The sequence below is a fragment of the Mus musculus genome, chromosome 4 (assembly GCF_000001635.26).
Source record: "Mus musculus strain C57BL/6J chromosome 4, GRCm38.p6 C57BL/6J".
In the NCBI taxonomy this organism is placed as follows: domain Eukaryota; kingdom Metazoa; phylum Chordata; class Mammalia; order Rodentia; family Muridae; genus Mus; species Mus musculus.
Window position 1 is genome coordinate 54,373,928 of NC_000070.6, and position 72,089 is coordinate 54,446,016.

Genomic DNA, 72,089 nt, shown 5'->3' on the forward strand with positions numbered 1-72,089 from the left:
CAGAAGATCAACATCTTAGCAAATAACTCTTGGGCTTCTTGCACCTATCAGTAAGGCCTAGTAGCCTACTAATTTCTTTGTTTCATCTGTGCCTGAGCGCCCCCTGAGGGAACAGCAGCAGTCCAGAAAGCTCTGTGGATGGGCAAGTTCTTTTAAATGCACGCAGGCCTCTGTTTGCAGGAAACTGAGTAGTGTCCTGATATCTGAGATGGCGTGTTTGGCTTTGCTTAGCCATTCTCCCAAGTTCACCATTTCTAGACACATCTGTTGAGATGGTAAGGGCAAGTCTGTGGTAGAGGACAGTGTGAGAAAAATTAAGGATTTAAAAGTATTCTTGGTAATCACTCCCCTGTGTCCCCCAGTCTTTCCCATTTACATGTCTCTCTATTCCCTCTCTTTTCTCCTGCTTCCTCTGTCCCATATCCCCTCTCCTCTCCCTTCTTCTCCCCTACCTTTTTCATTCTCTTTACCCATCCTCCCCCCTTGTCCCCCCTCCTCTTCCCCTCTTGCTGACCCTCTCCCCTCTCCCACCCCCTCCCTGAGGAAACCAGTCTGTATGACACACGGCATTGCTTGTTCCTCTCCCGCCTTGTGGAGAAGAATGAGCAAGCTGGGAGAGATTTATCTCCAGGCTGGACCCTGCTCCAGCTGTTGTGACACCATCAGAGAGAATGCACCGGCTGCTCAGCTGCCCCTGCGTGGCCTGGTGCTGGGCAGAGGCCTCCTTCAGGAAGAAAGGCTGCAGCTGTAGACAAAGCTTCTACCTCCAGGTGATATGAAAGACAGGACAGCAGGAGGCCTTGGGGTAGGCAGGGCAGAGGGGAGTACCACAGCAATGTCCCTGGGGCCTCTCCTCGCATTCTGGAGGCCAGGCTGTGGCCACATCTGAGAGCTTTCAACTCAGCTCAATGTGTCTCTGGGCAAGAAGACTTCTCAAGTTTCAGAAGCCCTGCAAGGCTGGGGAGTGTTTGTCAGGGAGGAATTTGGACATCAAAAGATGCTAAGGTGGGTGGAAAAGCCAATCTCAGGTTGTCAGAAGCAAAATATGTCTGGTCTGCCCTACTTTTCTGATTTGAGCAGTGGAGCTGCTGGTGCTGAGGACCCATGGAGCCTCACCCTGCACCCAGCCAGCTTCTTCTAAGGAAGTGTGGACCGAGTTATCTTAATTCTTACAAGCTGGCGAGGGAGGCAGGGAACTGTTCTGTCTGGAGACACAGAGGTTTCAGTGACAGTCATAATGGAACAGTGTAAACCTGGTGGTCAAAGTTCAACTGTGGGTCTCTTCTCATTTGGCCTATTTTTATTTAGGGCCCAAATGAAGCAGTTTTTAATAGGCAAGACAACCATTCCCACCTTCAATCAGAGACAATGCCAGGTTAAAATTACATTGAGAGCCAGTAAGCTGCATTTCGACTTAATACAAATATGCCCCCAAGGAAAATTTCACCCATTCTCACTTGAAAAGATGCCATATCCAAGGTCAATGATTTAGATTTGAAGCTTAAACCCAAGTCATCCTCAAGATACTTCTTGCCAAATAAAACTTTACCTTTGATCAAAAGCCATTCCTCTTCTCTGGGGTATTTCCCACCCAGAAGTGGGTGCATTATTCAAAAATTGAAGGAGAAGGAAAAATGGGTTAAAAGTGGGATGTGGCAGTGTACTAAGAGACTTAAAAATGGTTATTCCTAAATGGATTCATACCAACAGGAGGAGCTTTCCGTGGTGCCAGGGTTCCTATGGTTGTGATAAAGCACTGTGACCTTTGAAGAGGAAAGGGTTTATCTTAGCTTACTCTTCCTTCTTCAAGGGAAGTCAGAGAAGGAAGCTGGAGCCTGGAGCTAAAGCAAAGACCATGAAAGAAAGCTACTTACTGGTTTGGTCCTAAAGGCTTGCTCAGCCTGCTCTCTTATAGAACCCAGAAGCACCAGCCCACGGTGGCATTGCCCAGAGTGACCTGGGCCCACCCACATCAATCAAGGAAATGTACTTTCAGAAAATTTGTCTGGCTTGCCCACAGACCAATCTGATGGGGATGCTTAATGTACAACAGGCTTCCCACAGACCAATCTGATAGGGCACTTTTCCAGTTGAGAGCTTCCCTTCCTACCTGACTCTAGCTCATGTCAAGTAGATGAAAGGTAGGGAGCACACATCACACCAGTGTCCTTTCAATTTCTGTTTCTGCTTCAGAATGAATGGCTGAAACACTTGGCTGGACAGGACTTAGAGGAATGTGCTTCTTTCCTTAATGATCACCCTTTGAAGGCCTTCTAGAAAGATCTATAAGAAAGATAAGGTATAGATCATGGCCCCAAACAGGAGAGGGATCTGTACTTTGCATCCATAAAGAACTACTGCAAAGTTTTCTCAGAACCTCAGTGTGATTGTTTTAAAGATTAGAGTGGATAGGCTGGGAGGAGTCTCAATGAATAAGATCACTTGCTGGGCAAGCTCAAGGACCTGGGTTTGGATTCCCAACACCAAAAAAGTTGAGCATGGCTTGTACAAGTCTGTAACCCAGGGTTGAGGGTGGGGAGGGGGGCCAAGACAGTTGCTAGTTTTTGGCCTAGCCAAGAAAAATTAAGAAGGAAGATAAGAAGGAGAAGAAGAGGAAGGGAAGGGAAAGTAGGGAGGAAGAAAGAAGAAAGAAAGAAAGAAAGAAAGAAAGAAAGAAAGAAAGAAAGAAAGAAAGAAAGAAAGAAAGGAAGGAAGGAAGGAAGGAAGGAAGGAAGGAAGAAAGAAAGAAAGAAAGAAAGAAAGAAAGAAAGAGAGAGAGAGAGAGAGAGAGAGAAAGAGAGAAAGAAAGAAAGAAAGAAAGAAAGAAAGAAAGAAAGAAAGAAAGAAAGAAAGAAAGAGGAAAAGAAGGAGGACAAAGAAGAGGAGGAGGAGGAAGAAGAAAGCAGCAGCAGCTTTAGGTTCAATGAAAAACCCTGCCTTAAGGAAAAAAGGAAAAGCAATATAATTCGACACTGGGCATCTTCGTGTGTGTGTGTGTGTGTGTGTGTGTGTGTGTGTGTGTGTGTGTGTGTGTCCATGCCCACACTCACACATGTATGTACGTATGTGCTACCACCAGGATACAGAAAATGGACTATTTCCCCCATCCTTCTCACTTGCTAATTGGAGAATTAAGAGAAAGAAGGGAGGGAGGAAGAAAGGAAGGAGGGACAGAGGAGCTGGTTAGAGAATGTGGGAAGAATTTTTGAAGAATTGCAAGTTCTGAAAGGGCTGTTTGTGTGCAGGGATAATTGCATCCCACTTTGAACACCCGACAGGGCCTTTCTGTGAGGAAGCCAGTGGAGCACCCTTATGAGGAATGCTCCTTATATTAATCCTTTTCCACGGTTGCCTGGAAACGATAAGTTTATTTTCCTGGCCCGAACTCTTTTCTCTTCTGTTGCTGTCCCAGTCCAGTGCTGCCATAGCTGAGGGTTGCCTGTGTCTGCCCATGTGGTCCTGACAGGAGGTGCACTTTCTAATCTGAGGACTCAGAACTGGCCATTTCCACATTCCTCTTCTCCTGGAATCTTTATGGAAACTCTGAGACACTCACTGTTCTCCTTGCGGGGACAAGGGAGCCATGTTTCAGAGAAGTTAAGGAATTTCACTCAAGGTTATACTAAAGAGCAGAAATAGCTTTCAAATGGTTCACTCTGGTTGTCATTTTATTGGGATAAAGGGGAGATGACAGCAGCTCCCCAATGAGTTCACTTGACTCTCTGAGTGCTTCCCCCCATTTCTTGACCTACTAAGCAATGCCTGGTACGCAGACATTGGCCAGGAGCTGCTCACAGTCTGGAATGATGAGTGATTCTGGGGCAGGGACAGAGAGGCAGAGTTCACTTTTTCAATGCATTTCTTAATAAGCTGGACTTTAATCTTATCTGCAAAATGGCCAAAATAATGCATACTTCTCTTGGATGATTCTAGAAGAAAACGGTGAGTAAGAACAACCTGGCACCATATAGAAAGTTCTAGAAGTGTAAAGTTGAATCCAAATTCTGATTATTTGTCTCTTCTGGATCAGCCCAAAAGCAGCTGTGTCCTGTGAAGGTTTGCATGGTAACATTTCCTGGGGCTTTTTAAACAGACAGGCTCACTAAAGATGACAGAGTTTCAAGAACATTGGGTGACAATGTTCCTCACCCAAAGGCTAATAGTCAGTCAATTTCTGTGCTTCTTCAAACTGCAGTTTGTAAGTCAATGCCTATCTTGAAAATAAATTGAATAAAGAACCCATGGAGGAGAACTGGCCAGTTAGCAGGAATCATGGTGAGCAGCCAAGATTCCTAGGACCAGCCAGCCTCTGCCATGCCAACTACAATATCCCCCCTACCAATCTCAGAACTTCTGAACCAGCCAACCTCTGTCATGTAGACCACCAAACCCAGAACTTCTAAAGTGTGGGACTGGAAACTGCTGACCCCAACAATCCCATTCTAGAAATGAGGAAAGGGAGGCTTAGAAAGCTACGTGTTTAAATGAATCCATTTGTTTAATTCATAGCTATCAGTAAGTACATCCAATCCTTGACCCCCACAGGGCTACACTTAAAATTCATAACCATCATCAAGTGAATCCAGTCCTTGACCTCACAAGGCTTTATAAAGTCAGGGAGAGCCATGAATGGGAACCATCACAGTATAGTGAACTTATTATAAACATGTGTGTGTGTGTGTGTGTGTGTGTGTGTGTAATTGTTTGGGTAGCTTAACTGAGTGCACAACACCCAGGTATAAATGTTGTAGGTGATGACATCCATGTCTGTGTCAGAATGTTGGTCATCACTACACACGTCACCTCCCACAGCTGGCACAGTCTGATGGTCAACCCTCTAACAAGGTGAGAAAGAAACATGCACACATTTCATTTCTTCCAAAAGGAGACTTGAACGCCTTTCTCTTGTCCTCTCACTCCCACCTACCAGCTTCTGTCCTCCTTTCTAATAACATTGATTGAGCTGACTTTGCCTACTGCAAAGAAAACAGCAGGGCGCCTGGATAAACTCTGGGATCTCATCTTCAAAAAGAGGAGTCTGTCCAGTGTATGTCATGGAACTTATTTTTATGCCCATTTGAAGAAATGCATATAAAGAAAATAATGCTTTTAAAAAAATCTGTGCAGGGATGTTTCTTACTCTACTAATTACATTAGGAACAAAAACTCCCAAGCCCGCAAAGGATCAGTAGAGTGGTTAGGTAACACCTGTCCCTTAGCACATGAGAATATTATACAACAATTAAAACCGATTTTATACAGAGATTACTTATGGATAAAATTAAGAAGACATGTTTAAGACGTACACAATGCGACTTACAAAACAAGCCCTGTTGGTTTCAGTTAAATACTTCCAGAAGATACGTCGTCATGTATTGAGACCTTCCATGCTTCAGTCGGTTCCTTTACGTTTGTTTATTTATTAGTCAGCTCAGTGATCATGGAGTCCTGATCGTATTAGGCCTTAAAAAATAAGTTCATAAGATGATGCTACAGTTCACATGAAAGCCCAGACAACAGAAACTTGAAAGAGGAAAGGGAAAGTATACACTACCTGAAGGCCAATCAGACTACAATGCTGGACTACTCAGAAGGTGTGGCATTTGCACAATCGCAGATTTATCAGGCTGGCACAGACTAAATCCTTCAGAAGAGACTCAGAAATAAGTCAAGACAGTCAAGGCGGGAATGGATCTTTTTAACAAGCTAGACAGGAACAGGCATGGAAGGCAATGCATCGTGCCCTTCATAAAAAAACAATTCCAAATGGCCTGCATATGAAACTAAAAAGTGTGCAATATTCAGGAGAAAATGCTGTATAAATTAGATGTTGCCAAGGATTTCATCATTAACCATAAAATGGAAAAGTGAGAAATTGAATATTCCAAAGCAAAATGTCTCTGTACCTTCAAAGTCACTGTAAAACCTGCGACTAGGCATGCTGGAGTCATTGGAAATATGAGCCATACATACTCACCATAAAGCGATTATGTTTGAAATGCACAAAAAAACCTTACCCATCAACAACTGAGAGATAAGTAATCTGATATAGATAAAGTATTTGAATAGACACAAAAAATATAAAATGTCCATCATGCATGTGAAAGTCATTAAATAATCTAAGAAAAACCAAAGTGGAAAATCTCCACACAGCTCTAAAATTCAGAGTATTCTAGGAGCAGGTGTTGGCCAGAGTATGGAGCTATAAAACTCTCAGACATTGCTGGAGGGAGCACAAAATAGCACAGCCACTCTAGAAAACAATCTGACAATTTTCTTCAAACAGTTAGATAATCACATACTTCACTCCCTAGAAATTGTACTCATAGGTGTTTACCCCCCAAAATACAAACATCTGTCTGCAAAAAAAAAACTTATATCAGAGTGTTTATGATAATTTTATTGGGGGTAACCACAGGATACAATCTACCCAAATATATTCCAAAAGGAAAATTCATCAACACATGGGCATATACTCACTGAGTAGAATATTTCTCATGAATAACACGTAGCAAGAAAAACACACATGATAACAATGAATCCTTAAAAATGGATATTCTGAGGCTGGGGAGATGGCTCAGTCTGTAAAATGTTTGCCACCCAAGCATGAGGACCTGAATTCAATCCCCAAAGGTCCCATAAAACTAGGGCAGAGTGGCACACGCTTATGATCCAAGATCTTGGGGCATATGGACAGGCAGATCTCTAGGGCTCATAAGCCAACCAGCCTGGTCCATGGGTTTGTTCAGAGGCAACTAGAGAGCCTGTATCAAAACACAAGGTTGGGTCAGCTAGATGGTCTGGTGGGTAGAGTGTCTGAGTACATTCCCTAGAATTCACAGGTCTAGATAGTTTTTGTTGTTGGATCCAAACCCCTTGGAAGAGAGAAGCTCAGAATAGCCTGTGGCATGTCTGCATAGCATTTTCTTTATTGCTACTTCATGTTTATAGGAGGACCCAGGCCACTGTGAGTAGCTCCATCAGTAGACACATGGCTGCAGGCTCTATAACAAAGCTAGCTGAGAATGAGCTCTTGATAAAAGAACTCAGGAGCAAGCAGTAAACAGACTTCCCTTATGGAAGTCCTATCTTCAGGTTCCTGCCTTGAGTTTCTTCCTTGACTTCTCTGTCACTTTGACTGTATCCTGGAAGTGTCAGCTGAAATAAACCATTCCCTTCCCCCAGTAATTTTTATCACAACAAGAGAACGTACCTGAAACACTTCATAAGGTGGAAGGGGCTAACTGACTCCACAGAGTTGTTCCAAAGCTCCACATGTATGCCATCACACATACACACACACACACACACACACACACACACACAAGATAAGTACGAATTTAAAACAGAACAAAATAAAGCAAAGAAAATGGTTCTAGAAGAACATAGGTTTCTGGCCTCTCATGCACATGTAAACACACAGACACACACAGAAACACACACACACACACACACACACACACACACACACACACACCTCTGAAACCCTGAATTAAAAAGGCCAGTCACAAAAGCCAGGTTATATGACCATCATACAATTCCATGGATATGAAATTCTAGAAAATCTAAACACTAATATGTATTTGCACTGAACCAGAGCTAACTGGGGGCAAAGGCTGACTGTGAAGGAGCAGAACAGAACCTGAGGATAATGAAACATCTTAGGCCTGATAGTGTTTATGTGAATGTGCGCCTTTGCTAGAAATCTTAAAACACACGAGTCCTGTGTATATCTAAATAAAACTTTATAAAACTAAAATACTTAATTATGATTATAAGACAAAAATATTTTTTAAGTTTTTTTATTTTTAAGTATGTGTGCATACATGCACCTGGGCGCACATATGTGTGCACACACATGAGTGCAGGTGCTCATAAAGACCAGAAGAGGGTGTCAGGTCCACTGGAGTCAGAATTACAGGTAGTTGTGGGAGACTCATTGTGAGTACTTGGGACTGTACCTGGGTCCTCTGCATGAACAATGCATTCTCTTAATTGCTTAACCACCTCTCCGGTCACTAGAAAAAATCTTTATATTTTAATCAATAAACTTAAAAACTATGTTTGTCAATGACAAACAAAAATCTGTTAATATCAGTAATATATTATAATATTTTATATTTAATTTTACTTTTGCATTACGTATATGGCGTGTGTGTGTGTGTGTGTAGTGCATGTGTGTGGACTTGTGTGTGCAGGTGCAAGTATATGTATGTGGGTATGTGTGTAGAGGTCTACATTAACATTGATGTCTTTCTCAGTCATTCTCCTCTCTATTTATTGAGGCAGAGTCTTTCCTTGGGCTTGGAACTTGCTAATTCTGGCTGCTCTACTTGGCCAGCTTGCTCCTGGATCCTGTACTTGGAACCTGCATCTGCCTCTCAGTCGCTAGGATTACTGTTCTCTGTCTGATATGTACCTGACTTCTGGGGATCTAATCTCAGGTCTTATGCTTATAGGACAAGCCCTTTATCTGATGAGTCATCTCTCTAGCCAATCAACTTTATAAAAAAATGTAAATTTTTTTACTGTGATTTTATTTGAAACTTAATCTATTTCACTGCTGGTGGCCACCAAGGACACAGTACTGCAAATATTCAGAAGCACTTTAGTGAAAATGACTACTCCTCGGGAGTAGTTGCAGGATTAGGGAATCAAAGAGCAGATGATTATTCAACAAAAGATTTTGAAAAGTAATAAGAAAAATTGAGACAGTGTCTCCTGCAGCCTAAATGAGTCACAGACTTTAAAGTGTGCCAAGACCCAACGTGGCTTGGGACTTCTAATTCTCTTCCAGCTCCTGAGTGCTGGGATGTCAGGTATGTTCACCACACTTACCCACAGCTTCACACATGCCAAACAATGGCAGCATCAGCACAGTAACATGCAGAGTTTGAAAAGTAATGTATGTATAAAAACAGTATTATCAATCATGGTGGAGACCACCTGTAATCCTACTGCTTGAGAGGTGGAGGTATGAACTACACTAGACCTGGTGTCCTAAAAACAAAACAAAGTCACGCACACACACACACACACACACACACACACACACACACACATACACACACACACACACACACTTTGTTGAAATATGATATGAACTAGTAACTTACTAGCATATACAACTTCATATATTATCTAAGTAAAAAGTATTGCCTAGGCAAGCCGCTCAAAGTGCTATTACTGCTATAATCAGATTCCAGCAAGTCATCGTTATTACATACGGGTGCTCTAAATGCCACTTGAGAGCTTATGTCTAAGCGGTTCATCTTTGGAAACTTAGGGGAGGGAAACGCAAAAGTTAAGGAACAAGATCCTTCTGTGTTGAAAAGATGAGACCAAATTAGCAAGTTTATTGAGCTTGGGGGCTTCACACTGAGTCTCATCTCAGCGATTTATTCAAATCCTGCACACCAAGGACTCTCCCTCACTTCCATCCCGCTCAGAGGAAGACATGTTTTAAAGTTTTACAAAATAGCCACACAAAACCTTTATTATGAAGGAGGATACATAGGAAAAGCAGACACACAAATACATGCAACGAAGTAATCACAAGTTTCCATTTAAAGTTGGAAAGTTTCAGTGTACAAAATCTCAGCAGCATAGCAGAGTGTAATCTCCGGGCTATGGAACACCATTCAATCCACTCTATTTATACAGCTACCCAGGGTTCATATCAAGCATATTTTTTCCCCAAAAAAAGTCTTTTAATTTCAGGTTTGCAATTCTACTTTTAAGAAAAAAAAATATCAAAGACACCTAAGAACATTTTATGACTTAAAAAGTTTTCTTGAAATAAAAACGACTGCTGGAGTTTTCTCCTCCCATATCTTATGTGCTCAACTACCCAGTGTGAATCACCCAGGCCTCAGTTTAAAAGAGAGAGAGGGAGAAAGAAAAGAAAAACCTTTGCTACACTGGCTTCCTTTGATCCTTTGCTGGTACTTAGGAAAACGCACACTGTCTGTTTAACACATTCCCAACATGCCAGGATAATGAAGCACATGGGACTCGGAGACTTAATTCCATGTCTGTTTCTTTATTTAAAAAAAAAAAAAGAAAGGAAGAAAAGAAGAAAGAAAAAGAAGCCCTTATACACTCAGGGGTGAGTGAAGAATAGACTAGAGTAGCTAGAAGCGAACAGTAAGGAAGAGTTGTGGTGGCTGAGTTGGGAGATATCATTAAAAAGCAAACCAGGGAGTTCCAGTCGAGGATCTGAGGAGATCATTGATTCAAATCCCTTAAGGGCTTCTTCAAAGGGCTTCTCAAAAAGTTGCATTGTCTGAGGAGTTTGGGGCGAGTGAATGAGTATGTGTGTGTAGCTGTGTGTGTGTCTGTGTGTCGCAAGGCGGAGGTGAGTGGTTGGGAGGGCTGTGCCCACCTAATGCATAGAGGGCTGAGGAAATGTGTGCTCACTGTGAATACCTCTAAAGTCTGAACTGATGCGGGGCATTTTGTCATAGGTTTTCTGGTTAAGGGCTTAGCTTGTTGGTTCTCTGATGGTTTGGCCTCACAAACACCCTTCCTCTGGTGGGCTCTTGTCTCCTTCCTTAGATGTCCCAGCACAGCTGGAACACAGTATGTGCTGTTAGGTGAGATTGTTGGAGTTCAGATCCATGTTCCCTCCCCAGATCTGTCACACTGCATTAACTTTGCCAAGTCTGTTTCCCCAAAAATAAGATGAAAAGGAGAGTATCTACATTATAGGGTTGCTTTGATAATTTACATAATTACACTTTACTAGTGTTCACTGCCCAGCGTGGATCATCTGTGTAGCTCACAGACATCCTAGATAGCTACTAACTAACTAACTAACTAACTAGCTAACTAACTAACTATCTTTTGAAAGCTTTCTATATAATGCTTTCCTTCAAGTTTGAAGAGGTACTGTATTATTTTTCTGTAGCAACTGTAACAAGGTACCTCATATCAGATAGCTCAAACAGTAGAAATGTATTGTCTACTAGACTAAAGTCTGGAAACCCATATCAAGATGGCCATACAGTTCATTCCAGACATGCCTCCGTCCTTGGCTTGCAAATGTCCACCTTCATAAGGTCTTTTTCCATGTATAAGATTCTTCCTTGATGCCTTTTATTTCCTTTTATGAGGAAATATTAATTTTGTCCTCTCTCCTGAGAGAATATTAAAATAAATCATCTTTTGAAAGGTGCATTCTCAAAATAGGATTGTGTCTTGGAAATATGAATGGGTCAACTCGGCCTACCATAGTTTCCAATTCATAACATTTGCTTTCTTAAATAAAGAGAATGAGGGCCTGAGCTATCTTCTTCTCCTTAACACTCTGCTGTCTTCCTCCTGTGTGCATCTCATTCACATGAGTATGCGCAAGTCCTGAGATATAATCTCTTACGAGTACTTACTGTCCTATATTCACCATACATAAATATAAATGTATGCATGCATATGTATACATGCACACATACACATGTACAGTTACATATGTCCCTATAAGTATTATAAATTGCATGTGTGTATATGCATATCGAAGTCTCCCTTAATCCTTTGCTTCTTTTTCTGCAGTTTCAATTGTCCATGCTCAACTATGATCCGAAAACGTTGGAAAATCCCAGAATGCTTCATAAGTTCCAAATGTGTGCCCTTTCAGTAGCGAGATGAAATCTCCCACCATCCTGTCCTGCATGGGATATATAGCAACATGTTTCCTTCATATCTATGCTGTGTTGCCTACTCAGTAGGTAGCCCTCTGATTTATTGGATTGATGGTGAGAGTTACCCAGTGCTTTTGCTCAAGGAACTCTTGTCATAGTCTAATACTCCGTAACAATTCATGTAACTCTCCTTACGTTATCTCTTCATAAAAGCATTGTATTGTCTCATATCGTATCATCTCAATATGTACTACACTGATCCATTAGACAGAGAGACCATTGTATCAGAAGAATTTCTCAACACTGGCAAAATGCCTGAGAGAAAGAAACTTAAAGTTCATTTTGGCTCCTTGTTTCAAAGGGACAAGACCATGGTTACTTAGCCATGTGCTAGGCTAAAACAGTATGGCAATTATGGCAATGGAAAAACATGGAGGTTGAGAGCTGATCAACACACACACACACACACACACACACACACACACACAGAGAGAGAGAGAGAGAGAGAGAGAGAAAGAGAGAGACAGAGACAGATAGAGAGACAGAGAGACAGAGAGAGACAGAGGGATGGAGAAAGACAGAGACAGAGAAATTGTGATGGGGACAGAGACACACACAGAGAGAGAGAGAGAGAGAGAGAGACAGAGAGAGAGAGAGAGACAGAGAGAGAGACAGAGAGAGACAGAGAGAGAGAGACAGAGAGAAAGACAGAGATCTAGGGAGCGATCCTTTAGCTGGTTCCCACTTCTACAGTTGCAAGTATGTCTCCAAATAGTGCCACGAGGTAAAAAGCGAAGTCTTCAACCTATAAACATATGGGGAAATTTTCATATTCAAAGCACAACAACCACTTTCACATAGCTTCTTTTACAGTGTGTTGCTGTTTATATTGTGATCTCATTATTAGCCACTAAGCTGATGTACTAACCACATCATGGGGATGTACAAGAACAAGCCGTTTACACAAGGTTCAGTGCTATGTTTGGTTTTAAGCTCCCAGTGAGGTACATGGAATATATCCCCTTTAGAGGAAGGGGAACATTTCCATGTGTTTGCATATAAATCTATCTACACAACCTGACACACACTTGGATAGAGAAAGAGATTTTTTTAAGCTGTCCATCTCATTTACAGTGGAAGTTCCATGGGGACAAGGGCTTCACTCATCACCACAGCACCACAGTGCCTAGAACAGAGCCCTGAGGTAGTAAATACTGATGTGTTCCTTCCTATAACCTGAATGGAAGCTCAACCCAGCGTTCATTATTTCCCTTAGAACAAGGTCTTTGTCTCTCTACACCCTCTGCTTTACTTAATTGATCTTTTTTGGTAATGAGTGTTTTCATGGGTTGGATTGAAATTATTTGTGTAGACAACAATTGAAGCCGTTAAAGGCTTATGTTGATCCAGAAGAGGGAACACAAACACACCTCCTTTTAATTATGAAGCCACAATTAATGGGAAGAAAGGCACCTGAGGGACAACACAAAGCAGAGGCTGAGACCAAATGCTAACAAGGAATTTCTTTCTTTGAGAATTTCTTCCCTGCACTCAAACTTAGTTTGATAGATTCGACTGACTTGACCATGCCTTCAGGCAAAGAAATATGATAAGCATGTACCTAGGGGTGGATTAAGACAAAATAAGGGGCCATCAACGGGATCTGTCCAATTCTGTCTCTCCACAACTCCCTCTGGGTAAATCCTATAGCTTACACCTGTCCAAGGCAGCAGAAACCTAGACCATCACATCTGTCAATGGCTGCCCAAATAATTAAAGCCATCTGTGCCCAGCATCCCAACACTTCTTGGAATCAGTGTTCAGTTCCATAATTTCTCCAATGAGAAATAACTCCAGGACTATGGCGATTAAATCAGGTATTTCTTTTGTTGTTGTTTGTTTGTTTTTAATGAAAGAAAAGATATCACTTTGATCCCTCTTGACCCCACTACCCCGAGGCTCCCTTTTTAATAGAGCAGCTGATATGTTAGGGAAGTCAAGACAGGGCTGTGAAATCAAGCTGGAAGTCAGCGCATTCATTTGCCTGTATTGTTCACTCCAGTGCAGAGACTCCAACCTACCTGCTCTCTTTGTGCAAGCTGGTGATGAATGTGTTGACTGATTGGAATGCAGCCAAACACCATTTCATGTTGAGCCGTCTCCTCCCTGGGTATTAAGGGGCCGTGCAGGGCAGTCTGAGAAAGAACAATGTGTGGCTATGAGCTCGGGCTCTGGGTCCAGTACAGGAATGGGGACCCAAGCTTTGTCATTTCCTGGACCTGGGACGGATGACTTGACTTTGCTACATCCATTTCTCCATCTGCAAAATGGAAATACTACTCATACCTTCTTCATTACTTATGGCACAGATGATGTGAGAAAATACATGTCAGACACTCTCTAGACTCTTGGCTCATGGCTGACATATAGCAATCCCTAGTTATTGCAGGTTCTGTTACTGAGGTTGTTAGAAATCCCTGACCTTACAGTCTCCACTCAAAGTCCTGGTTTTCAGCACGCTGTAAGAGGAAAATTGTGAGACATACTCTTGCTCTGTTCAAGAGAGTGGTCCCAATGTTTAGTTAGACTTGTTGGACTGTAAGACCTTTGGGATGAGACTACATAGGTAGTTAGATTACTCAGTCAGGAAGTAAAGTTTATTAGGCCCCTTCCATCTGCCAGATGTCCTGCTAGGTGCCTTTTCTCTCCGTCTATTGTTTAATCCTCAGGAGAGGCCTGCAGGGTCACTGATATGAATGCCACTTCTGATGCTGCCTTGACAGTATGGGAGACATGTGTTTTTGTCTTCACAGAATCCCTTTGATCACCTGGCCTCTGCTATAATCTTATTCAATGCATTTGTTTTCATGGAATCAAATTCATCCCCTTCCAGATGCTATGGGGACACTAATTTGGATCCTAGATGGAACAATGCCACCAACTACTGAGATTACTATAGCATGACCACCTTAATTCTGAAGAGCTCACACTGAGGGGGAAAGGTGCCCCTTCTATCTCTGTCTCTTGTCTGTCTCTGTCTGTCTCTGTCTGTCTCTCTCTCAACTTAAAACTACAAGAAAATTTGTGCATTGGAATGAAAAGTGGAGAACTTGTAAGTTGAATGAGCTTCAGTTATCTATGCCTGCCTCAAATAAATTCTAGTGTGGACCTTTTTGTTTGCTTCTGTGTTTGTGAGACAGTTTCATAAACTCCAGGTTGGACTTAAATTTGCTATGAAACTGAAGTTGGCCTCAAACACCTCATCTTGATGCCTTCACCTTCAGATGGGATTGTAGGCAAACACCAATACACCCAGCTTATTCTTGCTAAGGATCAAACCCAGCCCTAAGCAACTTCTCCACCAATGGAGCCACTTTCTCAGCACCCCCTCCCCCGCCCCCCCCAAATCATTTTTTTAAAAAGAAGGAAATCAAAATATTCATGTAGAGAATGAGGGTGGGGGATGACCTCTGATAATATCTTCTGGATCCTGGGATGTGAAAGAGACTAATAGTAGTTAAGTAAGATAATAAATTATAGTCTTGGGTCACATGGAATTGAGCAAACTCCTAACACCATTCTAGCTACCGCAATTAGGTCAGCAGAACTCCATGGTTTTTACTATGTTATATGAGAATCTGAGATCAGAACGAAATGTTTTTCCTTTTGTGCAGAAAGCCTTCTACGCACTAGACTTATTAGGAGCACTAACCCACCATCTCTAAAACAAGCTCATTCAAGTGCTTATGTAGATCCACCTGTTTTCATAAAATGTCTGTACTAACTAAAACTGATCTAATTTCTTTTTCTCCTACGATTTTTAAATTCAGCTAACAGTGAAGTGGTTCACAGTTTGCAAGGAAGACATTGTCATGTGGTTATTAGCATAGCTTTGGTATTGTAAGAGTGACATTAACTTTGATGTCCAAAGACGTGTGCTGGACCATAAGCTCTGTGCCTGCGTAGCTCTGTGAACGTGGACAATCTGTTTACTTTCTTGAACCCCACTTCCTTTTTCTAGAAATGAAAATAATAACATAGGAAATACAAGAGTTACATAAGACTATATTTTTAAAACTGTAACTTCGTGTGAGCTGTAATCCAGACACAATGAGTATAAAGCAATGCAAAATAAGCATTTAAAATATGAGTTTTAAATATCTAGGTAAGTTTGAATTTTTAGGCATGTTTAACTTGCTGTTTAGTGCTGTTATGTGGGATCTTATGAGTATCACTAAATAATGGTGAGTGGTTTTCTCTTTGGAAAAATTTAAGTTATGGTAGTACACAAACTAAACACAATAATCACCCGTATGCTGAGAATGAGCAACTGTAAAGATTTTCAAAACATTTTGTCTGTATTTATTTTAAATTTGTGCAAACAAGGGACAAGCTTGGCAAAGCCAAAGCATTTAAATCCTCACGAGTTAATTCTTAGTTCCTAGGTACTTTATTCTCCACACTGCGGCCCCTGAATAATAAAACAAACTCTGAGATTGAGTCTGTGTTATGAAAAAGCTCTCAGACTCTCTGCTGTCATACATGTCTAGGTTTGGGAGGAAACCTACTGGTTTGCAGATATTTTAGTGATTGACTCAGGTTAATAATGTAAGAATATACGTTATTCATTTGAACACTTTATGCTGTAATTCTTTGTGTTTGAACTGTATTCATCTATTTCTCTATGGTTCTCTATGGTTAGATATGGTTGGACTGGGCACAGTTAGGCTACTTTTTGTATGATAAGAATAACTCCTTCAGATCTAGCTGTGTCAAATTATGAGCGCTCATTCTCTCCCCAGGACAAATATTTAGAGAGAATTGGGTCCTAGGATTGATATCACACCCTTCACAATTGTTTAATGGACAGCTTTGTTTAATATTATTCCCCACCCCAACACCCTCACTTGCCAACTTGTAATATTATCAGGTTTTATAATTTGGTCATAGCTCCCTGTCACTTTAATGTACTTGTTCTGACTACTAATAAACCAGACTGTTTCTACAGAGAAATTCGAATGTCTTCCCCTGTGATGGTCCTCCCATATCCTTTAAAGCTGAAATTCCATCAGCTTCAGTGTTTTGCTTAAACACACACACACACACACACACACACACACCTGAAGATTTCACATGCTTATTCTTGGTCCTTTTTACCTTATAATTTATAGCTTTAAACATTTCCTCCAAGATCATGTTTTATTTTATACCTTTGACTGTGAAACTTCTGCTGTAGAGAATTTCTAAGTCTGGAATATTTAATTTTTTCTTTTGCCTTCTTCCCTTTTGATATATAACTGAGTGAAAACAAATCGTCTTTTGGTATTTTGGCATGAAATTTGTTTTATTCCTCCATGTATGTTTGAGTTCTGTCTATAAATAAACAAAATTTTAAATTTCCAGTCTAAACCATTGCTTTATATGTCTATTATTGAAACAATATTATATGGCTTTATATAGGGGAGTCTTGTTGTTTGCTTGGCTTTATGAAATGACAAACAGTTAACAATGGTTTACATGCAGTTTCTAAAGTGTACACATTCAGGGCTTTAAACAAGGAAACTCTATTTAATGAGTCCAGCAGAAAGAATCAAGGGCTTTGTCACACATTCTAGACATATCACCTTCCTAAACGTAGAGGCATGGGTAGACTCTTACAGATGAGGAAGCATTCCCATGGAGACATAGAACTTTCTCAGGTCACACAAATTCTAAACAGGGCAGGGAAAATGTGAATGCCGAGTCTTCCCAAGATCAAAAGTTCATTCTTTTCCTTACATCTCCTGTGCCCTTGGTTTATGTCATGCTTGAGAAAAATACTGAATATCTACCAGTTTCTTCTACTTTTTAAAAGTTGTATTGTTTTCAAATAAGATCCAAAATATCTTAAGAAGTTAAAAGATGTGTCTGTTCTTGCATCAGCTATGAACAAGTTCTGTCAGGAACAAGAAAGAGAAAGGGTAGCAGAGTCTTCGGGAAGGTTGGCCAGCCATTATTTATTTTTAGAAGCTGCACAGCCCTCCACATCTGAGCCCCAAGTTTTCTCATTCTCTCTAATTAGTTCCAAATGTTCTCCACTGCACTCCTGACTTCTTCTCTAGACAGAAACCTAATGCCAGCAATGGGTACCAAGCCCTCTCTTTGGCCTTTGCTCTTTATGACCGGTCACTGCCTTTGGCAATTAGTAAATCATGGACAATTTCAGCTGTCACATACTCGTGTATTTGACTCTGACCCTGGCCCTGGAATCTGAAGCCTCTTGAATTGATCTTCTATCGTCCCATATGGCTTTCTTTCTAGTGTGGCTGGGGACAGATATGTCAAAAGGACTGGATCTGCGTTTGAGGCCCCTGACTGCAGATCACCAACTCGGGCTTTGAAATAGTTCCAGCTTCTCCCTAGGAGTAAGATAGTCACATTTATCAGGTGGTTAAGGTTGCCTTGGAATAGGAGAAGTCTAGACACCCCCTCCCTTCTATTGCAAAGAAGGAAGACCTGTCTCTGTTGATTTATGATTGTGGAAAGAGGAGAAGAGCAGAAGATAAAAAGAGAGATGTGGAATGCTATGATAAAGTGGGTAACACCCAAGGACTCGCTCCTGCCTGAACACACCAGAGGTCCAAGCTCTTGAAGACAGGCAGCTTTTCTTGGTGTTAGTATATTTTTTCCAGCTTTTACAATGTGTAATTTTATCTACTTTGATTTTTCCATGCTGAGCCCTTTGAAGTTCCACCAGATATTTTTTCCTGAGCTAGTAGCTTAGTCTTAAGAGATTTCTGAACATAGAAAAGCTTTTTTCTCGAAGCTAAATGGATGGGTCACATTCCCTGTAACACAATGAAGCAAGACTGGTGTGTAAGAACTTGCTCTTGAATATTGGATCACAAGTAAATGACTGATTTACTGTCACATATGAACAGTCCAGAACTTCATAAGAAGGATATTTACAAGAGAAGTTGTACCTAACTTTGGTCTGGTCACTTCTGTTGTCTGACTTATGTGTTGACTAGTGTGTATGTATCTGAACCCTGGATGAAAATGGGATCAGGAGATGCTAATGGGAAGTAGGTAAGGAAGTGAAGAGAGCAGCCATTGTAGAGATCATGTGACCTTACTTGCCAATTAGATTCTGGAGAATAACCATCTATCAAATGGAAGGAGCACACTGTCTATCATCTAACTGAATTCAAGAGATTGCATTCAGCCGGGCGTGGTGGTAAACGCCTTTAATCCCGGCACTTGGGAGGCAGAGGCAGAGGCAGGTGGATTTCTGAGTCGAGGCCAGCCTGGTCTACAGAGTGAGATCCAGGGCAGGCAGGGCTATACAGAGAAACAAAACAAAAACAAAAACAAAAACAAAAACAAAACAAAACAAAAAACAGAGAGAGAGAGAGAGAGAGAGAGAGAGAGAGAGAGAGATTGCATTCATATCACCAAGCAGATCATTTGTCCATTCAGAACATGCTAGAGTCTAACTCTAGGAAGGAAGGATGGCTGTGGACAGAACAGCATCTCAGAGACTTGTACTGAGAGAAGCAGATCTCAAGAGTGAGAGTTAGCTCAGATACGTTTTAATCACAGCTCAAACTCTCCTGTGTTATCATAGATAGCTTTACTTTGTGTTGAATTGTAGACTTCTCAAGAGTGAAATGATGGGTGAAGCTAGTTAAGTCTGAACTCCTTTTCAAAAGGAATACAGGGAACGTCACAAACACCTATTAACTACAAAGAGTCATATCTCCCAGTGCCAGGGAATCACAGATGAGCAAGTTGGCAAAACATGAAGCCCTGAAAGCAGAAAGCTCTCCCCAGCTCCTGCTAGAACAGTCCTTCCAGCCAAGGTTCCTTGTTTACACTGAAGAAGAAACTGTGGGACCCACATTAAATGCACGGGGGCCAATGTCTCTGTTTATGGTGTCCATCAGTGAACTGAAGAAAATCCTTTCCTTACCTGGGGCTTAATTGGCTCCTGGGCTCTGCTGTCCCCTAGAGCCATAGTCATCTTATTCAGTGTGAGCTCAGGTGCAATTTTCTGTGAGTGTTTGAGGCTAACGAGGCAACTCTAGTTAGCAAGAGTTCCCTTTGTAGAAACTCAGAGAACTGGATTGGAATTCAGAGAGGCCTGGTGTCCCTGAGATGTGCGTGAGAAGTATCACCTCTTAAGAGAAAAGAAAAGGAAACTTAGAAATGAAAACTCATCATCTGTAGCCTTTGGGGGTTTTACTTGCTTCTACTACAATATGCTCATTTTAGACAGCTAACATCTAGAAATTCCAAAATAAAAAAGAAAGGGTCAGTTACTGACAGGTGGAGGAATGAACAAGTCAACAAACAGGTAGATGCCAATGGGAAGTAAGTAAGCATTTGGGAAAGGGGAGCAGGAATTGATGGTTTTCCTCATGTGTGTGTGTGTGTGTGTGAGAGAGAGAGAGAGAGAGAGAGAGAGAGAGAGAGTTAGAAAACAAAATGAAGTTTGTGCTACTCATGTGGGGAAGTTTTAATAGGCCTTCCCTAAAGATCACAGTAAAACTTTAGTTATTAGAAGTGAAAAGTGGAGAAAATACTGGAAAAGAGACAAGCAGAAAAGGCCATAATTTCTGTGTACATAAATTCTGTCTATCCATGTCAAATGAGTCATTGTCTCCAGAACTGCACATGAATAACACAGACTACAAACAGCCTAGCTAGGTCTACATGAACTGAACTATGATGTTGTGTGTTGCTCAAAAGCCGACTTAAGACTTTGAAGGTATACAAAAGAATTCAGTTTCTATAATATAGCAGTTGTGGTAATCCAAGATGTTTAAGAACATGGAGAACAAGGAAGATATAATCATTATTAAAAACAATCAAAGACTGACCCTCATGTGATTCAGACATTAGAAATTTTGGACAGCGCTCTTATAGTATTAAACTGTGCTTGGCAATTTAAACCTATACAAAGATGCAGAGTTTTATATATGTATATATATATGTACATATATATATATATATATATATATATATATATATATATACATATATATTAAAAAAAAACTAACAACAACAACTCAGCAGAAAAGAAAGTAAAAGAACCACATAGAAATCTTATAACTGGACAAACAATATCCTAAACAGACTTCAATCCTGTTCTTGTTTGGAGAAGGCTTCAAGATGAAGGTGTGAGGCAATCTAAAACAGAGGAAGATGAAGGTGTGAGACAATCTAAAACAGAGGAAGATGAAGGTGTGAGACAATCTAAAACAGAGGAAGATGAAGGTGTGAGACAATCTAAAACAGAGGAAGATGAAGAACCTGCTTATGCTTTGAGGATGAAAAATGTTCTCGGCCATTTTACCATTTTCATATTTCCAAATAATTGAAATTTGGGTTTATTATTTCTTTAGCAGTGAGAACACTGATGCTGCAGGAGTTACTTTTATGCCTAAGGATTCATAGCTATGGAATAATGAAAATGAAAATTTGAGGCCACACTGTAGTTTGGTATACACACACACACACACACACACACACACACACATTACAGGTAGACAATAATATTCTCAAATTAGTAATCTAAGTTCTTACATGAAAAATGATGACGATGATGATGATAATAATAATGATGAATAATAATTTGGAAGAAGGAGAAAATAAATGAAAACTCAGCAGAAAAAAGAAGAAAACACAGAAATAGTTCAGAAAAGAGGAAAATGTTCCAGTTATTTTTTTTCCATTTTTTATTAGGTATTTAGCTCATTTACATTTCCAATGCTATACCAAAAGTCCCCCATACCCACCCACCCCCAATCCCCTACCCACCCACTCCCCATTTTTGGCCCTGGCGTTCCCCTGTACTGGGCATATAAAGTTTGTAAGTCCAATGGGCCTCTCTTTCCAGTGATGGCCGACTAGGCCATCTTTTGATACATATGCAGCTAGAGTCAAGAGCTCCGGGGTACTGGTTAGTTCATAATGTTGACCCACCTATAGGGTTGCAGATCCCTTTAGCTCCTTGGGTACTTTCTCTAGCTCCTCCATTGGGAGCCCTGTGATCCATCCATTAGCTGACTGTGAGCATCCACTTCTGTGTTTGCTAGGCCCCGGCATAGTCTCACAAGAGACAGCTACATCTGGGTCCTTTCAATAAAATCTTGCTAGTGTATGCAATGGTGTCAGCGTTTGGATGCTGATTATGGGGTGGATCCCTGGATATGGAAGTCTCTACATGGACCATCCTTTCATCTCAGCTCCAAACTTTGTCTCTGTAACTCCTTCCAAGGGTGTTTTGTTCCCACTTCTAAGGAGGGGCATAGTGTCCACACTTCAGTCTTCATTTTTCTTGAGTTTCATGTGTTTAGGAAATTGTATCTTATATCTTGGGTATCCTAGGTTTTGGGCTAATATCCACTTATCAGTGAGTACATATTGTGTGAGTTCCTTTGTGAATGTGTTACCTCACTCAGGATGATGCCCTCCAGGTCCATCCATTTGGCTAGGAATTTCATAAATTCATTTTTTTAATAGCTGAGTAGTACTCCATTGTGTAGATGTACCACATTTTCTGTATCCATTCCTCTGTTGAGGGGCATCTGGGTTCTTTCCAGCTTCTGGCTATTATAAATAAGGCTGCTATGAACATAGTGGAGCATGTGTCCTTCTTACCAGTTGGGGCATCTTCTGGATATATGCCCAGGAGAGGTATTGCTGGATCCTCTGGTAGTACTATGTCCAATTTTCTGAGGAACCGCCAGACTGATTTCCAGAGTGGTTGTACAAGCCTGCAATCCCACCAACAATGGAGGAGTGTTCCTCTTTCTCCACATCCTCGCCAGCATCTGCTGTCACCTGAATTTTTGATCTTAGCCATTCTGACTGGTGTGAGGTGGAATCTCAGGGTTGTTTTGATTTGCATTTCCCTGATGATTAAGGATATTGAACATTTTTTCAGATGCTTCTCTGCCATTCGGTATTCCTCAGGTGAGAATTCTTTGTTTAGCTCTGAGCCCCATTTTTTAATGGGGTTATTTGATTTTCTGAAGTCCACCTTCTTGAGTTCTGTATATATGTTGGATATTAGTCCCCTATCTGATTTAGGATAGGTAAAGATCCTTTCCCAATCTGTTGGTGGTCTTTTTGTCTTATTGACAGTGTCTTTTGCCTTGCAGAAACTTTGGAGTTTCATTAGGTCCCATTTGTCAATTCTCGATCTTACAGCACAAGCCATTGCTGTTCTGTTCAGGAATTTTTCCCCTGTGCCCATATCTTCAAGGCTTTTCCCCACTTTCTCCTCTATAAGTTTCAGTGTCTCTGGTTTTATGTGAAGTTCCTTGATCCACTTATATCTGACCTTAGTACAAGGAGATAAGTATGGATCTATGCGCATTCTTCTACATGATAACAACCAGTTGTGCCAGCACCAATTGTTGAAAATGCTGTCTTTCTTCCACTGGATGGTTTTAGCTCCCTTGTCGAAGATCAAGTGACCATAGGTGTGTGGGTTCATTTCTGGGTCTTCAATTCTATTCCATTGGTCTACTGGTCTGTCTCTAAACCAGTACCATGCAGTTTTTACCACAATTGCTCTGTAGTAAAGCTTTAGGTCAGGCATGGTGATTCCACCAGAGGTTCTTTTATCCTTGAGAAGAGTTTTTGCTATCCTAGGTTTTTTGTTATTCCAGATGAATTTGCAAATTGCTCCTTCTAATTCGTTGAAGAATTGAGTTGGAATTTTGATGGGGATTGCATTGAATCTGTAGATTGCTTTTGGCAAGATAGCCATTTTTACAATGTTGATCCTGCCAATCCATGAGCATGGGAGATCTTTCCATCTTCTGAGATCTTCTTTAATTTCTTTCTTCAGAGATTTGAAGTTTTTATCGTATAGATCTTTCACTTCCTTAGTTAGAGTCACGCCAAGATATTTTATATCATTTGTGACTATTGAGAAGGGTGTTGTTTCCCTAATTTCTTTCTCAGCCTGTTTATTCTTTGTATAGAGAAAGGCCATTGACTTGTTTGAGTTTATTTTATATCCAGCTACTTCACCGAAGCTGTTTATCAGGTTTAGGAGTTCTCTGGTAGAATTTTTAGGATCACTTATGTATACTATCATATCATCTGCAAAAAGTGATATTTTGACTTCCTCTTTTCCGATTTGTATCCCCTTGATCTCCTTTTGTTGTCGAATTGCTCTGGCTAATACTTCAAGTACTAAGTTGAAAAGGTAGGGAGAAAGTGGGCAGCCTTGTCTAGTCCCTGATTTTAGTGGGATTGCTTTCAGCTTCTCTCCATTTACTTTGATGTTGGCTACTGGTTTGCTGTAGATTGCTTTTATCATGTTTAGGTATGGGCCTTGAATTCCTGATCTTTCCAACACTTTTATCATGAATGGGTGTTGGATCTTGTCAAATGCTATTTCTGCATCTAACGAGATGATCATGTGCTTTTTGTGTTTGAGTTTGTTTATATAATGGATTACATTGATGGATTTTCGTATATTAAACCATCCCTGCATCCCTGGAATAAAACCTACTTGGTCAGGATGGATGATTGCTTTAATGTGTTCTTGGATTCGGTTAGCGAGAATTTTATTGAGGATTTTTGCATCGATATTCATAAGAGAAATTGGTCTGAAGTTCTCTATCTTTGTTGGGTCTTTCTGTGGTTTAGGGATCAGAGTAATAGTGGCTTCATAAAATGAGTTGGGTAGAGTACCTTCTACTTCTATTTTGTGAAATAGTTTGTGCAGAATTGGAATTAGATCTTCTTTGAAGGTCTGATAGAACTCTGCACTAAACCCGTCTGGTCCTGGGCTTTTTTTGGCTGGGAGACTATTAATAACTGCTTCTATTTCTTTAGGTGATATGGGACTGTTTAGATGGTCAACTTGATCCTGATTCAACTTTGGTACCTGGTATCTGTCCAGAAATTTGTCCATTTCGTCCAGGTTTTCCAGTTTTGTTGAGCATAGCCTTTTGTAGAAGGATCTGATGGTGTTTTGGATTTCTTCAGGATCTCTTGTTATGTCTTTCTTTTCATTTCTGATTTTGTTAATTAGGATTTTGTCCCTGTGCCCTTTAGTGAGTCTAGCTAAGGGTTTATCTATCTTGTTGATTTTTTCAAAGAACCAACTCCTCGTTTGGTTAATTCTTTGAATAGTTCTTCTTGTTTCCACTTGGTTGATTTCACCCCTGAGTTTGATTATTTCCTGCCATCTACTCCTCTTGGGTGAATTTGCTTCCTTTTTTTCTAGAGCTTTTAGATGTGTTGTCAGGCTGCTAGTATGTGCTCTCTCCCGTTTCTTCTTGGAGGCACTCAGAGCTATGAGTTTCCCTCTTAGAAATGCTTTCATTGTGTCCCATAGGTTTGGGTAGGTTGTGGCTTCATTTTCATTAAACTCTAAAAAGTCTTTAATTTCTTTCTTTATTCCTTCCTTGACCAAGGTATCATTGAGAAGAGTGTTGTTCAGTTTCCATGTGAATGTTGGCTTTCCATTGTTTATGTTGTTATTGAAGATCAGTCTTAGGCCATGGTGGTCTGATAGGATACATGGGACAATTTCAATATTTTTGTATCTGTTGAGGCCTGTTTTGTGACCAATTATATGGTCAATTTTGGAGAAGGTCCCGTGAGGTGCTGAGAAGAAGGTATATCCTTTTGTTTTAGGATAAAATGTTCTGTAGATATCTGTCAGGTCCATTTGTTTCATAACTTCTGTTAGTTTCATTGTGTCCCTGTTTAGTTTCTGTTTCCACGATCTGTCCATTGATGAAAGTGGTGTGTTGAAGTCTCCCACTATTATTGTGTGAGGTGCAACGTGTGCTTTGAGCTTTACTAAAGTGTCTTTAATGAATGTGGCTGCCCTTGCATTTGGAGTGTAGATATTCAGAATTGAGAGTTCCTCTTGGAGGATTTTACCTTTGATGAGTATGAAGTGTCCCTCCTTGTCTTTTTTGATAACTTTGGGTTGGAAGTTGATTTTATCCGATATTAAAATGGCTACTCCAGCTTGTTTCTTCATACCATTTGCTTGGAAAATTGTTTTCCAGCCTTTCACTCTGAAGTAGTGTCTGTCTTTTTCCCTGAGATGGGTTTCCTGTAAGCAGCAGAATGTTGGGTCCTGTTTGTGTAGCCAGTCTGTTAGTCTATGTCTTTTTATTGGTGAGTTGAGACCATTGATATTAAGAGATATTAAGGAAAAGTAATTGTTGCTTCCTGTTGTTTTTGTTGTTAGAGTTGGCATTCTTTTCTTGTTGCTGTCTTCTTTTAGTTTTGTTGAGGGATTATCTTCTTGTTTTTTCTAGGGCGTGGTTCCCGTCCTTGTATTGGTTTTTTTCTGTTATTATCCTTTGAAGGGCTGGATTCGTGGAGAGATAATGGGTGAATTTAGTTTTGTCGTGGAATACTTTGGTTTCTCCATCTATGGTAATTGAGAGTTTGGCTGGGTATAGTAGCCTGGGCTGGCATTTGTGTTCTCTTAGTGTCTGTATAACATCTGTCCAGGCTCTTCTGGCTTTCATAGTCTCTGGTGAAAAATCTGGTGTAATTCTGATAGGCTTGCCTTTATATGTTACTTGACCTTTTTCCCTTACTGCTTTTAGTATTCTATCTTTATTTAGTGCACTTGTTGTTCTGATTATTATGTGTCGGGAGGAATTTCTTTTCTGGTCCAGTCTATTTGGAGTTCTGTAGGCTTCTTGTATGTTCATGGGTATCTCTTTCTTTAGATTTGGGAAGTTTTCTTCAATAATCTTGTTGAAGATGTTTGCTGGTCCTTTGAGTTGAAAATCTTCATTCTCATCCACTCCTATTATCTGTAGGTTCGGTCTTCTCATTGTGTCCTGGATTTCCTGGATGTTTTGAGTTAGGATCTTTTTGCATTTTCCATTTTCTTTGATTGTTGTGCCGATGTTCTCTATGGAATCTTCTGCACCTGAGATTCTCTCTTCCATTTCTTGTATTCTGTTGCTGATGCTCGCATCTATGGTTCCAGATTTCTTTCCTAGTGTTTCTATCTCCACTGTTGCCTCACTTTGGGTTTTCTTTATTGTGTCTACTTCCCTTTTTAGGTCTTGGATGGTTTTATTCAATTCCATCACCTGTTTGGTTGTGTTTTCCTGCAATTCTTTAAGGGATTTTTGTGTTTCCTCTTTAATGTCTTCTACCTGTTTGGTTATGTTTTCCTGTAATTCTTCAAGGGATTTTTGTGTTTCCTCTTTAATGTCTTCTACTTGTTTAGCAGTGTTCTCCTGTATTTCTTTAAGTGAGTTATTTAAGTCCTTCTTGATGTCCTCTACCATCATCATGAGATATGCTTTTAAATCCAGGTCTAGCTTTTCAGGTGTGTTGGGGTGCCCTGGACTGGGCGAAGTGGGAGTGCTGGGTTCTGATGATGGTGAGTAGTCCTGGTTTCTGTTAGTAAGATTCTTACGTTTACCTTTCGCCATCTTGTAATCTCTGGAGTTAGTTGTTATAGTTGTCTCTGTTTAGAGATTGTTCCTCTGGTGATTTTGTTACACTATATCAGAGACCAGGGAGACTAGCTCTCTTCCCTGAGTTTCAGTGGTCAGAGCAGTCTCTGCAGGCAAGCTCTCCTCTTTCAGGGAGGTGCACAGTTATCTGGTGTTTGGACCTCCTCCTGGCCGAAGATGAAGGCCCAAAACAGGATTTTTCCCAGAAGCTGTGTTGCTTTGGCCTGCAGACTGCCCGCTGCGGAGTCCCAGAATCAAGGTGGCCCCTGTTCCAGTTATTTAAACTAAATAGAGTTGGTAAAGACTGGCAGAGCTGATTAAGATTTGAAAAGGGAAAATTCAAATTCCTAATATCAGGCATCAAACAGGGGGTGTTGCCACTGATCCTTCAGCTGTAAATATGATAAAGGACACTGGGAACTACTCTGTGTTCACAAATTTGACAACTTAGAAAACATGGATTAAAGCTTTAAAACTTATGATGCCAAACATTCAATTGAAGTAATAGGATTCATAGAAGTATTTCTATGATCTTGTTCAAAAATTGAATTCTTATTTGAAAAACATCCCGGATAGAAAGTATGAGTTCAGATGATCCCTCTTAAGTCTATTTCCAAACATTTTAAAATAAAATTAATATCCAATTTCACGCAATCTCCTCAAGAAAATGAGAGATGAGGGAGACTTCCAAGGATGCTTTATGGGGCTGTGATTACCCTGATACCTAAACAAGACCAAGATCAGGCAAAACTACAAATCACAATGGACATGACCTCCAATGCCAAATTCTCAATTCAACATTAAAGAATGCAGGCCACGAATGCGTCAGCGTTATTATGCACCACAACCAAGTTGGATTTACTCCTGACTTGAGAATGACTGAATCCTATTCTGCTGTTGGAGTCCACTGTATTTAGGCTATACATTCAGTACAGTACCCCATAGGATGAACGGGAATGAGAGTGAGAGGAGGAAGGTGGAAAATGAATGAGCTGTCATGATAGAATTGAGCCTTGCACAATCTGATCTTGAGAGAGCATTATTAACAGGCTTAGGATTCCCTCATCCCTCTACATTAAAATGTCTGCACATTCAACTGTGTGGGAGCACACCTGTGTGTGCAGAGCACAGAGGGTGGGGGACAACTTGGATATCAGGCTTCCAGTGGCATCTGTCCTTTCTCCTCCTCCTCACCTTCTCCCACCTCCTTCAGTAGGAAGACTTTCCTTCGGACTTGATAGGTCCCAAGTAGGCGAGTCTGATTGGCCAGAGTGCACCATGATCTGAGTCTCCCTGGAGCTGGAGTTACGAATGAGAGTCACCCTGCTCAGCTCTTAAAACATGAATTCTGAGGACTAAACTCAAGCTCTAGCGTTTATAAGGCAAACACTTTACTGACTAAGCTAAATTTCTCAGTCCTACACGAAGGCTTTTCTGAGTCACTCCAATCTTATCCATGCCTTGAATCTTCCTTTATTCTCTTTGTCCTTGGGCTTTTACTTTGTCATTCTGCTGCTGTTATTCTCCCAGACTTGGTCTGGGGGAAGAAAGTGAACACACCTATTCAATCTGCCGTGCCTTTCCAGAGATCTATACACGCTTTTCCACTGAGTTATCGGTGTGCACTCTACCACTGCAAGGTTTCTGCTTATGCTGGAGGCCAGAGCAGTGGTTCCCAATTGGTGGGTTATGACTCCTTTGGCAAGCCTCTATTTCCAAAAGTATTTTCATTCATAATAGTAGCAAAATGACAGTTATGAAGTAGCAATGAAAATAAAGGGTCGCAGCATTAAGAACATTAAGAGCTGCCCTATAGTAATAACATTTGCTGGAATATGTTTTGATATTTTGTTTTATTATTTTCTCTCTTACTCAGATTTGTGTACAGCCATTTTACCCTGATAGGGTTGAAAATAATTACCAACTTTAAACTATTTTTTAATGCTTTCCTATTTTTTTTTACTATCTTTGAATTTAGGCTTTTAACTTTAAGCACATTTTTTTAGTATTTATTATGTTATTGTTTGAAATATGAAATGGCCCTCATGGGCTTATGCTCAAAGAATCGTTACCCACCCGGTCACACCACTTTGGGAAGTGGTGGATCCTTTAGAAAGTGAGACGTACCTGGGGGAAGTGAGTTTTTGTAGGAAGGTCCTTGATGTTCAGAGTCTGACCCTGTTTCTGGCCCATCTCAGCTTCACTAAGATGTGAGAAGCTAAGGAATCTAGGCTGTGTGGTCATATCACTTAGCTGCCCATGGCTGTATCATCCCCACTAGGATGGACTATATTCCTTTGAATAATGGTACAGAACACAATCTTCCTTAGTTGTCGGTCAGATGTTCTGTAACTGTGATGACAAAAATGGCTAATGTGTCATTGTACATCAATTTATGCTTTTATAAATATAAACTATTTAAACATGGAGATTATACACACACACACATATATATTTTTTACTCATGAGTTCTTTAATCTAGTTATATAATTCCTATTTTATCTTGTTAAAAATTGTACCTTTCCCCCAGCCTTGAGTAGGCTAAACAAACCCACAATGGTTTTACAACCTACTAGAGTCATCTGGCCTCACCACATCTGCAGTTTTCTACAGGAACTTTGAGGAATTGGCTGCTCTCACTGAGCTTGCTTTGCAGCCTAATCCAGCGAAAACAAAGAATGGGCCAGGTCTCAATGCAAAGTAAAAGGCAAATACTATGAGCTTGCTTTCTGCCTCTTAACTGTGGACACTATGTGATTAGCTGCCTTCTGATCCTACCCCATCCCTTCCCTAGTATAATAGATTCCATCTTCTAAACTGTGAGACAAAAGAAACCCTCCTGTCTCTACGTTGCTTTTGTCAGCATTTTGTAATAGCAAGAAGTCACTAATGCAAGTTCTCAATGGCACTGTTAAATATACCAAATATCTAAAGCACAAGTCATTGTAATCCTTCAGAAACAATACTCCGAAGCTAATAGCAAATCCAAATAAACACTGTAAGTGAAGAACTGAAGGCCAATACCAAGAAAATTTTACACAACATAATAAATTAGTAATGAATTAACCACTGATAACAACAAACTATATTACTACACGACTATGGACATTAAAAATCCAGGTGAGTTGCACCAGGTTCTCCTCTTAGGACCTGAGCAGGCTGATTCTGGTTGAAGACCAGCTTGATTCTTTCTTCCTTCATATTTGTTTGTATGCTATATATGCATGTAATATGTTTTGATCAAATATTCCCCAGTTCTTCCTCTACTTCCCATAGCTTTTTCCTCCCAACTCCATGTGTTTAAAGGGAATTTTAAAACCCAAATCCACTTTGTGCACTGCCTGTTTGTGCATTGATTCTTATGTGGAGGTTCTGGAAAGAATCTGCTCCCTTGGTCATTCAGGTGATTGGATAAATTTACTTCCTTGGGGCTGTGGGTCAGAGGATCTCATTTTCTTCCAGGTGACAGACACCTCCCCTCGACCCCCCCCCAACACACAATTCTAGCTATTTCTTTCTGGTAGTTCCACGTGGCTTCCTCCACATGAATACCTCTGTTATGACTGAGACAGAAAGAGTGCCCCCCACAAATGTTCATGGGTTGAAAGCTTGGTTCCAAGCTGTCGCATCCACCCCGACCAGCAGGAAAGAGGCAACACCACATTGTCCTTCAAGCAGGTTTATCCAGGAACACTTAGCATTGTAATGCAGGAACAGGAATCCCTCGAACAACCCGGAAGGGGGGGGGCGCCTTAAATACCCTACTGACTCCTCCTAATCACCCCAGTCCATTGGTTCACAGCAAGTGAAGACACTTCAGGCAAGCTGACGAGGCATGGCATCTGCACGGTGCAGGCGGCTGGGATGTGATAATGAGGAAGTCAGGCGCAGGTCATAAGACCTGTAGCTGTCCGGGCACCATCTTGGGGCGGCGGCCGCACCCGCTCCTCACACCAAGCTGATAGATTCAATTATTGAGAGATGATTAAATCTAATCAATGAAAAATGAATGGTATGATGTAAACAACAGTCTAACTCATAACACTATTCAGAATTGAATGACAATTTTAGGAAGGAATAGAAACCTGGAGGATGGCCAGAATTGGTGGAGATAGGTTACTGTGACTATGTCCTTGGGAAACCTATCTTGTCCTAGGTGCCTCTCTATCTCTCTGTGCTACCTGGCTACCACAAGGGAAGAAGCTCTGTGCCACAGTTCCCTTTCACTACCATGTTTTGCGCTACTGTGGGCCAAGATGCCATGGCGCCAGTCCAAATTGTGCTGAAACCTTGGGGACCAAGAGTTTAGAAAAAACTTCCCCAATTTGAATTGTGTCAGGTATCATGCATGATTCCACAGGAAGAAGCTCCCTGACAATTGAGTTCCTACCACACTTTCAGTGTATCTTCTTTTCCTCCTAACTGACCCACACTTTGCTTTGGTGGGCCTGACGTGATGAGATGGCGTATTCTAATTGATTGGAATACATGACCATCCTACCTTAAGATCAGTGGATGGGCAGTCATAATTTTATCTGTCAAATGCCTCATATCACATACTGTTAAGATGCAACTCAATTCCAGGGGCAAAGGGCCTGATGTCAGCTCAGAATTCAGTACATTCTGCCACCAGCACCCAGGAGGCTCACACACAAATCATTCAAGTTGTTGTCCTTTTAGTAAAGCATTTTTTGAAAACTCCTTACATTCTCAATGCACCCTAGCACCCCGAACTGCCATCTTCTTTGCTTTCTTTTTTCCTCTTCAAATCTTAACATCTGGGGCTGGAGAGTTGACTCGGTAGTGAAGAGCACTTGATGCTCTTGTGAAGGACTTGTGTTCACCTACATGGGGGTTCATCAATGCCTCAGGCACTAGGCATATGTGTAGTCAAATCACTCATATGAATAAAATATACTTAAACTAAAAAAATTAATTCTAACATCTAACAGCAAACATATTTTACTCTTTTTTATTGTTTAATTGTGTGAGATTTTTTTAATCTCAACAAGATAAGGGATTCTTTTTTCACCTCTTGACACAGTATTTACTTTCCAAATGGTGCTGGCACTCAGCAAATATCCATTCATTTAAGGAGCATGATAGAAATGACATGCAAAGTGAGCTGAGGACTTTTAAAAATATGAATAAAAACAAATAACAACTTAAAAATGTAGTTCCTGAACTTTCCATTGCTGCTCTATTGCTTTACAAGAACACGGCCTTGTAGGAACGACTGTCCTCTGGGGTATAGAAAATAACCAAGTATGACGTAGTTAGAAGACAGGTCATGTGGAACCCATGGCTCATCAAAGACAAAACACTATACCGGAAGCAATGCATGAAGAGAAATGAACAGAAATAGCACAGGAAGTCATCACAAACACTTGGATTTGAATTCTCTTTGTACTTGAAGTGTGGCTGAAGCATTTGAACATCATGAAGAAGCTCAATGCTTTCATGATTGTGCCATTGTCCTGAGAGTGAAGGGTGATGCTGTTCTGTTAGTTCACAAATCATACATGCTCAGTCTTGATTTCTTTCACTTCACCCAGCCTGCTCACTCTTTTGACTGCCAAGAGAAGGGTGACTCATATTTTATCAGCTTCTCCTCTTCATCTTACCTGTGATCAATTATAGAAAATGACCTTTCTTTATACAGGAGGATGATATTTTGATGAAAGGAGTGTGGTAGAATTTTAAAAACAGTCTTGAGATACACTAATAGTAGCTAATCCACTACTATTAGTATGCCAATAATATAGATATTACAAGGTACATATTAAAAACATCTCCCTTAAACTCTAAAGATATCCCCATAATTTATAAAATTACTGTAACTTGAGATCACTCAAATAGCTGTGGTCTATTTGACAAGAGTATTTGACAAGAATTTGACAAGAAACAAAACCCTGGTTATGGGAAAATAGAATATATTGTAAAAATAAGAAGTGAGAGAAATACTGTTTGAATGGCTCACTATTTGATCTTGGGTCGATCACCTTACTTCTCTTGACTACTGTGACAGCTATTCTTGGTTGTCACCATGACTATATCTGGAATGAACTATGGTCCAGACATGCAAGGCACACCTGTGAGAGATTATTTTTGTTTGGTTTGAACTGAGTGAATCTACTTCTAGTCTGGTTTTGATGCAGGAAGACACACCTTTAGTCTAGGCCACATCTTCTGCTAGAATTCTATATAAGGACATGAGAGAAGCAGACTTTTGCCCTGTGCCTGCTTGCTTTCACCTTGCTAGCACATCCATTTCTTCACTGGCATTGGAGCTTACTTCTTCGGGATTCCAGTGTATACAGAAGACTAACTGAGACATCCAGCCTTGTGAATTTGAATAACTACTGGATTCCGGAACTTTTCATTCACAGCCAACCATTGTTGAATTAGATGACTTTAGCTTGTCATTCCAATAAGTCCTGTACATATAGAATGAATATATATATATATATGTATATATGTATATACACATTCTATGAATTCTGTTACTCTAGAGAACTCTGACTAATACAAGCACATAGTATATTCTAAAGGTCCTTATATGTATGAGGGGATGGCCACCCCATAAAGAGATCATTCTTACTGTAGTTTTATCTTTTAAGCATCTAACACATTCAAAGCCCTATGTGGTATTCTTTACATATTGTCTTTAAAGTTCAACATCAGGTATTAGACTCTATTTTGTACACAAAAGAGCTAGGACTTGGAGACATGAAACCAGTTCTTGGGAGTAGCAGAACCAAGCATAAAGCTTTTCTTTAGTTATATTTTGACATCATTTTGAATCTAGATCATTGTCTCCAATCCACTTACTATCTGGGTCAATTTTTTCTTTTTGTCAAAGAGGACTTGAGTGAACATCCCTTGACTTCACCCAATTCTTTAATAAATAATAAAAAAGCTCCAAAATTCGTTTTCTGTACTCCCATTTACAAGCACAACATGTGGTATGTGGTAGTTTTGCAGTAAATAACTTTTGAATAACAGGAATTAGAAATTGTAGTCTATGATGTGCATTCTGTGACTCACTTCCTGTGGCCCACTTCCTGTGACACACCTGCTGTGACATGCATTCTGAGACACACCCCCTGTAACACACCTCCTGTGACCCCACCCCTATGATGCTCACAACCCCTGTGACCATATCCCCTGTGATCACACCCCACTGTGACAAACTTCAGCTAACAATGCTGGTTCTTTCTATTGTGAATCTGCCGCCTATTTTACCAGGCTGTCTTCACCTCATTTTTATCATCTCATTTATAATTCTAGAGAAACACATTGCCATTGTTATGTAATTTGATTCACTAGAGCTCTAGGTCTTTTCAATGCACCCCCTTCGCCGTCGTATTTAGGGACGCGAAATATACATCGTTTTTCGTGGTTATTTTTTTCATTTTTTTCTTTCTATGTCTTATGATTCACAAAATTTTAATCTTATAGGTGGTTCTAAAAACAGGCTTCCAAAACATTTCAAGAGTTTTATATCAATTTTCAGTCTTCCCCCTTTCTAATGAAGGAGCACTGTTGTTTGTTTTTTGAGCATAATCCTCAGATTTCTGGTAGGATACATAAAGTGAGTTCTCAATAATAACTAGAACAAAGGAGAGTATTTGTTAAATTTTTCAATATGTAAACGCCTGCCTAAGCTCCTGACCTATATTATCTTAATACTCCCAAATCCAGGAAGGAGGCTTTAATATCTGAAATTTGTAAATCAAGCAGCCGTCTTCACAACCATGTTTTGTTTTCTCTTGTCAGAGTTGAAAATGTCCCCCTTTTTTAAAGAAGAAAGAAACAAAATGTAGGTTAGAAGGTTTGCTTTTCACTTTGATCCCCATTAAAAATGACTCCATTAGTTCTAACACGTCTTTTTGCTTTTCAGGCCCACCTTTTTCAAGAACCGTGGACATTTAGTTATTATGTTCCCACTAACTGGTCCCTTCTATTGTTTTTACTATTTTATACATGCTTTATTAAGATTTGGCTTTTCCCTGGAGAACTTGCTGGGATGTCACACCGATCTCACTTAAGCCGACCTCTCCTCTCTTCAGTATAATGTAGACAATGTGGTAAAACCATTGTTTCATTCTTGGGGTACCTGACATCCTATGGGATTTTTGTTTTGGATACTAAATAAGCTTTGAAAGAAAAGGCTTCAAACTGTTTATTCTTCTGAGCTGTATTAGCAGACTTAGAGGGTGGCCAGTTCCGAATATCCTGTGGGGGGCGGGCCATATGAGGACCATGGGAGACAGAGAACTGGCTAGGTTTTCATAGTGGTCTGGTATCTGGTGCATTTGAACATTTGCAAAGCGAACTATTGATATTATGGAATAATTTTTAAAAAGATACAGTTGTCTGTATTCTTGGTGTGATGGTTAACTTTGTTATTTGATGAGCTCTGCAATTGTATAGGCGACAGCTTCAAGTTGGGCCAGTTATTGGTTGGCCTTTCATTCAGTCTCTGCTTCATCACTGCATTTCTTTTAGAAATGAAAAATTTGGGGTACAAAGTTTTGTAGATGGTTTGGTGTCCTTATCCCTCCTCTGGGAGTCCTGCCTGGCTACAGGAGGTTGCCTCTTCAGTTTCCATGTCCCCACTATTAGGCATCTCAGCTAAGGCCACCCCCATTGACTCCTGTAAGCCTACCCTATCCCAGGTCTCTGGGACTTCCTAGAGATTCTCCCCTTCCCCCCACTTCTGACAGCTCTAGATTTCCATTTATTCTGCTGGCCCTCTGGGCCTCTCTCCTGTCTCTCCTTGCACCTGATTCTGACTCTCCAATTCCCGTTTCCCTCCCCCTCACCTCTCCTACACAGTTCCCTCCCTCCATCTGCCTCCTGCAACTATTTTGTTTTTCCTTCTAATTGTGAGTCAAGCTTCCTTGCTTAGACTTTGCTTCTTGTTTAACTTATTTGTGCCTGTGAGGTATATCATGGGTATTCTGTACTTTATGGCTAATATCCACTTAACAGTGAGTGCATACTATCTATGTCCTTTTGGGTCTGGTTACCTCACTTCAGATGATATTTTCTAGTTCCATTTGCCTGCAAAACTTATGATGTCCTTGTTTCTAATAGCTGGACAGTACTCTACTGTGTAAATAAATCACATTTTCTGTATCCATTCTTGGGTTGAGGGGCATCTGGGTTGCTTCCAGTTTCTGGCTATTACAAATAAGGCTGCTGTGAACATATTGGAGCACGCGTCCTTTTGGTATGGTGGGGCATCTTTTGGGTATGTTTCCAGGAGTAAAAAAGCTGGGTCTTCAGGTAGAACTATTTCCCATTTTCTGAGAAACTGCCAAGTTGATTTCCAGTGTGGTTGTACCAGTTTGCAATCCCACCAACAGTGGAGGAGTGTTTGTTCCCCTTTCTCCACATCCTTGCCAGCATATGATGTCCCTTGAGTTTTTGATCTTTACCTTCTAGTTGGTGTAAGGTGGAATCTCAGAGTAGTTTTGATTTGCATTTCCCTGATGACTACAAATGTTGAGCATTTCCTCAAGTACTCTGGATGATTCAAGATTCCTCTGTTGAAAATTCTGTTTAGTTCTGTGCTGCATCTGTTAAATTGGGTTGTTTGGTTTGTTAGAGTTTAACTTCTTAAGTTTTTTAAATTTATTTTGGATATTAGCCTTCTGTCAGATGTAGGGTCAGTGAAAATCTTTCCCCAATCTGTAAGGTGCTGTTTTGTCCTGTTGACAGTGTCCTTTACCCTATAGAAGCTTTTCAGTTTCAATGAGGCCCTATTTATGAATCTTAGAGCCTGAGCCATTGGTGCTTTCTTCAGGGAATTATCTCTTTTACCAATGTGTTCAAGGTTTTTTCCCCCACTTTCTCTTCTATTAGATTCAGTGTATCAGGTTTTATGTTCAGGTCCTTGATTCACTTGGACTTGAATTTTGTACAGGATGATAAACATGAATCTATCATTCTTCTGCATGCAGACATCCAGTTAGACCAGCACTATTTGTTGAAGGTGCTTTCTTTTTTTCATTGTATGGTTGTGGGTTCTTTACTAAAAATCAAGTGTCTGTAGGTGTGTGGATTTACTCCTGGGTCTTCAAATCTATTCCACTGATCAGCTTGCCTGTTTCTATACCAATACCATGTAGTTTGTATTACTATTGTTATATAGTATAGCTTGAGGTCAGGTATGTAATTCCTCCAGAGGTTCTTTGATTGTTCAAAATTGTTTTGGCTGCCCTGGGTTTGTTTGTTTTTCCATATGAAATTGAGAATTGCTCTTTCAAGGTCTATAAAAAATTGTGCTGGAATTTTTATGAGGATTGCATTAAATCTGTAGATTTCGTTTGGCAAGATGGCTATTTTCACTGTTAATGATACCAATCCATGAGCATGAGAGATCTTTCCATCTTCTGATATTTTCAATTTCTTTCTTTAGGTATTTGAAGATCTTGTCATACAGAACTTTTACTTGCTTGATTAGAGTTATACTGAGATATTTTATAATATTTGTGGTTATTATGAAGGGTCTTGTTCCCTAATTTCTTTCTCTGTTCATTTATCATTTGTATTAAAAAGGGCAACTGATATCTTTGAGTTAATTTTATATTCAGCCACTTTGCTGAAGTTGTCTATCAGCTGTAGGAGTTCTCTGGTAGAACTTTGGGGATCACTTATGAATACTATCATATCATTTGCCTGTAGAGATACTTAGACTTCTTCCTTTCCAATATGTATTCCCTTGATCTCCTTTCGATGTCTCATTGCTCTAGCTAGAACTTCAAGTACTATATTGAATAGGTAGTGAGTGGACAGCCTTGTCGTGTTCCTGATTTTAGTGGGATTGCTTTAAGTTTGTCTCCATTTAATTTGATGTAGGCTATTGGCTTATTGTATATTTCATTTATTATGTTTAGGTATAAGCCTTGAAATGCTGATCTCTCCAAGATATTTATCATGAAGGGGTACTGGATTTTGTCAAAGGCATTTTCAGCATCTAATGAGATGATCCTGTGATTTTTTTCCTTTGAGTTTGTTTAAATAGCAGATTACGAGGATGGATTTTTCATATACCGAACTATCCCTCCATACTGGGGACAAAGCCTACTTGATAATGCTGAGTGATATTTTTGATATGTTCTTCAATTTGGTTTGCAGGAATTTTTATTGTGTATTTTGGTGTCAATGTTCATCAACAAAATTAGTCTGAAGTTCTCTTTCTTCATGTTGTTTAGGTGTCGGGGTAACTGTGGCCTCATAGAATAAATTAGGCAGTGTTCCTTCTGTTTCTATTTTCAAAGTATTTGTATTAGCTCTTCTTTGAGGGTCTGGTAGAATTCTGCACTAAAGCCATCTGGCCCTGGGTTTTTTTTTTTGAGAAGTTTTAATTACTGCTTTTATTTTAAGGGCTATGGGACTGTTTAGATGCTTTGCCTGATCTTGATTTAACTTTGTCATTTGCTATCTGTCTAGAAATTCATTCATATCATTCTGATATTCCAGTTTTTTGGAGTATATACATTTCCAGTAAGACCTAATGATATTTGAATTTCCTCAGTTTCTGTTACCTCCTTTTTCATTTCCTATTTTGTTAATTTGGATACTATCTCCGTGCCTTTTAATTAGTTTGGCTAAGGGCTTGTCTACCTTCTTGAGTTTCTCAAAGAACTAGGTCTAGGATTCATTGACTCTTTGTGCTGTTCTCTTTGTTTCTGATTGATTGAGTTCAGCCCAGAGTTAGACTATTGTGTACTCCTCTTGGATGTGTTTGCTTCTTTTTGTTCTAGAACTTTCAAGTACGTTGTTAAGTTGTTAGTATGAGGTCTCTCCATTTATTTTACCAATGTCTCTCTAATTTCTTTATTAGTGCTATGAATTTTCCTCTTAACTTTGCTTTCATTGTGTCTTATAAGTTGGGGTATAGTGTACCTTCATTTTCACTGAATTCTAGAAAGTGTTTAATTTCTTTCTTTGTTTCCTCCCTGAACAAGTTATCATTGAGTAAAGTATTCTTCGGTTTTCGTGAGTATGTGGGCTTTTTGTTGTTTCTGTTGTTCTTGAATTCCAGCCTTAATCCATGGTGATATGACAGAATGCAAGGAGATATTTTCATCTTCTTACATATGTTGCAGCTTGCTTTGTGCCTGACTATAGGGTCAATTTTGGAGAAGGTTCCCTAAGGTGCTGAGAAGATGGTATATTCTTTTGTTTGGGGTGAAAGGTTATGGGGATAGCAGGTAAGTCTATTTGGTTCATGAAATCTGTTAGTTTTATTGTTTATCTAATTATTTTCTGTTTCAATGACCTGTCCATTGAGAAAAAGTGGGATGTTGAAGTCCTCCACTATTATTGCATGGGATTTAATGTGTAGTTTGAGCTTTAGTAGACTTTGTTTGATGGATGTGGGTACTCTTGCATTTGGGACACATATGCTCAGCATTGAGACATCATCTTGGTGGATTTTTTCCTTTGATGAGTATGAAGTATCCTTCCTCATTTCTTTTGGTAACTTTTGGTTGAAAGTCTATTTTATTAGATATATGAATGGCTACTCCAGCTTGTTTCTTAGGTCCGTTTGTTTGGAAAACCTTTTTACCATTTTTAACTCTAAGGTAGTGTCTTCTTTGTTGGTGTGTTTCTTGTATGCAGCAAAATGATGGAACTTGTTTATGTATCCAATTTGTTAGCCTGTGTCTTTTTATTGAGCACATTGACATTGGGAGATATTAATAACCAATAATTGTTAGTTCATATAATTTTGATGTTGGAGATGTTTCTCTCTCTCTCTCTCTCTCTCTCTCTCTCTCTCTCTCTCTCTCTCTTTCTCTGTGTGTGTGTGTGTGTGCACACGTGCGTGCATGCACACATGAGATTTTTCCTCTTATGGTTTTGCTGTGAGATGATTAATCTCTTGGGTGTAGTTACCTCCTTGCATTGGAGTTTTTCTTCTAGTATCCTCTGTAGTGCTGGATTAGTAGAAAGATATTGTTTTAACTTGGTTTTGTTTTGGAGTATCTTAGTTTCTCCATCTATAGTGATTGAGAGTTTTGCTGGGTATAGTAGTCTGGGCTGACATCTGTGGTCTCTTAGGATCTGGAAGACATCTGACCAGGATCTTCTGGCTTTTATAGTCTCTGTTTCCTGTTCCCACATCTTTAATAATATAGCCTTGGATGCTTTCTTCTGACTTGCCTTTTGAAGACACTGTTTATTAATTTCTTGTATTCTCTTTAAGGGATTCTGACTGTTTGGTTGTGTTTTCCTATATTTCTTTCAGGGAATTATTTATATCCCATTTAAAGACCTCTATCAACTTTATGAGTTGAAATTTAAGGTCACAGTCTTGCTCTTCAGGTGTGTTGGCATATCCATGGCTTCCTGTAGTAGGAGAGCTGGGTTCTGATGGTGCCATATTGTATTGGCTTCTGTTGATTATGTACTTGTGCTTGCCTTTCACCATCTTGTTGTCTCTGTTTTTTGTTAGTCTGAGTGTCCCTCATTGGAGCAGGCTTGCTGGGAGGCAGGTGGAGCTGTGTGTCTCAGGTTTGAGTAGGCCTCCTATGTGTGTGTTGGGTTAGAGCTGGCCTTTGGGGATGCAGGTAGAGCTGTGGGATGGGACACTGTGCACGATGCTCAGAGACCACTGTTGGTGCAGGCTAGGACTGGAAGTAAGATGGAGCTCTGATTAGGCAGGGCAGGGCCCATGGCTGCTAGACTTGCTGGTGTTCCCACAGGCAAGGGGGATTGGGGCAGGTGGGTGGGGGTGTCTCATCCATGTGTCAGATTAGAACTGGTCTCTTAGGAGGCAGGCAGAGCTGGGGGGGTAAGGAGCTGTGTGTTGTCCCAAGTCCATCACTGACATGGGGTGCAGAGGCCTTCTTCTTTAAGCCTCTTTTGTCACATTAACAAGACATGTGATTAATATACTTAGAGATTGGTTTCAAGATACTCAGTGTATACTCAAATTCATGAATGCAGAAGACTCATATAAAATTACATAGCATTTGCATATGACTTATGTACATTCTCCATGTATTTGAAATTATCTTTAGACAACTAAAAATACCTAATGTAATGTAAATACTATGTAAATAGTCGCTGTGCCGTATTGTTTAGGAAATCATAACATGAAAGAAAAAGTCTGTAATGTTAATACAGATGCATTTTTTTCCAAATATTTTTTATCCTTGTCTAGGTGAAACTCCTAATGCAGGACCTGGACATATGACTTCAGTGGGCCAATTGAAATCTTTAGCCTGGAAAGAGTAAATACATTGTTCAAAAATAAAGCTAAAATTATTGGACTTGACTCTACAGTGCACAATATTTAAATAACACTGACTATTGATTAAGCCAAATTAGAACAGTGCTAAATTATTTTTTGAAGATGCCTGCAACCGTATCTTCATCATGCCTGCTATTTGCAATGAGACATTGCCATAAATTTCCCTTTCGGGTGCTCTGGAGTCTAGGCTTGCCTTGTCAGTTGCTTTGATGAATCTCATGTGATAGAAATGATGCCTGAACCTTTCAGGACTACGGATTACCTGTTGCATTAGGTCTGCTGTCCTCTGAGGAAGCCCAGGTTTAAAATGTGGGGAATTACAGAGCTCTGCCTCAAACTCCCATAAGACAGTAAGCTACCACCAGCCCACTACCTCAGTGAGATTATACAAGTATAACTGGATCAGAGTGACAGAGTGACCCCACAAGTCCTGAGACTCCCATGAAATAAGAAGTCTTTTTTCTCGAAGCCACTCTTTGGGGGTGACTTGTCATCCTAAAATAAGGAATTGGAACACGATCTATACTAGGATGATGGAAGGAGAGTTGGAGTGATGATAAAGGAGGTCAATTGTCTGTTAAAACATCAAGAAATTAATAAACAGTGTCTTCAAAAGGCAAGTCAGAAGAAAGCATGCAAGGCTATATTATTAAAGATGTGGAAACAGGATACCATGAGAAACAACTATAGCATTTAAAGTTGTTGCCTGGGGCCAGGCTGCAGGGTGGGCCAGGGGATTGCAATTTTTTCATTATAGACCTTTTAGGAGAATTTGATTTTTAACATGTGAACAAGAATTGCTTTGATAAAAAGTAAAAAATTATATATTTTTAAATTGTCCCTAGGAGATGCAGCCATGAGGAGTTAGGGCAAGGGAGGGCCTCCAGGCTTGAAGAAGTGAGAAGGCAGCTCATAGCTAGTCTACAGCTTTCTGTTGTCCATCCTGCCCCTGGAGTCTTACCCTCATGTCTCTGTGTCCCTCTGCACTTCAGTTCTTGGCAACCAGTTTAAAATAAGCACTTTTATTATTCTTTTTAGTCTGCAGGTGAAGGCTTACCAACCCAGGAAACAACTCCAAAATTTCCCTTTGTCTTTGGATAATTCCTATCATGACTCTATGAAAGGAAAGGCTCAAAAACCCTTCAAGAATTAAAACGTGAAGTAAAAGCCCGATTTTATTAGAGGGCTTGTCCTAAGTGTTCTATTCACAATTGAGTATAGCCAGGTTACTTGGGAAGAAAAGAAAAACAACTGACTTGTTATTCTCTCTCTCTCTCTCTCTGTGTGTGTGTGTGTGTGTGTGTGTGTGTGTGTGTGTGTGTGTGTGTGCAATGAGCACTTGGAGGTCAGAAGACACCTTTGGAAGTTGTTCCTTGGCCACCATACATTTTTTTGGAGACAGGATCTTTCACTGACTTGGAAGTTAAGCCTTTAGCTCAATGGTTCTCAACTTTCCTAATGCTGGAACCCTTTAATACAGTTCCTCATGTTGTAGTAACGCCCAACCATAAAATTATTTTCATTGTTACTCCATAACTGTAATTTCGCTACTATTATGAATAACAATATAAATGTTTGATATACAGAATATGATATGTGAACATTACGAAAGAGTCCTCGGACACCCCCCCCAAGGGGTCTCATCCCGAAGGTTGAAAACCCATGAATTAGGTGATGCTGCCTGGCCTGTGATACCCAGGAATCTGCCTGCCTCTTCTTCCTCAGTGCCCAGATTAAGAGCATGCATAAACACACATGAATTTTGCTTTATTATTATTACATGTGTTCTGGAGTTTGAACTCAGGTCCTCCTACTTGCATAGCAAGCACTTTGCAGACCTAATCTTCTCTTCAGGCCCTCAGATCTCATATATAATTCTCCTGTGCTCTTTGGCACCCCTCTCTGCTTGTGACTATGAATTTAATTCTTTGTAAGTCATAAAGAATGTAAGAACCTCCCACATAGAGGGAGCAGCTTCAGAAAATTTTTATTTCCATCTCTTTCCCCTTGGGATTCCTAATTGCCACTATGGCCAAACCACCCATTATTTGTTAAAAAACATCATGGTCTGTGGCTTTAGCTACAACCTTTCACAATTGCACAACTTGATTGTTTTAGGCTTTAAAAAATAAATCAATCAAAGCAGCTGTTTGGCAAAGTGTATTGAGTGATTTTTTTTCATTTTCAGCAAGCTGTTGTGGAATGATATCACTTCAACTCAAGCACCTCTCATTCCCTAAATATCTCTGCTTCTTATTGGCCTGAGTTTCTCTCCTTGTCCCAGCCCTCAGATTCATCCACCTTCAGAGGAGGCTCCATGGGATTATGCTTTCTGGCTAGGTGACTGCAGTAATGAAGGTGAGGTGCTCCTTTGGAAACGGATCAAAGATATTTGCATGGTCAATTTGCATGCAAAAATATTCAAGATGAAGAGCTGAGCCTTTTCCATTCTGCTCCTGGTTGTTCTTGAGTTCATGGTCATCAGCACCCCATGTTACATCAAACCCACTGTGGTACTGTAAAGAAGCATGCCCTGTTGGCTCATATATTTGAATGCCTCGTCCCTAGTTGGTAGAACTATTTTGGGAAGGATTAGGAGGAATGCCCTTGTTGGAGGGGGTGTATCACTGAGGGTGGATTTGAGGTTCCCAAAGACCAGGCTAAGACCAGTTTTTCTCTTTCTCTGCCTCCAGCTTGCTGATGAAATGGAAACACTGAGCTGCTGCCTCGGTGCTATGGCTGCCTGCCATGCTGTCATGCTCCCTGCCATGCTGGTCATTCACTGCCCCTCTGAAACAGTGGACAAGCTCCCAATCAAGAGCTTTCATATGGAAGGTGCCTTGGCCATGGTGTTTCTTCACAGCACTAGAAAAGAAACTAAGTCAGCCATCATCCCTAGGCCTCAGAATTGAGTCTGCTTAAAGGCCACTCAGTAGCCTGTTCACTACATTCATCATAATGACACGAATTGTTGAATGTGAGCTATGGGTACAGCAGTTGACAAATTGCCTGTTGCTAATGCTTCAACCCATCTGGAACTTCAGGTATGAGTACCCCATTATATAGGTAATCCAAATAACCAGCCTTAAGTTGAGACAGGATATTTATTTCCCTCTTTCTAAACACAAGATTCAGCCTATGTGATCACATTATTGTAGATATTACTGGACACTTGGCCTTAGAAACTATTTTCATACTATTGTATGGGTCTTGAAGAACTCATTTTTAAGTTTTTTTTTAAATTTTCTTTACTATTGAGAATTTCATGTATGTATATAATGAAATATGATTACATTCACTCATATTCCCTGTACAACTCCCCATCATACCCTCCTCAACACCAACACACTCCCTTCCAGCTTCATGTCTCATTTATCTATTTTTCTACTATTTTGTCTGTCTATCTACTATCTATCTATCTATCTATCTATCTATCTATCTATCTATCTATCTATCTCCATCTATCTATCATATATCTATAATCTAAACCAATCTTCATTGAGAGAGAGAGAGAGAGAGAGAGAGAGAGAGAGAGAGAGAGAGAGTCAAGCTAGAGGTATCTATAAGTGTATGGTGTGGGGGCATCCATTGGAGTGTGGGGAACTTATCAGTAGCCTTATCCCCCCAAAAGTATCATTTTCCTCCCCTAGCAACTTTCAATAGATCGTTTTATAGGACTGTTCTGCCTTACAGTGAATCTTTTTTTCTAGGCCCTCCCACTGTTACCCTCACCAACAGATCATGCCTTCATGATAATGGGATTTGTCAGAATCTGGCCATTCCATTTGGCTCTGTTAATAGAATACCTGTTTGCTTGGACAAAGAATACTTTAGAGAATGATCTTGCTCCCTAGTCTAACCTACCTCACCTCTGCACTGCCTGACACCCAAACTTCTACCCTTAATCCCAAACATGTACTAACCTAATGAATGCTATATTTATTATATATTCATTACACCTTCAATATATATGCATTATATATTCATTATAATTTCAGGTTACTGTGTCCTGATCCATAGGCCCTGCTTCTATGGGAGGTAGCTGAGAGGTACCATTTAGACTACCTCTTGTAGTCATTTCAACTGGGGCACCTTGGCAGCTCCTGAAGCTCCATGGGCACTTCACAAGCTTCTTTCCCTTTGTCTTCATAATAATCTTGTAAGATAGGTTCTGGTTTCATTCCATTTTGCAAATAAAGAGATTGTAACATAAATAACAGATTATGAACTCCAGGCAGTGTGGTTCAGATCTCAGCTGTGAAACACTGCGGAGGTTAATGAAAGTGCCACGTGGGCCAGGGCAGCAGCAAAATCAACAAAATGAGAGAGAAATATTCTTTAGCTGCATAGAACCAGACAGGCTCTTTGCAGTCATCCAGACTTGATCTATGGCCTGACTGGTAGGCACGGGTGAGCCACAAAGAATGAAAAAAGTACAGGAAGAACTCATCAGAAAGAGAGGGTAGAGATGGGCTAACAATTCGAGGATTCTTATTCCAAGGCCCCAGCCTACCTCTTGCTTGAGTTTGGGCCATGTTATTAGATACCTGGTAGTGTACATGGCAGAATGTCTCCTTTGTCCATCACTCCAAACAGTATTTTTGAAATGTCTTTATCCTTCAGAAGGCTTCCAATTTCTCCATGGTTCACTGCTATCTCTGGAGTGGCACAAGCCTTCTATAAGCATGAAAGGACCTTGAGTAAGGACAATGACCCAGGCAGGAGATCCGCTCTCAGCCATGTCAAATGAGTGAATTCAAAATCCATTCTAGGGAAATGCTTTCATAGACGCTCTATCCCACCTATTACTCCTAATCAGGGACAGATGGTGGTGGGCTATTTCACCTCCATGCATTTCCTGAATGTGACATGTTTCTCTTCATCTCTCTTGATGGCCAAACTGAGGAGAACACCAAATAAGATGGTTAGAAAGAAACTTAACATGGAATTCTCAGCCACAACACCCCTCACTGTACTCTACCTGCTTCCCAAAGCAATAATTACGGCAGTAAGTATGTATCCTGGGTTTCCTGCTGAAAGTGCAGTTCAAAAAAAAACAAAAAACAAAAAACAAAAAACCTAACATCCACTGTACACCACAACAGTACTGACCACAGCAGAAGCTGCTGTAGGAGTCCTGCTGTCTTAATGCTCTGCCTTCCACACCCTATCTAACACAATCCCGTTGTTCAGCATCTTCTTGTCTAGACCTTATATCTCCCGTCCTAGGACATTGCCTCTCTAGATGTGCCATCGTGGGTGGCCTCTCTAACTGTTTTCTTCTGACCTTTCTCCTTGCCCATTCCTAACATTAGAGATGTAGTTTTTTTTTTTTTTTAATTTTCAAAGTTTAAAGTCTTAGGTTTATTGTTTATGCTTAATGTTTCTCAAATAATCTTTGCCTTGACAGTGGAGCTTATAATGAGAATTTCAATACTTACAAAACCCCCAAAGTGAGAAGACTCAAAATCCTTTAGTTTCTCAAATAGATCTTGGCCTGACCTCTGTGTCACTGCTAGTATGTGTTAGTGTATGTACATGTAAGTAGGTCTCATGTGTGAGTATGACTTCATAACATAACACGCACACACACATATGCAGGTGTCATTTGCTATGTATTTTACTCTCTTTTTCTTGTCTCCATTGTATTTTTTCAAGGGCTGATGTGATCTGTAACTAGCCTTGCCTTGGAATTTCTGGGAGTCCTGATTAGGCGCAAGGAAAAACACCTATGGATTTCTGAGGTAAGCAGTGCTCAGCATCTGTGGAGGAATAGGAGTCTGGCGTAGACCCTTTGAATAAAATCCAAATGAAAGAACTGAAGAAAACCAAATCACTGAGCAAACAGTGGCAAACACCCTCTAAGACATTCTTCCCCTAGCACGAGCAGTGTCCTGTGTGAAAAACAAACAACAACAACAACAAACAACAAAAAACCCATTCTGATAATTGTGATCAGTCGAAGTATTTTCAAGAGTTCATTAAAATGATATGAAATCCATAGTCATCCTGATCAGCAGACTTTGCTTCTCTGGCTTCTGTTGGGACAATATACCCCACCTCCTAAGCTCCACCATCTATTTCTGAAGAGCTTCATGTAGTTTAGAATTTTACAGGTTTGCCTAGAAATTTTAAAGATTTATTTTCATTTATGTGTATTTATATGTGTGTGTGTATGTGTGTGTGTGGGGGGGTGCCTATCGAGGCCAGAATATGGGTGCCTTGGAGCTGGAGTTACAAGTGGTTGAAAGTCACATGACATGGGTGTTAGGAACCAACTTGGGTTCCCGGGAAGAGAAATAAATGCTTTTAACCACTGAGCCATCAACTCAAACACTAAGCCTCATCTAGTAGTTTTATTGGCTTGTTATTGGCATCTTGTTTCTACAGGGTCATATTGCATTTCTCCCCAAAGCAAAGGTCATCCTTGAAGCCTTGATCAAGTCACCTGATACTCTGTACAGGTTGGGCTGCTTGACAGCTCTGGATTCTCACAAAGGGGCATGATTGAGTCTATGGTCCCTGCAGACTGCTTATTTGCAGGCAACCAACGATCCCCCATGGCTCCATCATTCTCTCTTTTACTGTGGTCTGCTCATTCCCCTCCTGCTACGCCGTCACTGGATGAGATGTTGCATCATCCACTTACCACCCCCAGGTCCGGTCATCCCTTTTTCTCCTCTATTTCAAGGAGTTTCATTTTTTGTTTGTATCATTTGTTTGACCTTCACCACAGGTTGCTAAGAAAGTCTCCTTAAGGAAACGAGAGGAAAGTCTGATGGATCTCCTCACTGGCATGCCTCACCCAGCCATGCGTCACCTTGCAGAGCGGCATGGACAGACTGGCCACCAGCTTCCTTCTAACCCACTCCTTACCCTCTTTGAAGCTTGGTGAAGAAATTGTCTTTGCCTCTGAGGAGAAATGGGGGTATTTGGAAGATTTTCTCTATTTCCTAAAAACGTGACAGATTTATTTTAAATTAGGACATTATATTTCTGGTAACTGGCATTCTTAAGAGTAAAAACATGTTACCTTCATGTCAAAAGGTCACTTCTTTGCATGCCAATAAAATATTCCTTTTTTTTTTTTCTGGAGGGAAGGGAAAAACAAAAACAAAACCATCCGTGACTGTCAAATGTGATGGAGCTCAAAGAAAGATTCTACAGAAAAACAGATTCCGATAGCATGAAACATAACCTGCTTCTTATTTGGTTAAAATTACTTTGGGTGCTGCATACTCCTCAGTAAAAAATAGAAAGAAATCACCCGAAATGATGAAAATCTGAGTGTTACCCTCAAAATGGCCTGTTAGCTGGATAGTGCCACCTGCTCCCCTCAATGCGTTTCTAACCAGAAACTTCTGAGGCAAAACAAACCATTTTCCCCCATTGCAATAGGTCCTTAGTACTGTGAGCTTTGTGTTTGAAATCTGAGTTTACATAGGACAAATACATTAGTATGTTTGCGTTGTTGAATTTTTATGAGATTTGAAACTATGTATGCAATAACTCATATAAATGTTTTCCCATAGGAATTATTCTGCTTGGGTTTATAGAAAAGGACTGTGGAGCTAGGGTTCAGAGTGGCCATGTCACTTGTCCAAGGCTGTTTAGCTGTGGAAGAACTGGTTGTAACTTGTCATCACGCACCACATTCCAAACCTTGCCCTTGTGACACCTCTGATGGCTCTCCCTCCTCTCCCATCAGTACCCATCTTTCTCTCATTAATATATTGTATATCTGTCTCCCAGACCACATGCTTCTCACTTTAAAGGATGCCATTCTTTCTGGGACATGGCAGAATGAGATGCCCTGACTCTTAGCCTACGTACTTTCTCACAGGAGCCACGGGGCAATGATGTTAAAATAGGGCACAGTGCCTACCACTTTCAACTCTCCCCTTGAAGCTGTGCTTACCAGCCAGGTTTCTAAGTCTGCCCGCTTAATTCCTTACATAAGGAACTTGTCTTTGGGAATTTGTCTGTGGGAGCTACGCTCTCCTTTGTGAGGTTTCATGGGGAGTAGTCAGATATTTCAGATAGTACAGAGCCTGACAGGCTCGGGCTCTCAGAGAAAGGGAACAAAGGCAGTTTGTGTGAGAGGAAAACATGAATCTGCTTGGCCTCTGACTGAAAGACATAAGTAAGAAACGCGGATCTGTAAATCCCAGGTCGCCCTGTTTCTTCTCAGTTCCCTAGCTGTCCATTGCAGACTGCTGTGGAAACAAATGCTTTATGGAGGGCAATTGTGACAAACCATTCCCACTAGAAGCTGCCCGTTTGTGTTTTTTTTTGTTTGTTTTTTTTTTTTTCTTTAAGCTCTCATGCTGCACTGTGGTACTGAAGTGACTCAGTGTGAAAATCCTTGCCACCTTCTGGTTCACCTTGTAACTGTCCCACAAATGCCAGGTTTTCCTATCTCTTAGATATCACCTTGCTCGGTCAAGCTGAGAGCTGATTTTATGGGGATAGAGCTGCTGATAGCCAGGGTTCTGCATGTGTGACTCCATCTGAATGGCAGAAGTTAGGTGAAGGTGTGTGAGGTTTCAGCTGGTGGCCAGGCACTGGGCTGTGTGTTGTTACTGGTGACCTCCTTTCTATTGCACAACCACTCTCCTAGGGCTAGGCTAGCTAAGTAAAATCTCGCCTAGATAGGACCTCACTCAAGCCAAAACTAAAGTTGTGTTGCCATCTCTGACTTCAATGTGCAGTGAATCTAAACCGGTTTCTGTCTGAAACAATTTTGAAGGCAATTGTTCCTCCTGGAGCCTTGGTACTGGCCGGCCCATTGATCTCTCTGGGCTTGGCATGTGTGGACAATGAAGAGGTTTGAGGCTCATTCCTTGGTCAGACTAGCATCTTCTATGCAACTGGAGGAATAACTAGCTACGTAATATAACATTAAGGTCTAGAGAAAAAGTAGAATCTCCAGAATTCCACAGACTACGGCATGCAGTCTACCTCTGTCTTAACATAGGTGCTATATACAACAAATACTTGATTTTGCTGTTGTTTCCAGTTTATCTGTTACATGGAGTTAATAAGCTCAGTTCATTGGATTGTTGTGAAGGTAAGATCAAATAACCTTTATGTATGTATGTATATATATATATATATATATATATATATATATATATATATATACACATACACACACGCATGCACGCACACACACACACACACACACACACACACACACACACACACACACACACACACACGGTCTTCTCATCTATCCTGCAAGCCCAGGTGAAGAACAGAAAACAGGTGCTCTAGCTTGTTGAGAGTAGGCATAGTATAGCTAAGAGAGAATATAAATAGTAAGCAACCACTTGAGGTACCTGATGTTATTCAAGAGGTAGCCAGACAGAGGGTTTTTTTGTTTTGTTTTGTTTTTTGTTTTTGTTTATTTGTTTGTTTGTTTGTTTTCTGTGAGCAATGGTTAATGCAGGAATTTGTAACTGGTCAATGTGCTGAGACTAAGTGACCATGTAGTGTTCAGTCTGAAATTCGATATCTATACCCCACCCCCTTTCTGCACCCCACACCCATGCCAAGGCTCAGGGAAAAAATGTCGAATCAAGAAGTCATGGAATGCCTTGGCCATTGTATTCTTGAATCGAGGCCTCTATGATTACATACATGGGCTACTGTACTATTGAACTTTCATCCTTTGTGATTACTTACATAGGACCTGCATGTGACTGAGACTATCAACATCGAATCATGAAGCAGGGCCACCCTTATGAGGCCTGCCTGAGATTTGTGAGGAGTCAATGTTTGCTGGAGGAGGGAGACAGATTTTCTTCAGTATTGTAGCCTTTGCTGAGGTGTCCGTGCTCTCCCTCATTTTAAGCTTATTGGTTCATAAAAATAAAATTTAAGACAGGGAAGTAGAAGAGAAAAGTAGATGGGAGAGGAAATATAACGTCAGAAGTGGAAAGGCAGCGAGAGAGGGCAGTGGAGGATGTACGTGATCAAATCATGTCGTGTACAGTATGAGAATGTCGCAGTGACCCATTGTTAGGTATAATTAACACATGATAATAAAAATCTTTTTTTAAAGGAGGTAGCAAAATTGGAGAGGGCATTAACTGAAATGGCCACCCATTAACCAAACAGACAGCATCAGAGGGTAAAGAGGTAGAGAGAAATGGTGAGTGTTCAACATGTTCCCAGCCATCATGACCCTGAATAAAGACTTTGTTGAGGGACAAGCACTAGCTGCAGTCAAAGGCAACAGCCTTTCAAAGATGGTGTCATTAAATGTTTAATTGGCTGAGATCATCTGTGGGCTCCCACACACTCCTAGGAATTCCATGAGGTGTGTTATTTTTCGCCTGAATGTCTTTCTCACTATGCAGAGACCTAGACTCAAGACTCTCTGGAAAATAGACTTGTTTGTTCCATCAGAGAATACAAACTGATTACTGAGGTTAGAGCTATGTCTTCCTTTGATGTGCCTCATTTAAGACAATCTTGCCTGCCTTCCCTGGGAAGATGGTAGGAACAGTGACTGACATGATTTGCCAGAAAGATAAGTGAGGTAGGCTCCTAGTGATCAACCGGATCTGTGCTCTGTGAAGTTGGGGGTCACTAAAGGGTCAGAATGGAGGACTGCATTCCACAGAGATAGTACTGAAAAGATTGGGCCACTCTTATTTCATCCAAGAGGTAATTGTCCCCCCAAATGCATTGCCTGTATTATTTTAGATTGCCTTGATTACATAAGTGCTTACTTACACTGTCCTGTCTTCTAGGAGTAGCTCTGGCCTTGTTAAGGTCTGCAGGGAATGCAAAGGAAGGATAGGATACTGTCTCTTCTCTGAAGGAGCTCATTCAGCTAAAAAGAGATTAAGAAATTAAGAAAAAAAAAGCACACGATAGATCCCGTATGCTCTTGATCCTGAATATAAGTGGGGCAGGGGAGTCAGAGACCAAGTCCTTATGTTCTGGCAGCTGCTGATCACTAATGAAATATTCATCGAACCTTCTTAAAATGGAGAGAGAACAAGGTGTGGTTTAACTTTGGGATATGATTGTATGACACAATACATAGAGGCATAAAATTTATTATTATCCTTCATTTAATTTTTATTTTATAGTGCTAATGTACTTATATGTATTGAGTTATCTTTCCTTGTGACAAATTGTTATTTTGATCTTTTCTTTAGTTTTTTTCCCTTTATTATGTGGAATTATAAGAAGCCTATAATGCTAAAACAATTAAAAATAAATACTATGACTGGTGACTAGAATGGTATGCATGAAGACAGGTGATTTTATCTGGGACAGTGAGAGGAGACTTATTTTGGAGAGAAGGAATCTACTAATAAAGAGGGTGTTTGGAAGAAGTAGAATCTCCCTTGAGAAGTTACAGTTCAAACAGTTGGGAACAGGGCCATCCATCGTCTTACACTGGAGAGATATAATGACAACTGTATTTGGGAAGGTGTCATATGACATAGATAGATTAGAACAAGAGGAAATTGGGGCATTTATGCTATGAGAACGCAATAACAGGAATTCCACTCAAACTGGGTGAAGACATGATGATATTCAAGAACTGTCAGACTGGCAGTGCCAACTATGAGGGAACAATCCAAGGAGTCCAACTCCAGAAAAAAAAATAAATCATCAGCTTCCAGGTGTCTACTGCTCGTGAAGCCAGAATGTGAGAGTTGGGATTGTCTTGCTATAGACTGTATCACACTGGGAAACACAGAAAGGTGTGTTGGTGCTAGTTTGGGCTTCAGGTTTGAGAGGCTGTGCTACCTTGAGAAGGTCAAAGATCACATTTTTCATATGAAATTTATACAGCACAATTCTCTCTCTACTATAAGATCACCCTGTATATATATTTTTTAAAAATGCAAGTGATGAGCTCAATAGAGCACATGACCCAAAGCATGCTTCCAGCATACAAGTTTATAAAGTTCTTTGTGCTCTTGGGGAAAGCATACAACTTCTCTGAGGACTTATAACCCTCTAGTGTGAAAGGAAGATTACTAGACCTATCTCTCTCTCTCTCTCTCTCTCTCTCTCTCTCTCTCTCTCTCTCTCTCTCTCTCTCTCTCTAACTTTTCTAATGGATATTTTATTTATTTACATTTCAAATGTCTTCCCCTCTTCATGTCTTCCAGTTCAGAAACCCCTGATCCAATCCCACTTCCCCCTGCCTCTATGAGGGTGCTCCCCACCCACCCACTCCTGTCTTCCCTCTCTGGCATTCACCTACACTGGGGTATTGAACACACTCAGCCCAAGGGCCTCTCCTCCAGCTGATGTCCAACAAGGCCATCCTCTGCCACATATGTGACCGAAGCCATGAGTCCCTCCATGTGTATTCTTTGGTTGGTGGTCCAGTCCATGGGAGCTCCAAGGTTTCTGACCTATTGACACTGTTGGTCCCTCCATGGCACATCCTTATTTTTCAGGCTATGGCAAGCCTCTCAGGAGACAGCCATATCAGGCTCCTGTCAGGATGCACTTTCCAGCATCCACAATAGAGTCTGGGTTTTGTGGCTGTTTATGGGATGGGTCCCAGGTAGGGCAGTCTCTGGATGGCCTTTCCTTCACATTCTGCTCCACACTTTGGTTTCACATTTCCTCCTGGGAATATTTTGTTCACCCTTGTAAGAAACACTGAAGCGTCCACATTTTGGTATTCCTTCTTAGGATTCATATGTGAATTGAATCCTGGGTATTCTGAACTTTTGGGCTAATACCCACTTATCAGTGAGTACATACTCACTGTGTGTTCTTTTGTGACTGAGTTAATCTCACTCAGGATGATATTTTCAAGTTCCATCCATTTGTCTGTGAATTCCACGAAGTCATTGTTTTAATAGCTGAGTAGTATTCCATTGTATAATTGTACTACATTTTCTGTATCTATTCCTTTGTTGAGGGACATCTGGGTTGTTTCCAGCTTCTATTATAAATATGGCTGCTATGAACATAGTGGAGCATGTGTCTTTATTACATGTTAGAGCATCTTCTGAGGATATGCCCAGGAGTGGTATAGCTGGGTCCTCAGGTAGAACTATGTCCAATTTTCTGAGAAACTGCCAGACTGATTTCCAGAGTGATTATACCAGCTTGCAATCCCACCAGCAATGGAGGAGTGTTCCTCTTTCTCCACATCCTCACTAGCATCTGTTGTCACCTGAGTTTTTTTATCTTAAACATTCTAACTGATATAAGGTGGAATCTCAGGGTCATTTTGATTTGCATTTCCCTAATGACTAAGAATGTTGAAGATTTCTTTAGGTGCTTCTAGGCCATTTGAGTTTCCTCAGTTGAGAATTCTCTGTTTAGCTCTGTTCCCCATTTTTAATAGGGCTATTTGGTTCTCTGGAGTCTAACTTCTTGAGTTCTTTGTATATATTGGATATTAGCCCTCTATCGGATGTAGAATCGGTAAAGATCTTTTCCCAATCTGTTGGTTGCTGTTTTGTCCTTTTCATAGTGTCCTTTGCCTTTCAGAACCTTTAGACCTACCTTTGAACACAGGCTATGAGAAAGGAAAAAAAAAAAAGAAAGAAATGGGGGAGAGACATTTGGAGAACTAAGAGTCTTTGTACATGCTAGCTTTCATGCTTATTGTTCATAATAGCTGATATTATATATAAATCCTATGTCTAAAAACTGAACTAAGATAGATTATTTTGCATTTAGCCTGTTAGTTAGGTTCACAAAGGCTGTGATAATCTACATGATATACTTAGGTTTAGTGTGTGGGCTTAGTAGGGACTGATAAGCTTGCCTAGAAGATGTGACAGAGGTTGGTGTTTGGTTGGTCTGCAGACTATATCATGACAGGCTTTCACACAGAACAGATGTCCTGATGCCTAGAGACTGCTCTGGTGTGACCTGTAGAGGCTTGTTTTCAGTGTACAGCAGGGACATGTAACCCTGTCTTTTAATTAAAACCCAGGCCTTTTCATTCATACCGCATGCAGTGCCTAGCATTCAATCAGGACAAGGAAGCATCACACAGAGTTGCTACTTACAGGTGCTTGTCGTCTCCAAGGAAATAAACCAGGGAACCATGATCCAACCTATGTCCAGAATAGCCAGGCAAGCCTTCCAGATGACTCCAGGTCCCGTATTTAGTATTAAGTGGCATAGTGGGATGGGTCAGTGCACAGTGTTAAGGTTTGGGCTCAGCCAGCTGCTTAAGATATGCAAGTTTAACATCCTCATCCTTGCTTTCTGTGTTTACAGCTTGAAAGCAAGATGTATCCCCTCTGACTGCTGCGCACATCAAGAGAGAATTAGCACCTGGCCGGAAGTAAACTTTCAGTGGCCTTTTTCTATAGAGAGAGTCTCTCTCTCCCTCTCTCTCTCTCTCTCTCTCTCTCTCTCTCTCTCTCTCTCTCTCTCTCTCTCTCTCTTTCTCTCTCTCTACACACACACACACACACACACACACACACACACACACACATGCTACACACACCGACACATGTGACCACACTTCACTTCACTTCTTCACTTCTCTACAGATAAGTGGAAACAGAGTCAGGACTAGATTTTTGCATTGTTAACTTCTATCAGCTGAGCTGAAGGATAATATATATATATATATATGTATATATATATATATATATATATATATATATATATATATATATGTTCCTTAAATAGCCCAAGAAGGGAAATTTCATATCCCCAGCTTCTAGATGGGGATATTTAGGTCTATAAAGACCTAAAATTTCCTTCCTCTAAGGAACACAGCTAGTCAAATGTAGGCTAAGGATCTGAGCTGAACTAGGTTCTTTTTGTCTCAGCGAAGAGGAGACTCACCATAGCTTTCTCCCCACATCCTATTAAATCTGTAAATGTAAACTTTCAGCATGTCTCCACTACCACCCACACAAGTCTTGAATGCAGATACAAGCATCAAATATTTAATTATTAAACATATCCAAGTATATCTGGGATGGCCTTTAATTATATAAGTGACATTTTCTTCACCATAAATGAAGATTAATTTCCTTGAATTTACTTATATTCCTATAACAAGATGAGAATCCAAACAAGTACTATGAAAGCTGTGGTGATCATTGTGAGACAGCATGAATAAAGACAGGCATGGATGTCTGTTGAACATTTGCTGTTCACTGTGCGCACTGAATGTTGCATCCCTTCCTATCCTCAGAGGACACATTCGTTAAGTAAGTGGTTGATTTGTGGCTTCTCTGTTTCAGGTGCTGTGGGCATTAGGGGTACAGAAACAAAACAGAACCTGTCTTTGTGATAATTAGCATTCTCTTGGGAGCTATGTTTAATAAGTAAAATACATATGCCAGATGGAGAGGAGGGCTATGTAGAAAAATGAAGCAAAGTTAAAGACTGGGAAGCCTTGGTGGAGAAAGAGATGGTAGAAAAGTCTCACTGAAGTGGAACTTTGAACTAAAATATAAAAGAGACGATGGACGAAAAGTGCCTGACCTCTTGGGGGAAGCAATCGCAGGTGGAAATTAGTAGCAGATGCAAAGGACCTGAGGTAGGAGTCTGACTGAAGTGTTTAAATAACAAGCCAACGGGCAGAGTGGCTACAGTATTGTAAGAGACCAGTAGGACAGGAAATAGAGCAGACATTTCATAAGGCTGGGCTTGAGCTGCTGGGTAGTGTTGGCTTCCATTCTAAAGGAGAAGGAAGCCATGGCAGAGCTTAAAGAACAAAAGGGAAGTGACCTGGTGTGTTCTGAGAAGATCATCATAGACTCTCCCAGAAGACAGGGTTTTGAAACTGTAGTGGTGATAGTGGCTGAGACCTGACTAGTAGATGCTAGATTGAGGAAGGGTGGTTCGATTTGGGAAAACAGAAGAAAAACGGAGCTGACAGCATTTATCAGTTGAAGGAGTGTGTTGGCTAGTTAAATGTCAACTTGACACAAGCTAATCATTTGGGGAAGGGAACCTTAGTTGAGAAAGTGCCTCCACCAGATTGCCCTTTAGGCAAGCTTGTTGGGCATTTCCTTGATTGATGATCAAGGCGGGAAGACCCAGACCACTGTGGGCAGTGCCATCCCTGAACTGGTAGTTGTCAGTGCTCTAAGAAAGCAGACTGAGCAAGATGAGAAGCAAGCCAGTAAGCTGTGCTACTTTACAACTTCAGCTCCTGTTCCTGCCTCTAGGTTTCTGCAGGCATCTAAGGATGGACTGCATTGTGGAAGTAAAAGCAAGTTAAGGCTGTCATGGTTCTTTATTCCAGAAATAGAAACTGTAACTAAGACAAAGAGTTATAGCGCACAAGATACAGGCACCAAGGATGAATCTATGGGTTTGGATTCTGGAGTTGGAATTGCCTTTCATGTGAATAAGAGAAACCACAGAAGGAGTTGTTCTCTGATGACTGGCATCCAGGTCTCTAGGCATTACCCACTCAACTCTGACTGCTTCTACTAGTTTTAAAAAAGGAAATAAATAAACAAACAAACATCTACATAAAGTTTTGCTTCACTTCATTGAAGTTCTTGAGCAGGCATGGGATGGATAGAAGGCTCTCTGAGAGAAGTCAAAATCTTTTCCCCACCCTCTCTCCTTGAATTTAATTAGAAATCCAGTTCTTGTTTTGAAATTAGAGTGCTCTAGTAAAACCAAGCCAAGCTCTTGGTCAACTTGTTGATTATGGAAAAGGGTGTTTTCCTGGCAACCCATCGATATATTTCCTCTGCTTTTCTGTATCCAACAGATGGGACTAGATGCCAAATTCTTTCTTTTCCTCCAAATTATATCTCCCTGGATAATTTTTCTGCAGGCCCTTGGAGCCACCACAGTGGTTATTTATAGTTGAGCTTTAAACTCAAAAGCATCTATAAGAGGAAAACAAATGCCCGAAGTATGAGGGCTCACTGCACTGAAGAAAGAGCAACACCTGTGACATTATAGAACATAATACCCATGCAGGGCAGGGTAGACAACGCTTTCCATATCTTCCAGGCTCCATGTCTTCTTCCATGCCCAGAGATAACTTCTACCTCGGGATGGACTTTAACTAAAGGCAACAAAAAGGTGAATGGACTAGGACTAAATCTTTGTCCTGAAATGAGGACCGTACAAAACTAGCTTGCATCGCTGCCTTGGTATATAGTATACTATCAATTGCACAGTAAATGCAAATATAAGTTTCCTTTTATTTTCTCCAAGGATCACACAAAATGACTCAGCTAGCTTTGCTAACTTGAAGTATCCAAGGTCCCTGACAATTGAAAGTTCTCGGTAGCTTTATCTCTTACTGGTTTTAGTGCTATTTTTATAGTGTATGGAGGAGCAAGGGGGAGGTGAAAGCAGGCCCCATGAGTGTCTTGTATTCTTGGGTGACATTTGGAAGGCTTAGACTTAGAAGAAGAGAAGGCAAATGGGAAATGGACATATCAAATTGCGTGGGTGGCTTCACTGCCTTTAGGATTTCCAAGAAACACCTGGAAATGTTTTTTGTGGTTTAGGTCGAGCATGCTCAGTGGGTAAAGCAATCACTTTTTGTAACAGTGTGAGAGCTACAGGTGGGATCTGCAGCACCTCCTAAAAGCTGGAGAGATGTGATGGCTACCTGCAATGTCAGCACATGGGAGGCAGAGACAGGAAATTTCTTGGGCATGTAGGCCAGAAACAGTGAGCTGTGGGTTCATTGAGCAACTGAAGAAGGCACTCGCCATCAACTTCAGACCTTAGCATGTGTGCTCACACACTGTATGTGCACCGCTCCCCTCACACATGTGTGCCCCTACACATGCTAACACTCATATATACATGCTCACATACCACATACATACATGTTAAAAGAAAAGAGGAAACTTTTGTTAGGTCAAGAGAAGGAATACAGTTGTAATTCATGAAGCAGGTAACATGATGAAGAGTCAAAATCAACATAAATAGGGCAGGCTGTACTCTAGGAGTCAGATGAATGGTTGACTATGATCAAGACTGAGTGTATTTTATTTTATTGCCTTGAGCGTAGATATAGAAGTCAGGATCAAAAAGCTTCAATTTTCTATAGCTTGAGAAGCACAAGATCAGTCCTAAGATTAAAAAGGCTGAATGGCGAGTAGGGCAGTTGACACCAGTGAAGATTTAGCAAAACAGTATAAGCTAAGAGAAATAGAAAAGGGAGGTGGCCAGGAACTAATAAAAAGGCAGATTACCTTGCTGTAATTTGGAGAGTATGTGTGTGTGAATGTGCCAATCTGCATAGCCCTTGTATAAAGAAACTCTTTGCAACCTAAATTCAGAAAAGGAACAAAAAGGAAAATGCTGAAGCAAAGTTCAGTTCATATCAAAGCAGTCACAAGATGGAAAGAAAAGGAACCATGTGGACTTATGAAAGAGTGCTTCGAAGATCTGTTATGAGGCCAATTGACACAGAAAAAAAGTGAGAAATTAAAATATAGCTGATGATCTAGAGATAAGTCAAAGAGCCAATGGTTGAAGATAAGACGATGAGGTTCCTAGAAGTTAGCCTATGTGAAGAAGGTAATTTAAATATGTCAGAGTAGCATTCCATATGAGAATAACAAGGTTTAAGGAATGACCATAAGAGGGAATGAATTCTTTAAGTGGACTGGAGTGAAGGTGAAAGCATTGGGAGCTCATGATGTTAAAAGCGGGGGCATAGAAAGCAAAGTCACCCTGGTCATAACACAGAAGTTGATGAGGGTCTAGAACACCCAGGATATAAAGAGGAGCCACCATGAATCCAACAGGAGACAGAATGGGTTAATATAGACACTGTAGGAATAAGGGCCTTCACAAGAAGAGAGGTGAACAAATATCAAGAGGCAGTACTGAGAACCAAAAGAACCAGCAGTCCTACTTCCTGATACCACACAAGAAACCATGTGAGAAAAGCAGAAGCTTCCATTTGAGAGGGCTAAGCAGAAAATCATGTCTTAGGGGAGTATATATTAGGATATTAGTATATACTAATATATCATATTTTATATATAGTATATACTATAGGTCATATTGTATATATATCATATAATGTATTATTTACTAATTATAATTAGTATATTACTAATATATTATTAATATATATTAGTATATACTAATATATACTAGGGTATATTAGGATCAATATTTATAGTATAGTTAATATAGGGGAATTTGTTTATGATAAATGGTTCCAGAGATCTTACTGGGAACAGCAGAGCAGAAGAATAAGTTAGGAGTTAGGATTGAGGGAGTTTGAGCAGAAAGGGGATGTAAGGAAAGAAAAGGAGGTGAATGTGGGTTATTGTGTTTCAGAACCACAGAAAGGCAGAAAGTGTGCTGGCTACAGTCACAGAGAACAGTGGCATAGAGTACTGCACCGAAAGGATGTGGTACATGAGTATCAATTCAATGTCAATGACTCAACAAAGCATTCAAATGCTGACAGATAGGAGTGGGGTACCCTGGTGGGGTTTGTTTCCCTTCTGGCATGGTCAACATTCTTTTCTCTCTCTCCTTGTACTCTTAGAAACCTTTTCCCTTGCCATTCAGCCAAAGAGGTCAATCTCTGCGTCACCTTTTTTTTGAAGCCTCCACTTAGTGTTTACTTTGGCTGTATTGTTAATTAATTTCTATGTGGATTTGCTACCTAAAATAAATTTACCAAAATGACTGTTACTTACCTGCTAAGGCAGGTCCACTCAGAGTCTCTGATAGAATACACTGCCTTTGGTGAGAAGAAAAATCTCATTGGGACCCAAGCTAAAAGTTGATCCCTCCTTTATTTCTCTTACTAAGTAACAATATTTGAACCTCATCACTTTCTGTATAAAGTCTTTTACGTTCCTCCCATAGTACCCCATGTCCAAATTGTTTTTGTACCACTTCATCCTAACTCTCATTTGGGTAATAAAACTGCCTGTAATTTACAAGAGTATGTGTTCCCCTTTGTGTCTTTATTTACATATATAATTTCCACCATGCCTCCAATATCATCTAGAATGTTCTAGATAGTGAGCAGTGCAAGAATTTTCCAGTCGGAAAGTCTGGGAGCTCTGCATCTTTCTTTATAATAGGCAAAGTACAAGTTAGAAATCTTGACTGCAGACACATTCTCTAGAAAGCTGCTCTCACCATGCAGAGCTAGGAGTGTGATGCAGGGCAGAAGGTGAGCTGCCTTTATTTTAATATCAGAGGTTGCTCTTATGTGACTTGGTCTCCAGCATCGTTATCTTGGATGCCTTGACCTAACCAAATGCTAGAATTTCTTTGCCCAGACCTACCACTGTGACCTTCCCACTCTAGCTGTCTCTGCTTGCTATTTGAACTTAACCTGAATAGCATTCTTCCAGTCTTCTGGGCTGCTCTGGGATCAACCTATTGCCCTACATTTCTAACAGATGGTGAACACAGGCTTTGGCTGAAGATCATACCGGTCAAGGGGCTTGAAACTGAATCTAGAGGTCACAAATCCAGACAAAACTGCAAGCCTGTAAACTGTGATAAGCAGAATGATTCTGCGAGGACAGCCCTGCCTGTTGTCCATCTAAACTGTTGCCCATTTACACAGAGGGAATGTCAGCCTCATAAAAATCACATTTACATAGATTTGATTGTACCACTACCTTATTTTAAAATTATAGGGTTTCCTAGTAACCCAGAGACAAAATAAAAATTCTTATCGACACCTCAAGGCAAACTAGTGACCAAACTTTGTTCTGCTATTCTTTTCCCGTCTCTTGCCATTCTTAATCCTGCTCTGATATTCCAGGTATGCTGTAGAGTTTTCCTTCAACACAGAACGATTGTCATAGGCTCACATTTTAGTCTCTAGTTTTAAATTTTCCTTTGTTCATTTTTGCCTAAAAATGTCCTTCCAACCAAACCAAAACAGATTCTAATACAAGTTCTATTGGAAGCTTTCTTCCAGTGTCTACAGTCAATGAAAACGGCTACCTCCTATATACTCTTTCTAAACATGTCTAGGAAGATGTTGATACATTTGTAAAATAGGATACTAAACTAGAACATTTGGGACAAGATCTTGAAAGTACAATCTATAGGGAGGAAGTCTCTAGAGAAATCTCTGTTTCGTGCTGAATGCCTTTGACCTGATTGGGTGAGGCCTTCCAGATTACTAATGATAATCTCTTTTACCCAACAAATGCTGATGGCAAATTTTCAGAACATCTGGGAGACATGTTTACAGCACTAACTAGGTCAGCAATTCTTAAACTTTCTCCATTTGTAGCCCCTTTTGATGTCTGAGAAGTTTTTACACAATGTTGGGTATATGGCTACATAAAACTGGTATACAAACCAAACATTTACTGCTAACAACTCATAAGGAAATCTGTTTTAAGGTAATTCTTTGGTGTGTGTATATATGTACATATATATATATTTACTATTTATTAAAGATTAAAGCAAATGTGTGTATTGATGAGATATCTGCATATTTGTTTTTGCATCAAGCATTGAATATTGGATGAATATTTAATACTATAGAATGCAGAATATCTTCAGTGGTTTGTAGAGTTGTTCAGTGTTTTGATTTTATAATCATCAATGTATATAACACCATTCCACATAAACACTACTATAAAACGACAAACTTATATTTAAGGGTGTTACCAAAATTGTTAGAAATTCTTTCCCCATCTCGAGCCAAAATTCCCTTAAATTTTTTTATAAAGCACCAGTTGACTACTCCACTGGCAACTGTAAAGATCAGCCCAGCACAATAAACCTCAAAGGAATGCTAATTTGACACTTGCATATTGGGGAATGACAGTATGAAAATATTTGTTTTCTATATTTAAACCACTACAGTTCTGTAAAACCGGAAAACTTTATGAACACAGTAAAAACTCGGCATTTCATAGCATACAATAGTCTTGAATCTTAGCTGAGGCATTTAAGGCTCTGTAGGCATTTCATGGCATGATGCCAAGCTCAGCATAAAGTGTGCATGTTGGGTGTTCACAACCCTGGTTTCTATTCCTGCACAAACATCATGACCAAAAAGCAAGTTGGGGAGGAAAGGGTTTATTTGGCTTACACTTCCATGCTGCTGTTCATCACCAGAGAAGTCAGGACTGGAATTCAAGCAGGTCAGGAAGCAGGAGCTGATGCAGAGGCCATGGAGGGATGTTCTTTATTGGCTTGCCTCCCCTGGCTTGCTCAGCCTGATCTCTTATAGAACCCAAGACTACCAGACCAGAGATGGCACCACCCACAAGGGCCCTTGATCACTAATTGAGAAAATGCCTTACAGTTGGATCTCATGGAGGCATTTCCTCAACTGAAGCTCCTTTCTCTGTGATAACTCCAGCTGTGTCAAGTTGACACAAAACTAGCCAGTACAGAGGAGTGACAGGATACAGCACAGGTAGATACATACGATGCTCTCTTGGATTCATCACAGAGTTGATTTTGACCTAGTGGTTGGCTGTTGTGCAATCGGTAACCTTTTGTTATCAATTTTTTGTGTCCCCAATTTCAATAGCATGGCCCCACATGGAATTGTGGCCCACAGCTTAAAAAGCTGAGAAACTGTGAGCAACGTAAGTGTCTTGCTGAATAGCTGGGTGCTCTAAACTGACAAGGTTAACATTGGAGCCAGGCATCACAGACCAACACAATTATCACTATCCTATTGAAACGAGAGTTTTCAATACTTGGGAGCCACTACAGGAGAAGGATAGAACTGTGAGCCTTTTAGCTTTCTTGTCTCCTTTCAGTCATATATACTACTATTAGGTATCTAATGGACAAAAAAAAATCATCTATACATGTGTGACAAGCAACAAAACTTTAAAATTTCAAAGCAAAATTTAATATAATTTGATGTAAAATGTACAGTTCTACATAGTCTCAGATTTCTACACTGTGGGAAACTAATTAAATGGCTATACAATAAAAATACAATGACAATATAAATGATCTAAATACTGCTATCAGATATTTTTAACTACTCAATGCTTATAAAACAGAAAACTGAACATTTTATTAATATGTGATAATTTCAATAGTTAATGATACAAACATACAAAAATGACCAACTACCAAATCATAAGATGTCTCAATAAATTTGTTATCAAATAATAATAAAATTCAAAGTAAACTTATTAGTAATAACATATCTACTTGTTATTTTTCAAGGTTCAAGTAGTAGATACACACATTATAAATATACACACTGTATCTCATAAACAAACTTGGATTTTTGTGGAGAATCAGTTTATGAGAGTGTGGTGTTAGATAAATAGTCTTGTAAGGCTGATGTCTCCTGTTGGGCCTTGAGGTCTACAAGGTAGGCAGCTCAGGAGGACCATAGCAAGCTGAAACTCTATGCTACAAATGAGAACCTGTATCTATTCTCTGTGCCTCTGATCTAGTGACAACATTGTCTTAAAGAAGCCAGGATTTCTTTTTATTTATATTGATTTTACCCAGGACTTCACGCACACTAAACACATGCTTTCCCATTGGCTTATATACCTAGTCCTCAAACCAGATCTTTTATCATTGAGCTAAATGTACTCACCTGACCTATGAGTCAGAAAAGCTGCAGGAGAATTCACAGAAGACAGTAGAGCAATTATAGGCCAAGCCATTGCTTCATGTCAGTGAAGTCAATTAGTACATCAGCAGCACCACATTCCAGCCACAGAACAGGAGTTGCTTTTATTACAGTTGCCTCATCAACTCAAGAATCTCTCTTGCCTACCATGTGCAAAAACATGTGAGTCAGGGAATTTGGAGAACTGTAGTTAATCCTAGCTCAGTTGATGGCTCATAATTCATCCATACTAAGAAAATATGAGTGTTTCACCATGCACTAACGAATAATCTTCAAATTAAGGGTGGGATTACAAAGTTGATTCAAAAATGTTTGTATTTGAATGTCAATGAAAATACAATATAGTAAAATTTGTGGTATGGGTTTAAAGCAGTATCCAGGTGAAAGTTTCAACTTTACATGCTAACCTTAAAAAAATGGAAAGAAAGATCTAATGTATTATGCAAGTAATTAATGTTCAAAGAAACTAGAAAGAAAGAAATGAAGAGTAGAACGTAATGAAATAGGAAGCAAACAATATGTTAAATTAATGAAGGGAAAATTTGTTGTTTGAAAGAATATCAAAATTAATAGCCTGTAGCTAGGCTAATAAAGAAAATAAAAGTCAAATTACTAACATCAGTAATAAAGAAAGAAACATCAAAGCATGTTAGAAAGAAAATAAGTGGATAAGAAGAGAATAAAGTAGTAATTTTATGCCAATATATTTGGCTTGAGTGAAGTAGATTTTTCTCTTTAAAAAGGAAGATTTACAGAAAAAGAAAACAAAATAACTACATTTGCTTAGTTCTACAGAAATTGAATTTATTACCATTAACCTCCCCAGATAGCTGTAGTAATACATTTTATCAGATATTTAAGTGCAATCTATAGTATATGCAATTCTTTCTAAAAATAGAGAAGATAATGTGTATTATCTGTATGTGACTAACTTTAATTTTAAGCTTGCCATCAATTATTCTCGTGGGCATTAAACAAAAACTACTTTGTGAAATATCAATAAGTTTAGTTGTATTAGATTTAAAAATGTATAACACACTACCCTCCCTGGGGATTAACCCGAGGATTCATGGTTGGTTGGCTTTAATACTTAACCTCAAGTAGTATAATTTTCCATATTTACATAATGAAAGACAGAACAATCTTTACTATGATTGTAAACAAAAATTAAAATCTACTATCCATTAACAATTAAAGGAAAAAGTTCTTTTCTTAAATTGGAAAAAAGAAATATCCTCTAAATGGTAACGGCTACAAAGCCTACAGGCATTATTGAGTCATAATAAATGCCATTCCTACATTCAAGAAGAATCAGATATAGTCACACTGAGGAAAATATGCTACAAAAAGTGTACAAGTTACTTTCTTATTGCTATGACTTGACAAAAACAACCTCTGGAAGCTGAGTGCATCTCCACTCACAGGTTAAAGGTGTGGTCCATCAAGATGGGGAGATGAGAAGGCCATTTCTTAAGACAGCTGGTCACATGGCATTTGCAGTCAAAAAGCAGAGAGATTCAAATGCAAAATCTCAACTGGCTTTCTTATTTTTATTCTTTCGAGCACCCCATGGAATGTGCTCTCCACAGTTAAGATGGGTGTTTCCACCTCCATTAATCTATTCTGGATAATTCCTTATAGGTATGCCTAGATGAGTATAGAGCCTGACAAGCTGACAGAACTATTAATCATCACTGAAGGGACCTGACAACACTAAGCACTGGTGAAATATTTGTAGAACAAGTATATGACAAAGAAGAGAATCCAGAATGCATGAGAGACTCCCACAGGTTCCCATTATTGAATCCTAATGTCCAATGAAGACATGGAGAATACCTCAATACATATTTCACATAGGACAAGTATGCAATAAACAAACAATTAGCTTATCAACATTCTTTTTTAAAATATTTTATTAGGTATTTTCCTCATTTACATTTCCAATGCTATCCCAAAAGTCCCCCATAACCTCCCACCCACTCCCACTTTTTGGCCCTGGCGTTCCCCTGTACTGGGGCATATAAGTTTGCAAGACCAATGGGCCTCTCTTTCCAGTGATGGCCGACTAGGCCATCTTTTGATACATATGCAGCTAGAGACAAGAGCTCCGGAGTACTGTTTAGTTCATAATGTTGTTCCACCTATAGGGTTGCAGATCCCTTTAGCTCCTTGGGTACATTCTCTTTTTTTTTTTTTTTTTTTTTTTTTTTTTTTTTTTTTTCTTTCCATTTTTTATTAGGTATTTAGCTCATTTACATTTCCAATGCTATACCAAAAGTCCCCCATACCCACCCACCCCCACTCCCCTACCCGCCCACTCCCCCTTTTTGGCCCTGGCGTTCCCCTGTTCTGGGGCATATAAAGTTTGTGTGTCCAATGGGCCTCTCTTTCCAGTGATGGCCGACTAGGCCATCTTTTGATACATATGCAGCTAGAGTCAAGAGCTCCGGGGTACTGGTTAGTTCATAATGTTGATCCACCTATAGGGTTGCAGATCCCTTTAGCTCCTTGGGTACTTTCTCTAGCTCCTCCATTGGGAGCCCTGTGATCCATCCATTAGCTGACTGTGGGCATCCACTTCTGTGTTTGCTAGGCCCCGGCATAGTCTCACAAGAGACAGCTACATCTGGGTCCTTTCGATAAAATCTTGCTAGTGTATGCAATGGTGTCAGCGTTTGGATGCTGATTATGGGGTGGATCCCTGGATAAGGCAGTCTCTACATGGTCCACCCTTTAATCTCAGCTCCAAACTTTGTCTCTGTAACTCCTTCCAAGGGTGTTTTGTTCCCACTTCTAAGGAGGGGCATAGTGTCCACACTTCAGTCTTCATTTTTCTTGAGTTTCATGTGTTTAGGAAATTGTATCTTATATCTTGGGTATCCTAGGTTTTGGGCTAATATCCACTTATCAGTGAGTACATATTGTGTGAGTTCCTTTGTGAATGTGTTACCTCACTCAGGATGATGCCCTCCAGGTCCATCCATTTGGCTAGGAATTTCATAAATTCATTCTTTTTAATAGATGAGTAGTACTCCATTGTGTAGATGTACCACATTTTCTGTATCCATTCCTCTGTTGAGGGGCATCTGGGTTCTTTCCAGCTTCTGGCTATTATAAATAATGCTGCTATGAACATAGTGGAGCATGTGTCCTTCTTACCTGTTGGGGCATCTTCTGGATATATGCCCAGGAGAGGTATTGCTGGATCCTCCGGTAGTACTATGTCCAATTTTCTGAGGAACCGCCAGACGGATTTCCAGAGTGGTTGTACAAGCCTGCAATCCCACCAACAATGGAGGAGTGTTCCTCTTTCTCCACATCCTCGCCAGCATCTGCTGTCACCTGAATTTTTGATCTTAGACATTCTGACTGGTGTGAGGTGGAATCTTAGGGTTGTTTTGATTTGCATTTCCCTGATGATTAAGGATGTTGAACATTTTTTCAGGTGCTTCTCTGCCATTCGGTATTCCTCAGGTGAGAATTCTTTGTTCAGTTCTGAGCCCCATTTTTTAATGGGGTTGTTTGATTTTCTGAAGTCCACCTTCTTGAGTTCTTTATATATGTTGGATATTAGTCCCCTATCTGATTTAGGATAGGTAAAGATCCTTTCCCAATCTGTTGGTGGTCTCTTTGTCTTATTGACGGTGTCTTTTGCCTTGCAGAAACTTTGGAGTTTCATTAGGTCCCATTTGTCAATTCTCGATCTTACAGCACAAGCCATTGCTGTTCTGTTCAGGAATTTTTCCCCTGTGCCCATATCTTCAAGGCTTTTCCCCACTTTCTCCTCTATAAGTTTCAGTGTCTCTGGTTTTATGTGAAGTTCTTTGATCCATTTAGATTTGACCTTAGTACAAGGAGATAGGTATGGATCGATTCGCATTCTTCTACATGATAACAACCAGTTGTGCCAGCACCATTTGTTGAAAATGCTGTCTTTCTTCCACTGGATGGTTTTAGCTCCCTTGTCGAAGATCAAGTGACCATAGGTGTGTGGGTTCATTTCTGGGTCTTCAATTCTATTCCATTGGTCTACTTGTCTGTCTCTATACCAGTACCATGCAGTTTTTACCACAATTGCTCTGTAGTAAAGCTTTAGGTCCGGCATGGTGATTCCACCAGAGGTTCTTTTATCCTTGAGAAGAGTTTTTGCTATCCTAGGTTTTTTGTTATTCCAGATGAATTTGCAAATTGCTCCTTCTAATTCATTGAAGAATTGAGTTGGAATTTTGATGGGGATTGCATTGAATCTGTAGATTGCTTTTGGCAAGATAGCCATTTTTACAATATTGATCCTGCCAATCCATGAGCATGGGAGATCTTTCCATCTTCTGAGATCTTCTTTAATTTCTTTCTTCAGAGACTTGAAGTTTTTATCATACAGATCTTTCACTTCCTTAGTTAGAGTCACGCCAAGATATTTTATATTATTTGTGACTATTGAGAAGGGTGTTGTTTCCCTAATTTCTTTCTCAGCCTGTTTATTCTTTGTGTAGAGAAAGGCCATTGACTTGTTTGAGTTAATTTTATATCCAGCTACTTCACCGAAGCTGTTTATCAGGTTTAGGAGTTCTCTGGTGGAATTTTTAGGGTCACTTATATATACTATCATATCATCTGCAAAAAGTGATATTTTGACTTCCTCCTTTCCAATTTGTATCCCCTTGATCTCCTTTTGTTGTCGAATTGCTCTCGCTAATACTTCAAGTACTATGTTGAAAAGGTAGGGAGAAAGTGGGCAGCCTTGTCTAGTCCCTGATTTTAGTGGGATTGCTTCCAGCTTCTCTCCATTTACTTTGATGTTGGCTACTGGTTTGCTGTAGATTGCTTTTATCATGTTTAGGTATGGGCCTTGAATTCCTGATCTTTCCAGAACTTTTATCATGAATGGGTGTTGGATCTTGTCAAATGCTTTTTCTGCATCCAACGAGATGATCATGTGGTTTTTGTCTTTGAGTTTGTTTATATAGTGGATTACATTGATGGATTTTCGTATATTAAACCATCCCTGCATTCCTGGAATAAAACCTACTTGGTCAGGATGGATGATTGCTTTAATGTGATCTTGGATTCGGTTAGCGAGAATTTTATTGAGGATTTTTGCATCGATATTCATAAGAGAAATTGGTCTGAAGTTCTCTATCTTTGTTGGATCTTTCTGTGGTTTAGGGATCAGAGTAATAGTGGCTTCATAAAATGAGTTGGGTAGCGTACTTTCTACTTCTATCTTGTGAAAAAGTTTGTGCAGAACTGGAATTAGATCTTCTTTGAAGGTCTGATAGAACTCTGCACTAAACCCATCTGGTCCTGGGCTTTTTTTGGCTGGGAGACTATTTATAACTGCTTCTATTTCTTTAGGGGATATGGGACTGTTTAGAAGGTCAACTTGATCCTGATTCAACTTTGGTACCTGGTATCTGTCCAGAAATTTGTCCATTTCGTCCAGGTTTTCCAGTTTTGTTGAGTATAGCCTTTTGTAGAAGGATCTGATGGTGTTTTGGATTTCTTCAGGATCTGTTGTTATGTCTCCCTTTTCAGTTCTGATTTTGTTAATTAGGATTTTGTCTCTGTGCCCTCTAGTGAGTCTAGCTAAGGGTTTATCTATCTTGTTGATTTTCTCAAAGAACCAACTCCTCGTTTGGTTAATTCTTTGAATAGTTCTTCTTGTTTCCACTTGGTTGATTTCACCCCTGAGTTTGATTATTTCCTGCCGTCTACTCCTCTTGGGTGAATTTGCTTCCTTTTTTTCTAGAGCTTTTAGATGTGTTGTCAAGCTGCTAGTATGTGCTCTCTCCCGTTTCTTCATGGAGGCACTCAGAGCTATGAGTTTCCCTCTTAGAAATGCTTTCATTGTGTCCCAAAGGTTTGGGTACGTTGTGGCTTCATTTTCATTAAACTCTAAAAAGTCTTTAATTTCTTTCTTTATTCCTTCCTTGACCAAGGTATCATTGAGAAGAGTGTTGTTCAGTTTCCACGTGAGTGTTGGCTTTCTGTTATTTTTTTTGTTATTGAAGATCAGCCTTAGTGCATGGTGATCTGATAGGATACATGGGACAATTTCAATATTTTTGAATCTGTTGAGGCCTGTTTTGTGACCTATTATGTGGTCAATTTTGGAGAAGGTACCATGAGGTGCTGAGAAGAAGGTATATCCTTTTGTTTTAGGATAAAATGTTCTGTAGATATCTGTCAGATCCATTTGTTTCATCACTTCTGTTAGTTTCAGTGTGTCCCTGTTTAGTTTCTGTTTCCATGATCTGTCCATTGGTGAAAGTGGTGTGTTGAAGTCTCCCACTATTATTGTGTGAGGTGCAATGTGTGCTTTGAGCTTTACTAAAGTTTCTTTAATGAATGTGGCTGCCCTTGTATTTGGCGCATAGATATTCAGAATTGAGAGTTCCTCTTGGAGGATTTTACCTTTGATGAGAACAAAGTGCCCCTCCTTGTCTTTTTTGATGACTTTGGGTTGGAAGTCAATCTTATCAGATATTAGGATGGCTACTCCAGCTTGTTTCTTCATACCATTTGCTTGGAAAATTGTTTTCCAGCCTTTTATTCTGAGGTAGTGTCTATCTTTTTCTCTGAGATGTGTCTCCTGTAAACAGCAAAATGTTGGGTCTTGTTTGTGTAGCCAGTTTGTTAGTCTATGTCTTTTTATTGGGGAGTTGAGACCATTGATGTTAAGAGATATTAAGGAAAAGTAATTGTTGCTTCCTGTTATTTTTGTTGTTAAAGTTGGCATTCTGTTCTTGTGGCTGTCTTCTTTTAGGTTTGTTGGGGGATTACCTTCTTGTTTTTTCTAGGGCATTGTTCCCGTTCTTGTATTGGTTTTTTTCTGTTATTACCCTTTGAAGGGCTGGATTGGTGGAGAGATAATGTGAGAATTTGGTTTTGTCGTGGAATACTTTGGTTTCTCCATCTATGGTAATTGAGAGTTTGGCTGGGTATAGTAGCCTGGGCTGGAATTTGTGTTCTTTTAGTGTCTGTATAACATCTGTCCAGGCTCTTCTGGCTTTCATAGTCTCTGGTGAAAAATCTGGTGTAATTCTGATAGGCTTGCCTTTGTATGTTACTTGACCTTTTTCCCTTACCGCTTTTAGTATTCTATCTTTATTTAGTGCATTTGTTGTTCTGATTATTATGTGTCGGGAGGAATTTCTTTTCTGGTCCAGTCTATTTGGAGTTCTGTAGGCTTCTTGTAT